Here is a 71,831-nt window from a genome sequence, read left to right on the forward strand (position 1 = left end):
TTTCATGATGTATGTAAGTCAAATCATTATGCTGTATACCTTAGACTATATATCTCAATAAAACTGAAAGGAAAAGAATAGTAAATGCTAGGGTTGAATATTATATTAAAATCCTATTTCTTTACAAAAATGAAGTTAATGAAGTATTTAGGTGAGAGACTGTGATGACTTATACAAGAGTGGTAGTGGGGAAATGGTGAGAACTTTCAAATTCTGGATATATTTTGAAGGTAAAAGCAAAGATTTCTTAATGCATTGAGTGTGGTGAGAGAAAGACTATGAGAAAGAAAGGACTCAAGGTTGGTATCAGTTTGTTTGTTTTTTTAAATCAAAACAACTGGAGTGAACAAGTTGCCATCCACTAAGATGGAGCAAATTCAGGAGCACTTAGAACTTGAGATGTCTATGTGACAGGTGTGTAGAAATAGGCATCTGCGGTTCAAGAGTGAAGTCTGATCTAGAAATGCAAATTTGTGAATAATGACACATAGGTGTCATTCCACAGGTGGAACTTAAACCTGTGAGACCAGATAACATCACCAAAGAAGTGAGTATAAATGGGAAAGACAATGAAGGATCAGATCCTGGGGCACCATAACATAAAAAGGGATGAAGAAAGAGAGAATGAATCAGAAATATAAACCAAGAGTGACCAGTGAAATATGAAAGCTATCAAGAAAGTGCTATGTCTTAAAAGACAACAGAAGAGATTCTTTTAAGGAGAGGGTGAGCAATCCATTGGTGATAACATGAGAGTAGTTTTGGTTGAATCACGGGGATGAAAGTTTCATTGGGGTGGATTTAAAGAGCACAGAAGGAGAAGAATTACCAACAATGGGTATCAACAGCAATTTTAAGGAAGTTTTCCACAAAGGAGGATAAAAAATTGGGTAGTAGGTTGAAGGAAGTGTACCATGATTAAGTGTTTCAAAATGGAGAGCTAACAATATGTGTGTTCAGCAGTTGGTAACAATCCAGTGGAAATTGTATTATTGGTGCTGTGAAGGAGAGAGAAGGAAGGACAGCTGCTGGGGAAATCCTCAGAAGGAGGTAAGAGGTGGTGAATTCAGTGCACAGGTTGAAAGAGTGGTTCTTGACAGGAGCTTGAACAGTTCATCCAGGTCATAAGAAAGCAGGTGGATGGCGTCTTGGTAGAGATGGTAGTAATGGTGGGAATCCAGAGTTTCACTTCTGGTTGCTTGAATTTTCATAATAAGGAAGAGGGCAAGATCATCAGCTCAGAGTGAAGACAGGAGATCAAGTGACAATGAATGGGTTGTTTGGTAGAGAGACTTGAATGAAGACCTATACCCTATTGCCAGCTGGGTGGTCACAATGAGACCACCCGCATAATCGCATCACTTACTCCAGTTACATCCAACTGCCCAGAGGGTTGGATCCAACCTGTGCTCTGTTTTTTGGCAAGTGAGTACAATGAAGCAAAACAGGAGCAACAGTTGAGGACGTGTGCCAGGGGATGATTAAAATGACTGACCGTAAGTTTAAACACGAGAAAGGACAGGAAGTGGGGAATGGACAGTGGAAGAGTGGCAGAATAACAGATCAGAAGTCCTAGATGCCAAGGATTGTTGGGACTAGCATACTGAAGGAAGAACTGGAGGTGTGCCAGAGAGTAGAATGGAAGAGTGATTATGAAAGATTTACTATCAGTAAAAATGACAGGGTAGGGTATGACCTGAAAGCATGTGACGAATGGGGGGTGAAGAACCATATCATCAGAGACTCTGCTTTCTTTTCTTACCAGTTCAGGGCTTGGGTCGGAGTTAGCACCCAATGAACATCTGTTTAATGAATGGGGACTGACTGACAACCAACCCTAGGCAATTCTGATTGATTTCCTATCTTTTCTGTCCCGTCCCCATTGTTCTCAGTCCAGAACTGCTCAGGCAGAATTGTTTTAGATCAATGAGAATTAGCACAGGTGACCCTTGGCACAAAGCCTGCACAGTTTCTAATAGTGACTCGCTCGCTCTCTCTCTCTTTTTCTTTAAGTGCACATTTAACACTTTCTTGTGCAGAGGATTCCAGGATCTAGAATTGTTCTACTCTTACCCGCCTATGCATATCCTCCAACTCTCAAAAGTCTCTCTGGGAAAGGGATAATATTGCTTATTTATTCTTCAGTATGAGTAATCTCAAAAAAAAAAAAAATGAATACATTTAAATTAGGGTAATAAAAGGTTTGGGTTTCCCTGATGGCTCAGTGGTGAAGAATCCACCTGCCAATGCAAGAGACATTGGTTCCATCCCTGGGTGGGAAAGATCTCCTGGAGGAACAAATGGCAACCCACTCCAGTATTCTTGCCTGGGAAATCCATGGACAGAGGAGCCTGGCAGCTACAGCTCATGGTGGTCACAAAAAGTCAGTCACGACTTAGTGATTAAACAACAACAGAAAAAACTTTTGGTTCCTGTGAAAACATTGTATGTGTCGGGAAGGCAGAGGGTGGTGTCTGTGGTCAGGAGAACTTTAAAAAAAAAAAAAAAATCAGACCAGAAATTCACAGCTGCCTCTCTGGCTTTTGCCCTGGGTGTGCCCTGAGTTGGAGTTCTGGTTCAGAGAGAAAGTTGCACCACAGACCAGTCTGCTTCCCTTTCCTTCCCTCTGTCTGGAGCACAGGCGGCAGTCCTGATGCAGCAATCCCAAAATGCGTGTGAGCATCCCTTCACAGGGAAGAGAAGATGTGGGGGCTCAGCAAGGCCTCACACACCCTTCACCTCCAATGGTTCTCAATGGTTCTCAAAGGACAAACTTCTACAAGTTGGGCCAGGGTCCAACAATAATAATTTTGTCCCCTTTTTTTCTTTAACTTCTGTTTTAATTAAGTTTATTAAAGTATAATTCACAAACTATACAAGTATTTCAAATGTAAAATTTGCTGAGTTTTGTAATGAACACCCAATCAAGACACAGAACACTGCCATTAAGTTGGGCCAGGGTCCAACAATAATAATTTTGTCCCCTTTTTTCTTTAACTTCTGTTTTAATTAAGTTTATTGAAGTATAATTCACAAACTATACATGTATTTCAAATGTAAAATTTGCTGAGTTTTGTAATGAACACCCAATCAAGACACAGAACACTGCCATCAATGCAGAAATTTCCCTGGTGCTCCTCATCAGTCGATTCTTCCCTACCTCTACCTCCAGGAAACCATGGTTCTGTTTTTCTTCTTTCTTTTTTTTTTTTTAGTGCTGTTTTTAAATTGTCAACTACAAGTTGGCACTTGCCTGTCTACTACAAACTGGCACTTACCAAGAGCATTTTTGAGCAACTGAACAACCACAACAAGGGCATTTGCCATCTGCCTGCTCTGCTGCAGCTGCTGACCTTCAACATTCCCTGAAGGGAATTCAGCGTGGAGAGCGAGGCACTCTGTGCTCCAGGGAAACTGGTGGAACAGGTCTTTAGATAGTTAGATATTTTCAGGAACTGTTTTCATGATCCCAATCCTTGCATCTCTTCATATCTAGGAAAGCACTAAATCCCCTCATGGTCACATCATCTCCTTGTAACTAAGAGAAAATCTTTTGTAAACTAAGTGCTTGATTGCATTGAACTCTCCCTTCACCAAAATCTTATATATTGACCCTTCCCCACTGCCTCTTTGGAGCAGTGTCTCAGAGTTACCTGAGTGCTGTCTCCCAGGCTGCAGTCCTCACTCTGCCCAGACTTAACTCATCACTCTCAAATGTTGTGCATCTTTTTAGTCAACAGTAATTTTATTTATTTATTTATGGCTGTGCTGGGTCTTCATTGCTGTGTGGGCTTTCTCTAGTTGCAGCAAGCACGGGCTACTCTCTAGTTGTGTGCAGGCTTCTCACTGCGGTTGCTTCTCCTACTCCTGGAAAATGGGCTCTAGGGCGCACAGGCTTCAGTGGAAAATGGGCTCTAGGGTGCACAGGCTTCAGTGGAAAATGGGCTCTAGGGCGCACAGGCTTCAGTGGAAAATGGGCTCTAGGGCGCACAGGCTTCAGTAGTTGCAATGCACAGACTTAGTTGCTCCGTGGTATGTGGAATCTTCCCAAACTAGGGATAAAACCCATGTCTCCTGTATTGGCAGATGGATTCTTCACCAGTGAGATACCAGGGAAGCCTGATGGTTCTGTTTTCTGACACTATAGATGAGTGTGACTTGTTCTGGACACTTACATGAATGAAGTCATACAATGTTCTATTGGGGTCTAGCTTATTTCACTCAACATAATGGCTTTTAAGATTCATCTATGTTGCTGCCTCTTTCTCTTTATTGCTGTAGCCCATTGAATGGATACACCAAAATTTATTTACCTGTTAATCTAATGATGCTCATTTGTGTTGTTGAGCTTTTTTAACTTTTAAAATGAATTCATAATAATTATGCTTCATTAAGTACCATTAATGAAATTATTAAGTAAGTGCTGAGCTAGTCATGGGGGACACTGACCACCACTGTCATGCATGACTAGCAAGAAAAATAAGGTCAATAGGTAGAAATGTTTAATATTTGTCTCCTTTCTATTTTCTTTAGCCCAGGTCCCTCTTTCTATCATCTCCACTGGTGAGCTTAAGGAGATGGCAGAACAATGGGCCAAACTGTCAGTGAGGTGTGACAGGGACTCAAAGAGCATCGTGGAGACCTGTCTTGTCTGTTTGTTGAGAAGTTTTGTTTGTTTGTTTTGAATATTTTGGTTTGTGTGGGTGAATTTTACATCATGTGTTATCATGATTGCCCCAGTTTTAAGCTGGAATGGGGTTACTCAGGAGTTCTTGATGATCTGCCAGGTGGCCCAATGACTGTAGTAGTTTGGGAGCCACTAGTTCAGAGGGTCAAACTCTGCAGGGGTACCATGAGTTGGGGTCATGCTTTCTTGGGACTCCAACACCATAACTCCTATGTAAGAAAGGCAATTTGGAGAACATCAAATCTTGATAAAACTACGTCAGAACCCCTCTGAAAACATGTTTAAATTCTCCAATGCAATTATATGCACTCTTCATGAAAAGGAAAGCCAAACCCGGCATTTCTTGAACAGCATGCTCCCCAAATGCAAGTCGGCACTTCATCTGGTGCTCAAGGAAAGTAACAGCCAAATCTGTGTTCCGGAGATAAAAGTGTCTGAGTGGGACTTAGGAAGAAACTGTACAAGAGTCTCCAAATTGTGTCTTTTGCACTTTATGGAAGACTTAAGAGATTTTTAAGGGTAGCATCCACAATCCAGAAGTTTCACACTATGTACCAGCTAGGATAAGATGCTTTTCCACTGAATGCCGTTTTGTTTACAAACAGACTTCTATCATTTAGTTTGATCCTTAAACCCACACTATGGAAAAATAGGGACACTGTTGGTATCCCATTTTGCAAATGAAGATGCTGAAACAGAGTAAGGAGCAGCGCTGGGACCTGGGTGAGTGGGTGACCAGAGTCACTGCACAAAGCAGCATGGGATCCTGTGGTCTATTTAAAATGTTGACTTTGTTTTCATGATGGACATTTTGCATTAATTCTGATTTTTAAAGATTGTGGTTAAAATATTACTTACCTTGATTACTGAATCTTTTTCACCCCAAGCTAGTACCTTGTTTGCTTTATCTGGCCCTGCTAAGTGGATGAACTAGCTTGAATCTTATGAAGTATCCATTTATCAACTATCAAATGGGATTAATATGAGTAATTTCCTATGGTTCAACCTCATGGGTCCTCCTAGGATGGAGTCCTGAGGGCTCACAGGGTCCCTGTGCTGCCTGTGACCGCTTTATTATTCTGCATGGCAGTCCTCAGCCTGGCTGTGCATTAGAACCAACCATGAGGCTTCTGATTAAAACCAGGATCTCAGGCTGGAGTAGGAGAATAGCAGGGAGTATTTTCAAAAGCTCATCTGGTATAAACTTCTGGATTAGAGCCCCTGGATTAAACTAGATTTAAACCAAACTGTAAAGGCAAGATGGCCTGAATTCAAATTCAGGTGTTATCACTTTCTAACCACAAGATCTGAGGCAAGTTACAAGTTATTGTGAGTGTTGAGTCATGTATATGTGTCCAGCACAGTGCCTGACGCCTGATACATCTTGGATAACAGTTAATCCTTCTGTGAGCTGTTACATTGTGCTGAGGTTCAGAGAAGCTAAGCCAATCGCCTGAGGTCACACAGCAAGTATGTGAAATAGTTGCCTTTGGGTCCCAGGTCTGTCTGACCCCAGAGTCAGAGCTAATTGACTATGCTTGATATCTACTAAATGTTCCCGCTAAAGAGGACTACACTCTGTAATTAACACAAGCATTTTCCAAAGAGTCCCTTCTGCAACCCCATGAGTGAGGACTGCCCTTGGCCAGAGCTGAGATAACCAGGCAGAGAGGGGAGGCACTGCAGCCCAAGTAATGGGTTCCTTTCGCCAGGAGATTTCCTGCCCATGGAGGAAGCCCTTACAGCCCCTGGCCTCTTGGACGGTCCACTACCAGAGTTGTGACTGGAGCTGCCAGCTGCCTTCATTTCCTCACTGCCAACTTTCTCTTTTAACCTTTCCTGTCCTGGATTCTGCTCCTAACTCTCAGCCCAAATCAGTGACCTCTTGAATGTTGAAATTGTGAGCAAGGTGGGGACCTCTACCTTGAAGGGCACCGTCAGTAACTCCCTTTCCTGGGTTTTCTGCCATGCCACTGGCTGAAGAAAGAGACTTAGTCTAGCTGAGCTTTATCTCCTGCCACATCACAGCTCATGCCCCCAGTACTCCAGTGGTCCATGATTCCTCTGCCTCCAAGTATCCTGCTGCCGTGATGCTATGCTTGCCATTTTTTCCCACGTGCAAGGCCATCACCTTATTCTGCTCTAGAGTTAACCCCCAGTCACCCCTTCAAACCCAGATCCAATGGACAAGCTCTTTGTGGCATTCCCAGCCCTGCCTTCTCTGCCTAGAGGTCACCCCTGTCCTCCTAGGGGCTCCAATCCCCAACATCAGTTTTCTAGAATTCAGTTGTATCCACAACCATTCTGCATACTGGACTGACATCCCTTAAGGCAAAGGCTATTATTACCTTCATCTCCCTGAACCCAGTGGGTTCGCAACGTCTCTCGTGATAAAAGCAGCGGCTCAATGCTAGTGTGCATTGCCCATCAGATGCCACCCTGGCCACCGTACACCATTTAAGTCATCTAATGCACACACTAATTATTACCACCTTCCTTATTTTACGAACAAGAAAAGTGAGATATTCAAAGCTGGCGTGACTTTCCCATGGTCACACAACCACTTGCAGGAAGTGAAATTGGAACTCAGGCATTTAAGCTTTCAGGGTCCGTGTGTCGACTACTGTGCTATATAACCCCCCTGGTAGGGAGTACCTGGTAGGGGTTTCTCCTAAGGGGCTCAGATCTTACTGGGACCAGACCAAGCACATGCTTTCACACACAGAGAGAACGTGAGAAAGCAATGAGAGGAAACATAACTAAATGTTAAAACATATAGGGTAGAGCAGTGTTTCTTCAACTTGAATGTGTACAGACATCACCTGGGGACCTTGTTAAACTATAGATTTGGATTCCGTCTCTATGGGGAGGGAGCTGAGATTCTGCCTTTATAACAGTTCCCAAGTGATGCCAGCGCTACTGGTCCATGGCCCACACTTTGACTAGCAAGGATGAACTCAAAGGATTGAAATAGGTCAGAGGAGTCAGGTTTCACTGTGGGTTGGAGAGGTCCCATGACAGTGAGCTGAGTCTGGGATGAAGGCAGGGTCTGGACAGACAGAGGAGATGGGGGTCATTGGTTCTGCTCTTGGGTGCCTGAAAACAAGCGGTGATTTCAGGGACCTGTGGTGTGTGCCCCAACTCCGCACACCCCTTCACAAGCAGTTGGACCAAGCGGGAGCTCCACGTGTGAATACCCCATTTCTGAGAAATGCCTAATCCTGACCACGTCAGGAAACATTTTGCAAATTCAGAAATCAGAGTCAAAGGAAGTCCTGTGTGCTCTACAAGTAGAAGCAGTAGTCAAAAGGGAACAATCTCTCCCCAAGTGGTTCCTCTTGGAGAGAGCATTTCTGCTGGCTCCAGAACTTTGGCCATTTATAAACCTTAGCAATGGAAAATGAGGAAATTCTCAAGGAGAAAGAGGTCTTGGCTAGCACTGAAGACGGAACAGCTCTCGACCAAACCATGTTGTCTAGGATGGAGACATTCGAAGTTAATGGTAAAGTACTACTCCCCAATAATGACATTGCCTGTGATGTCTTTCTCTTGGCAACATAGGAATAGACAAGTCCATTGAAAGTCTAAATTTGCGGCTTAGAGATTCAATGATGCATTTCTGGAATGCTTCCATTGGAAATTTGTATAACGCTAGTAATAGAAACTATGTCTTTAGCATAGTTGGGTTTTCTTTTTTTTTAGCTTCACAACTCGTTTAAATTGTATTAAAATTTTTTCCCTTTCATTAATACTAATACTTTTTATATGTCCCTCCTTTTTACTAATGTCTCATTGACACACAGATTATGTCTGTGATGTTTGTAACAAAAGGAAAATGCAAAACAAGAAGGATGAAAAAGTTCAAGAAAACTGAGGCCAAGTGTCATGTTTATTTAATGCAATTCTGTTAAAATTCTTTGATAGTTTCTGTGAATACTCTTGTGTTGCTCAGGGAATGCGTTGTCTACTTGTGGGCTTCCTCAGTGGTTCAGTGGTAAAGAATCCGCCTCTAATGCAGGAGACTCAGGTTTGATCCCTGGGTCAGGAGATACCCTGGAGAAGGAAATAGAAACCCAGTTCAGTATTCTTGCCTGGGAAATTCCATGGACAGAGGAGCCTAGTGGGCTATACGCAAAAGGATGTAACCTAGAGCTACAGCCACAGTGGGCTACATGGGGTCACAAAACAGTCAGACACAATTTAGCACCTATATAACAAAAAATATGTTATAGTGGCATACCTAGTCTGTCTTAAACTCAGATTTTAAAATTCAGTCAACTCTGTTGTTTTATTTTCTCCCTCAATGTTACACAGGTGATGTATTTTATAAAATTTCCTAGAACTCACAACAATGAAAGTCACCAATGAGTGCTTCCCACAGGGGATCTCTGATTTCCTATTTCAGAATATCCTCTTGGATTTGTCTTCCAAGTCAATCAATCATTCCCACTCTGTCTTTTCTGGAAGTTGTATGTGTAGGAACAGCTGCAGTGCTATCCTCTGGCTTAACGGTCCCTCTTGTCCAGGATCTGTTTGTGCAAGTCAGTGGCTGGAAAGATGAAGGGTCAGGTGCTCTGCCTTTAGGTGTTCAAATGGAGTAACAATAAAGGCAGAATTACAGATGACTTTAATAGTTGTTGGCTATTCAGAACTTTGGAGAAGGCAGCGTTATGGACATGTGACTTTTTAAGGTACTGAAAATGTTCAAATGAAGTCAGGTGATCAAACAGACTCAGTACCTACTACCTGCTGAGTTCTGTACTCAGCACCAAAAAAATAGACAAGAATCAACCCAGTCTCTGGCCTCAGGGATCCCACAGTCATGTAGGATGGAAGATGGCAGAGTGAGCCTATTCCTAACTCATTGCTATATGATTCGTCACTGGCTGTCACTGAGATTTGCACAGGACTTTCTGGACAGATCTAACCTGGTGTGGGGCCCTGGAGGGCAGAGCTGAGATCTATTCTAAAGTTTAATGGATAAAGAGGATCCATTGAGAAAGGAAGTGGAAGCTGGGACAGGAGAAGGGCACCACATGTTTGTGATACTTTCACAAGGAATATTCAGAAAAAAACAAACAGCTCCATGTTGTTTGGTTCAAAATTGGGTGGAGAAACAGTGGGGATTGAGATTAGGAGGACCAATTAAGCCAGACCTTGTCCTGAAAGTGTCTACTGAAAAAAAATGCACAATGTGAGAGTAGTAAGTTAGTTTTTTTTTAATTTTTAATTGTAGGATAATTGCTTTATAATGTGTTGGTTTCTGCTGCACACAGTGTGAATGAGCCATTGTTGTTTAGTCACTATGTGGCGTCCCACTCTTTTGCAACCCCATGAGCTGTCCATGGGATTTTCCAGGTAAGAATACTGGAGTGGGTTGACAGTTCCTTCTCTGGGGATTTTCCCAACCAGGAATTGAATCCACAACTCCTGCCACATCTCCTTCATTGCAGGTGGGCTCTTTCCTGCTGAGCCAGTTTAGTTCATAAGTATATCCCCGCCCTCTAGAGCCTCTCTCCCACCCTCATCCCACCCCTCTAGGTTGAGTTAGCTGTCTTATACAGCAACTTTCCACTAGCTAGCTATTTTATACATGATAATCTTGGACTGCAAGGAGATCCAACCAGTCCATCCTGAAGGAGATCAGTCCTGGGTGTTCATTGGAAGGACTGAGGCTGAAGCTGAAACTCCAATACTTTGGCCACCTCATGCGAAGAGTTGACTCATTAGAAAAGACCCTGATGCTGGGAGGGATTGGGGGCAGGAGGAGAAGGGGAAGACAGAGAATGAGATGGCTGGATGGCATCACCGACTCGATGGACATGAGTTTGAGTAAACTCTGGGAGTTGGTGATGGACAGGGAGGCCTGGCGTGCTGCAATTCATGGGGTCGCAAAGAGTCGGACACGACTGAGTGACTGAACTGAACTGAACTGAACTGAACGGAACGGAACTGAATGTGTATTTTGGGCTTCCCTGGCAGCTCAAACAGTAAAGAATCTGCCTGCAATGCAGGAGACCAGGGTTCCGTCCCTGGGTCAGGAAGATCCCCTGGAGAAGGGGATGGTTACCCTCTCCAGTATTCTTGCCTGGAGAATTCCATGGACAGGGGATTCTAGTGGGCTATATAGTCTATGGGGTCACAAAGAGTTGGACACAACTGAGCTACTAACACAACAACAAATGTATATATTTCAATGCTGTTTGGGACAAAATAAGGACAATAGCCCTGGAGATAGCATTTCAAATAGCTCTGAGAAAATGCTCCAAAGAGGCAAAGGGGAAGGTCAGAGCTATATATGATTTTAGTGAAGGGGATACTTGCAGTCAAGTACACATTTTGGCAGAGGCTTGCTGCCAATCACAAAGAGCAGATGTCACTGTTAATGATTTTAGTGCTTTTACAGATGTGAGGAGAGGAAAGAATTGGGCTCATAAAATCTAATCCTATTTATCTATCTGAACACCTATTCTACCATTTTTCCCAGAGTACAAGAATGCCTCATTCTTGACCTCCACACTGAACCCCTTTCAGAGGGTGTTGAAAACAGCTTCAGCAGCTCATGATTTAATCCTTGTAGAGGTAGATGGTAGGTGCCAATTTGTAAGTAGCAAGGGCAGTGGGGAGCTTTGTAGGGACTGAAGTTGGCTGAGAGGCAGTGATTTGCACTTCAGTTACTTATCCTCACAGATAGGGGATGAGTTGGAAAGAGTAACCCTGGGGACAGAGAGGAGTTTGGCAGCCAGAGATGATGAGAGACAGTGGGTGTGTGGAAGGAAAAGAGAGGATGCTCTGGAGAAACAGAAGTCAAATCAGCAAGACTAAAGTAGGGGAATCACGGCAAGTGAGGATGATGCATAAGTCAAAGGTGAATCCTAGATTTCTGACTGGGGTTACAGATACCATGAAGTAAAAATCTAACCACGATCACTCCCGTTTGGAGAGAACATTTTCCTAAATGCATCCACAAGTTCCTATCTCCTCATACAAAGAACATGGAATGCATGGAACTTTCTAGATGAATACCATTATGGACAGTGCTCACTGTGAGATTATGTAACACCTCAGGGCGTACTGAGACTAAAAAAAACTATTTGCTTCAGCAGTAAACGGCTCCAGCCTCATCTATCTGTCTATCCATCTATCTATCTATCCATCATCTATCTGTCTACCTACCTTTCTGTCAACTGAAGATTGCTTAAGTTACCTGAAGAGGCTCAGCAGACTGCAGGCTCTTGCTGACCTTAAGACCCAACGAAACTCCAGGTCTTCCTTCATGAACCAGTATCAGTTGCTCTTCCCTTCAACAATGGAGCATTTGAGCCCAAATGACAGAATACACATTTGTCCCTGTGGTCCATATCTTTCTGGAATGTACTTCTTTCACCTTTTTGAAAATATGAGCATTTCTCTGGCTCACATCTTCCTGTCACTCTCCTCATGGGTTGTGTCAGATATCTGAACTTCTGTTACTAGATCAGCATGCTCTTGCTGTTTTCTGTGGAATGTAATCTGGACCTCTCATGCAAAGCCCTCAATTATTTTAGGACTTATATCTTTCATCATGATATTTCTTCCCACCAATTTCCATCTGAAGAACATCCTTCTTGAAATAGAAGACCCCAAAAAATGCAAATAGAGAAGTTATGGTAGGGGGGTATTGTTTAATTAACACAGAACCTTGGCCCCAGCATCAGACCTGGCTGCCCCTTCTTCCTGCTCTGAAGTTAATTTTAAATATTCTGCTAACAGGCTTTAACTTTGGAGTCTATGCGGGGTCAGCCTTGCTGAAAGGAGTACTTTCATTTCACATTGTTGTTCTGACTTTTGTATTTTGTCATGTCCCTATTTCTCAACATTTTTTAAAAATCTGACTACCCAGAGGTATTTTTCCAGTTTTTATTGTGAAATATTTGTAATTTCACAGAAAGTTGCAAATAATGTACAGGGAAGTCTTTGTGACCTTCACCCTTTTCTTCCAGTGATAACATCTTACATAACTCTAGTACAATATGACCACCAGGAAACTGATATTTGTACAATCCACAGAGCTTATGCAGGTTCCTTTAGTTTTCCATGCACTCATTTGTGTGTGTGAATACAGTTCTCTACAATTTTAACAGATGTGTATACTTGTGTGGCCACCACCAAAATCAAGATATAGAACAGTTCCATCACCACAAAATCTCCCTCATGGTATTTTTTAGAGACACACATGCCCTCTTTCCTGTCCAACAATCACTATACCCAGCTACCACTAATCAGCTCCGCCTCTTTATAATTTTGCTATTTAAAGAAAGTTACATAAGTAGAATTACAAGTATGTAACTTTTTAAAGATTGGCTTTTTCCCCCCTTGAGATCCATCCAAGTTGTTGTATGTATCAGTAGTTGGTTCTATATTATTAATGAGTTTTACTGAGTATTATTCTGTGATATGAATGGATCACAGTTGGTTTAACCATTCACCCACTGAAAGACTTTTGGGTTCCAGTTTTGGGCTATTACAAATAAAGCTGCTATGATTATTTATGTAAAAGTATTTGTGCAAGCACAAATTTTCATTTCTCTAGGAAAAAATGCCAAAAAGTGCAATTAATTGCTGGATTCTAGTTATGTTTAGTATTATAAAAAGCAGTCGATCTGTTTTTCAAGTGTGGATGTTTCATTTTACATTCCCATCAGCGGTGTACAACTGATTCACTGTCTCTGCATCCTTGCCAACAGTTGGTATTATCACTATTTTTACTTTAGCCATTTTGATAAGCATGTGGTAGTAATACTTCACTGTAATTCTAATTTGTGTTTTCCTAGTAGCTAATGATGTTGAATATGTTTTCATGTGTTCATTTGTCACTTATATACCCTCCTCAGTCAAATGTCTCTGTGTCTTTTGCCAATATTTTAATAAGATTTTTCTTTTTTACTAAGCTAAACTAAAGCTAAACTTTTTGAGAATTCTTCATATACTCAAAATATATGTCCTTTGCTGGATATGCAATTTGCAAATATTCTTTCTCAGTCTGTAATTTGTCATTTCATCCACTTAACAAAATCTTTTGCAAAGTGAAAAGTATTTAACTCTATTGGGGTCCCATCTATTGACATTTCCTTTTATGGATTGTGCTTTTGGTGTCAAGTCTGAGAACTTTTTACCTAGCACTGGGTCCTAAAGATTTCTCCTATGTGTAATTCCAAAGCTTTTATAGTTTTATATTATAATATCATGGTTCATTTTGAGTTGATCAAGTTGATTTGATCAAGTTGATCAAGTTGATTTGAGTTTAGGTCAAGGTTTGTTTATTTTGCCTATGGATGTCCAACTGCTTCAATACCACCTGCTGGTATTGAAGCAATCAGTACTATCCTTCCTCAAGGAAATTACTTTTGCACCTTTGTCAAAAATCAGTTGGGGGATTCTCCAGAAGTTTCCCCCTTGGGCGGCGGCGGTGGCGGCGGCGCTGGTAACCCCGGGAAGAGCAGCTCCGGCAGCGGGAACCGTGACGATTAGAGATGGCGGCGGCGGCGGCGGGTCCTGCGGCTGCCGCGAGGTTGTTCCGGAGCTTCTCAGATGCCCTCATCGAGCAGGACCCCCAGGCGGCGTTAGAGGAGCTGACTAAGGCTTTGGAGCAGAAACCAGATGATGCACAGTATTACTGTCAAAGAGCTTATTGTCACATTCTTCTTGGAAATTACAGTGATGCTGTTGCTGACGCAAAAAAATCCCTTGAACTTAATCCAAATAGTTCCACTGCTCTGCTGAGAAAGGGGATATGTGAATACCATGAAAAAAACTATGCTGCTGCTCTAGAAACTTTTACAGAAGGACAGAAATTAAATAGTGCAGATGCTGATTTCCTTGCTTGGATTAAAAGGTGTCAAGAAGCTCAGAATGGATCACAGCCTGAGGTGTCTGCATCCCAGAGGACTCATCAGTCAAAAATCAAGTATGACTGGTATCAAACAGAATCTCAAGTAATCATTACACTTATGATCAAGAATGTTCAGAAGAATGATGTAAATGTGGAATTTTCAGAAAAAGAGTTGTCTGCTTTGGTGAAACTTCCTTCTGGAGAGGATTACAGTTTGAAACTGAGACTTCTTCATCCTATAATACCAGAGCAGAGCATGTTTAAAGTACTTTCAACAAAGATTGAAATTAAAATGAAAAAGCCAGAGGCTGTCAGATGGGAAAAGCTAGAGGGGCAAGGAGATGTGCCTAACCCCAAACCATTCATAGCAGATGTAAAAAACCTATATCCATCATCATCTCATTATACAAGAAATTGGGATAAATTGGTTGGTGAGATCAAAGAAGAAGAAAAGAATGAGAAGTTGGAGGGAGATGCAGCTTTAAACAAATTATTTCAGCAGATCTATTCAGATGGCTCTGATGAAGTGAAACGTGCCATGAACAAATCATTTATGGAGTCTGGTGGTACAGTTTTGAGTACCAACTGGTCTGATGTAGGTAAAAGGAAAGTTGAAATCAATCCTCCTGATGATATGGAATGGAAAAAGTACTAAATAAATTAATTTGTTACCACTGTAAAAAAAAAAAAAAAATCAGTTGGGCACACTTGAAGGAAATGGCAACCCACTCCAATATCCTTGCCTGGAAAATCTCATCGACAGAGGAGCCTGGTGGGCTCCTGGGCTGCAGTCCATGAGGTCGCAAAGAGTCGGGCACGACTGAGTGACTAACACTTACATTTACTTACTTGTATGAGTCTATTTCTGTGTTCTTTATTCTGTCCATTCATCTACATGTCTGTCCCTGCACCAGTACCACACTGTCTTGATACTATAGATTTATTGTAACTCTAAACATAAGGCAACGTTATTTCTCACATTTTATTCTTCTTTTTCAAGATGATTTTAACTATTCTGAGGCTTGTGCCTTTCCATATAAATTTTGGGATAAATTTATACCATCAAAAACCTTGCTGGATTTTGTAAGAATTATATTATACCTCTAGATAGTTCAAAAACTGACATCTTTACATCTTTATGTTGTCTTACAATCCATGAACTTGATATGTTCCTACATTTCTTTGGGTCTTTACTGCTTTTTCTTTAAGTGAAAATTTAGTAACTTTTGGGCATACCGATCCTGTGTACATTTTGTTAAATTTATATCAAAGTATTTCATTTTCTTTAGAGCAATTATAAATGTGTGTTTTAAATTTTGATTTCCACTTGTTTGTCAGTTGTATATAGAAAAAGGGAGTGGCAACACACATCCTTGCCTTGTTCCCAGTCTCCGGAGGAAAGTTTTCTGTCTCACCATTAATAGTGAGATAAGCAGGGGGCCTCCCCTGGTAGTCCAGTGTATAGACAGCCTTACAATGCAGGGGGTGTGGGTTCAATCCCTAGTTGGGGAATGGAGATCCTACATGCTTCTCTGGTGAAAAACCAAAACATAAAACAGAAGCAATACTGTAACAAATTCAATAAAGACTTTTTAAAAATGGTCCACATCAAAAAAAGAAAAAAAAGTGATGTAAGCTTTAGATAGCTGTTGATACTCTTTTTTAAAAAGGAAAATTTGAGAATGTTCTCTTCTAATTTGCGGAGAGTTTTATTATAAATGTGTTATTTATTATGAGAGCGATAATTATGACAGTTTATCATGAGTTGAATTTTGTTAAGTACTTTTTCTGCATTAACTATACAGTTACATGATTTTTCTTCTTTAGTCTATTGATATGTAGATTACATTGATTTTCTAATATTGAACCAGTCATGCTTACCTGGAAATCCCATTTAGTATATCAATCTTTTTAAAGCACTGTTGGATATGGTTTACTGCTATTTCGTTGAGGATATTTGTGTCAACATTCATGAGACATATTGATCTTTAGTTTTCTTTTTGTACTGCCTTTGGCTTTTATATTATGATAATACAAAATGAGTTAAAAAGTGTTCTTTACTCTTCTGTAAACCATAAGAGATTGTCTGAACTTGGTGTTAATTCTTTTCTTAAAGGTTTGTTAGGATATTGGACCTGGATATTTCTTTTATAAGAAATTTTAAATCACAAATTAAACTTGTTTAATCGGCATAGATATTTATCTTATTTCTTTCACCTTGGTTGAGTTTTTGTAGTTTGTGACTTTTCAGGAGTTGGTTCATTTCTTCTAAGTTGTTAGCAAAAAGTTAGTAGTATCTCCTTGTTTTCTTTTTAATGGCTGCAGCATCTGTGGTGATACATCCTGTTTTATTGTTGATATTGGTGATTTGTGTCTTCTTTCTTTTTATCTTTGTTGGTCTTGATAGCACTTTACCAATTTTTATTGATTTTATTCAGACAACCAGATTTTTGGTTTTTCATTTTCTCCCTTGTATTCGTATTTTAAATCTCATTGATTTATGCTCTGGTCTTTATTCTTTCTTTTTTTTTTCCTGAATGTTTATGATTTACTTTTCTTTTATGTTTTCTTAAGGTAAGAACTTAGTTTATTGATTTGAGAACCTTCCTCATTTGTAAACTTTTACTGCTGTGAATTTCCTTTCCAGTGCTGCTTTAGATGTATTCCATAATTTGATATATTTTATTTCCACTTTCATTCAATTCTTTTAAAGATTTTTTCCTTTGAGACTTTTCCTATGACCCATGCATTATTTAGAAGTTAAAAAAAGATTCCAATTGTTTGAAGATTTTTCTGTTATTATCTTCCATTTTGATTCCACTATTGTCAGAGGATATCTGCAAATTTTAATTTCTTTTACAGTTTGTTAGGTTTGTTTTATGACTCAGGATATGGTCTTAGTAAATACTCCATGTATGCATGGAAAGAATGTATATTCTGCTGTTGTTGCATGGAGCATCTTATGAATGTTAGATCCTGTTGGTGCTCAGTTCTATACTTTTGTTGATTTCCTATCAATTGCTGAGGATGGGGTATTAATATCCCCAACTATAACTGGGATTTGCCCATTTCTCTTTTCTGTTATATCAATTCTGTTTCATGTGAATAGAAGTTCTACTGTTTGGTTTCTTTTACATCTTATAATGGGTCATGGTTTTTCATTCACTTTGCCAATTTCTTCCCTCTACTTGGTATAGTTAGACTATTTATGAAAATAATTATAGCTACATTAGGTTTAAATCTGCCATCCTAGTTTGTATTTTCTCTTTGCTTCTTCTATTTCCCATTCATCTGTTTCTCTTTTCTTATCTTTCTATAGATTACTTGAGCACTTTTTAAAGTTCCATTTTTATTTATTTATAGTTTGTTTGTGGTATATCTCTTTTAATAGTTTATTTAGTGGTTTCTCTGTGCATTTCAATATACATATATAACTTAGCACAGTCTATGGTATCAACATTTTACCACTTTGAGTCGAGTGCAAAAATCTTATTTACATTTATGTCTTTTTATTGTCTTCATTTTTTAAAATGAATTGTCTGAGGTATTTCTTCTACTTACACTGAGAGTCGCATTAGATGGTGTTATATATTTGTTTCAACCATCAACTGTGACCTTTAAAAGCTGTGAGGAGGATGATCTAATATATATCCTTGTATTTTACCCATTCTTCTTTCCCTTTTCCTGTTCTTCCCTTTGGAGGTGTCAAACCTTTTCCTACACCATTGCCATTCTATTTGAAGATATCCTTTAGCCATTCTTCAAAGGTAAGTTCACGAGCAATCATCTCTATTAGTTTTCCTTCATCTGAGAACCTCTATTTTCCAATCATTGTTAAAGGATGCACCAGAAATAGAATTCATGGTTGACAATTTCTTTCAGCACACAAAAAGTATTGTGCCACTTCTAGCTGATCTCTGTGCTTTCAGATGAAAAATCTGCTGACATTACAAATAGATATTACTTTATAAGTAATTTCTCCTTTCCCTCTGGCTATTTTCAAGACTTTTCCTTTTTGTTTAGATTTTTAATTTTCTTTATCTCTAAATTTTTCAGATTTTTGCCTATGTGTCTTGATATGGATTTCTTTGAATTTACCATGTCTTGGATTTGCTCAGCTTCTTGGATCTATAGGGTCTTTCGTCAAATTTGAGAAATTTTCAGCTACCATTATTTTTTTGAGGTTTTTTTTTTTTTTTTGGCTAAACACTCTTTCTGGGACTTCAATGATGAGTATTATGTGTTTTTTGTGTGTGTCTTTTTTATTGACTCACACATCTCTGAGGCTCTGTTTATTTGTCGTTTTATTGTTGTTGATTTTCTGTTTTTCAGATTGGGCAATTTCTATTGTTCTATCATTTAGTTGAGTGATTCTTTTTTTTGTCATATTTATTACACTATTGAGCCAATGTGGTGAGGTTTAAAAAGGATATTTGGCATTTTGAAATTATATAATTTTCCATCTGAGTCTTTTATATATCTTCTATCTTGTGAGATTTTTTTAAAGTTTTGTTTGTAAGTACTCATTAAAGCATTTTTGTTGTGGCTGCTTTAAAATATTATTGAATAATTCCAACACTGGTGTCATCTCAATGATTTTAGGTTTAAGTTTCTTGCATAAACTGTTTAGGTTTATTAGATAGATTCTGGCCCATTTTGTGGGCTATCATTCTTGACAGTTTCTTCTAACCACTAATAGTTGAAATGATCGACATCAGTCAGTTCAGTCACTCAGTTGTGTCTGACTCTTTGCAACCCCAATGGACTGAAGCACACCACACTTCCAGAGCTTGCTCAAACTCATGTCCATTGAGTTGGTGATGCCATCCAACCATCTCATCCTTGGTCGTCTCCTTCTCCTCCTTCAATCTTTCCCAGCATCAGGGTCTTTTCCAGTGAGTCAGCTCTTCTCATCAAGTGGCCAAAGTATTGGAGTTTCAGCATCAGTCCTTCTGATGAATATTCAGGACTGATTTCCTTTAGGATGGACTGGTTGGATCTCTTTGCAGTCCAAGGGACTCTCAAGAGTCTTCTCCAACACCACAGTTCAAAAGCATCAATTCTTGGACACTCAACTTTCTTTATAATCCAACTCTCATATCCATACAAGACTACTGGAGAAAATATAGCTTTGACTAGATGGATCTTTTTTGGCAGAGTAATGTCTCTGCTTTTTAATATGCTGTCTAGGTTGGTCATAGCTTTGCTTCCAAGGAGCAAGCATCTTTTAATTTCATGGCTGCAGTCACCATCTGCAGTGATTTTGGAGCGCCCCCAAAAAAAGCCTGTCACTGTTTCCATTGTTTTCCCATATATTTGCCATGAAGTGATGGGACTGGATGCTATGATCTTCATTTTTTGAATGTTGAGTGTTAAGGCAACTGTTTCACTCTCCTCTTTCACCTTCATCAAGAGGCTCTTGAGTTTTTCTTTGCTTTCTGCCATAAGGGTGGTGTCACCTGCATATCTGAGGTTATTGATATGTCTCCCATCAGTCTTGACTCCAGCTTGAGCTTCATCCAGTCTGGCATTCTGCATGATGTACTCTGCCTATAAGTTAAATAAACAGGGTGACAACATACAGCCTTGATGTACTCCTTTCCCAATTTGGAACCAGTCCATTGTGCCATGTCTGCTTCTAACTGTTGTTTCTTGACCTGTATACAGATTTCTCAGGAGGCAAGTAAAGTGTTCTTGTATTCCCATCTCTTTAAGAATTTTCCACAGTTTGTTGTGATCCACACAATTAAAGGCTTTAGCATGTTCAATGAAGCAAAAGTAGATGATTTTCTAGAACTCTCTTACTTTTTTGATGATCCAACAGATGTTGGTAATTTGATTTCTGGTTCTTCTGCTCTCTAAATCCAGCTTGAACATCTGGAAGTTCTCAGTTCACATACTGGTAAAGCCTAGCTTGGAGAATTTTGAACATTACTTTGCTAGTATGTGAGATGAGTGCAATTGTGTGATAGTTTGAGCATTCTTTGGCATTGCCTTTCTTTGGGATTGAAATGAAAACGGGCCTTTTCCAGTCCTGTGACCACCTGTGATCACCAAATTTGCTGGCATATTGAGTGCAGCACTTTAAAAGCATCATCTTTTAGGATTTGAAATAGCTGAACTGGAATTCCATCACCTCCACTAGCTTTGTTCGTAATGATCTTCCTAAGGCCCACTTGACTTGGCTCTATGTGAGTGATCATGCCATCATGGTTATCTGGGTCGTTAAGATCTTTTTTGTATAGTTCTATGTATTTTTGCCACCTGTTCTTAATATATTTTGCTTCTGTTAATGATCAACATGGGGGTAAAGAATTTGTCCTATCCTTTGCTTTGTACAGAGCAAGTTAGACAAAACCTACAGATTTAAAGTTCCCAGTTCTAAAATACTTTGCCTTTGTGCCAGTTATAGCTCTGAATTTAAAAGCATTCTGCATTCTGGACCTGAACTACTCCCAGCTCCCTGTCATGTCTGTTTTTCTTCTTGTTATCCTTTTTCAAATGCCTTACACGTGTTCCTACCATGTAGTTGAAAATATCTGCATCTTCCATGCTGGCCCTCACCCCTATCTCTAGCATCTATGATATGTGTGTCTCTGAAACATAGTTACCTTTCTATTGCCATCACATGTTAAGTTTCATCACATTTTGTGCTGTCTATGAGGCTGTATTTGCTGTCCACCATCTTCTATTAAGCGTGAGGCTTCCCCTCATGCTTATTCATTCTCACTATCATGACTATATGGTACCTGAGGTTTTAAGTTGCATTCCTGATGCTCTCCCAACGCTTTTCAACTGGCAGTGTTCAACTCTGCACACACTTGGCACCCAGATGACTCATTCATCCATTCAATTAGCTAGTCGCCATTTTCCCAGAATATCATACTGATGCTGGAATGCAGCCTTGGGAACTTCCAGGCCATGTAGAGGAGAGTGAGACATAGAAATAGTTCAAGGTGCTCAGGGTCACAGCAGATAAAAGCACAATTCTGTGGGGAAGCAGCGCAAGGGCCCACCCATCCCAGGGGAGCCTGAGGGTCTATCTTGGGTCAGGGAAGTCTCTACTCTGCTCCTGAAGGATGAGTAAGAAGTAGTTATGCATAAAGAAGAAAGGAATATTCCTTCCTTGGGTATTCAGAGGAGACACTGTCTGAAGTCAGAAGGGTGTAACCCCCGTGGTCTGGCCTGACCATTGATCTGTGTCAGGGGTGGAGGTGAGGTAGAGAGGCATGGCCACAGGAGAGCTGGCTGGAGACCAGGCTACATGAACCCACAGGGGAGTTGTTTGTCCCGAGGGCAGTGAGCATAAGGGCTGAAAACCAGGGAGCGACTGGGGCTGGATGTGTGTTGGAGAACTCACGCAGGCTGCGATGTGGGCCTGGACTTCAGGGGTGCATGCAGCTAGGGAGAACACCCTGTGCTAGACGGAGTAGCCATGTGTCTCTAAGCATTATGAAGCAGCTAGTAAAGAGAAGAGTTAAGTCTCTGTCTACTGAGAGAACTAGAAGGAAACCCATGGAAAAATTCTTCATTGCAGAAGGAACATGTGCTTTAGTTGATTACATACTACTAAAGCACATGTGATGAGCACACATGATAAGCACATGGGCTAAGTAGTATGTATTTGTAATATGATATCATTGGTGTAAAACGAAAAGGAGAAACACTCCATCTAGGAGGATATGAGTTTGTTAGGATGGGGGAATGGGAGGAAGGCCACATCCCAGAAAGCTAATGAAGCTTACCTCAGCAGGCTAGGACCTCAGGGGATTAATTATGAGATTATTAATCCTTGAAATGCTCTCCATATTGTTTGATGCATTATATTATGCATGTTTTACCTTCATAATTTAAAAATCTAAAGAAAAAGAAAGCAAAGGCCTGGGCAAAATTTGCAGATCTTGTCTTATAACCTAATAGGTTTTTCAACTGTTCCAAACCTCGCTCACTGTTTATAAAATGGGAACAAACATTTTCCTCCAAAACTCTTGAAATTGAAATGTGTTAATTCATCGGTTAATTGGATGTACATCTACTGAGCACCCCCTGGAGCAGGTGGCACACGGGGGCTTCTACAGTGAGCAAGGTTGATGTAATATCTGGCTTAAGGACCATGCTCTTTCAGCAAAGAATACATGCAGAGGTGTTTTTCACCCAGCCACACAAGCGAGTGGCTTCTTGCCCTGTGGAAGGAGGGTCAAGGGGAGGATTTGGCTGTCTTTGGTCTTTGTGTCCTTCCCCGCATGGAACCTCAGGGAGAGCCCCTTGCTCACCCAGAGGGCATCTGGGCCCAGGCTAGGGACCTCTGCTCTCCACCCTCTCTAGCAGCTGCTTTCTGCCTGTGTTCCACTTCAGGTCCAAAGCCCAAGAGGAGAAATGGAAAGAACTGCATCATGGTCCTAGTGGTCATGTACCTGGTTCTGCTCACTGTGGGCGCTGGGCTATTGGTGATACAAGGTAAACCACCTGAGTCCTGCCTGGTCCTTCCTTGGGTAACAACGTGGACCCACCAGATACAGAACCCAGGCTCAGGGGAGAGCCCCGGGGCCACCGCTGCCCATGTGCTGGGGGAGAGTTCTCAGGCCCTGGGTGGCCAGGGTGGTGCGGGGAGGGGAGGGGAAAGCAGAAAGGGGAGTGTGTGTTACGTGTTACGTGTGTGTGTGTGTGTGTGTGTGTGTGTGTGTGTGCGTGCATGAGGGGGGCGGGGGAGAGGGAGGCAAGGAGAAATAGACCACACATGTGTGTGTCTGAAGCAGTCAAAGAGGCAGTGATTTCACACAGGTATGCCTTGTGCATCTCCCATCAAGAATTCCCTGTCTCTGGATGAGAAGGAGCTTTTTTTTTTTTTCTTTTTTAATTTATTTATCTTAATTGGAGGCTAATTACTTTACCATATTGTAGTGGTTTTGCCATACATTGACATGAATCAGCCATGGGTGCACATGTGTTCCCCATCCTGAACCCCCCTCCCACCTCCCTCTGGGTCATCCCGGTGCACCAGCCCCGAGCACCCTGTCTCATGCATCAAACCTGGACCGGCGATCTGTTTCACATATGATAATGTACATGTTTCAATGCTATTCTCTCAAATCATCCCACCCTCACCTTCTCCCACAGAGTCCAAAAGACTGTCCTATACATCTGTGTCTCTTTTTCTGTCTTGCATATAGGGTCATCATTACCATCTTTCTAAATTCCATATATATGTGTTATTATACTGTATTGGTGTTTTTCTTTCTGGCTTACTTCACTCTGTATAATAGACTCCAGTTTCATCCACCTCATTAGAACGGATTCAAATGCATTCTTTTTAATGGCTGAGTAATATTCCATTGTGTATATATATCAAAGCTTCCCTATCCATTCATCTGCTGATGGGCATCTGGGTTGCTTCCATGTCTTGGCTATTATAAACAGTGCTGCGATGAACATTGGGGTGCACGTGTCTCTTTCTATTCTGGTTTAGGAAGGAGCTTTGTTGATCAGTGTTTCATTTCAACATGATTTGGCTTTCAAAGTGCTCCCAGTCCAAATGGTTAGGTCAGGAAGCGACCCCTCATACAGACAGTGAAGCTGCTCAAGCGCGTCACGTGCCCAGCTGTCACAAACGCACATCGCACGCATATTAACGCCTCACATGATTAGGCCAGGTCAGCACGTTGGTGGCCATGCACTCACGCTCCGGCAGGCACAGAGTTCTTAACTGCGCGCAGGTTGATCATGGATGCAGTGGGTGCACAGACTGTGCCAGTGTGTGCCGTGGACGTGTAGCATCTGTGAGTGTGAAGTGCCCGTGTGCAAGATACAGACAAAGCTCTGTGCTCACACTAGTTCCCCACAGTACACAAAACATGCATTTACACAGTCAGAACTTACAGAGTTGAGCACATATGACACAGAATGTCAGGGCTATGTTCAAATGCCCTGGGCTTTAATGAAGTCCCTGAAAGAATGCTGAAGGGCTGGGGTGTGGGGTGTCCAGTTCTAAACCTGCAGGAGCGGCTCCAGATCCTGGAGATGCCCCACAACAATGAAACACAGGCCCAGATCACCCAAGTCCTCGCCAAGCAGGAGAGACTACAACAGCGGATGGACAACTTTAGTCAGATCCAAGGTTGGTCCCTCCCCACTGAGCTGGGACTCTCCAGAGGGAATGGGAATGGGGGAGCTGCTTGTGTGTGGACAAGAGGGTCTTTAGACCTGAATTCCCTTCTTTGGCAGAGGGGCTTCCCAGACCCTGTCCTGGCATGAGACCCTGGAGGCCAAGAGAGGGGGTGAAGGCTGAATGAGGAGGGTGTGAAATTACAGGCACCCTGGGTGACTGCAGACAGATCTGGTGAGAGTGGGGTCAGGAAGCTAGGAGCCAAGGACCCTGTCCAAATGATTATGACATCCAAGAGCCAAGGTCTTCAGTAACCAGCCAAAGGTCAGGTCTGAGTCCCAAAGCCCTCAGACCAGCCCAGAATGCTCAGGAGGGCAGGTAAAATGCAGAGCCCGGGGCGATTCCCAGGACCACTTCCAAGTGGCAAACTATATGGTCTGTGGCTGGAGAGAGGAATGGCAGGCATCTCGCCAGTCTGGCCAAAGCAGGGGCCATGGAGGGGAGAGGACAGTGGACCTGCCCTTGTAGAAGAGACCCCAGAAGCACCCTGGCTCCTCCCACACGTGGGGACGCAGAGAGAGGTGCAGACTGCCACACAGAAGGCTTTCCCCTGCACTCGACCCCGCAGGCGCCTCATCTTGGGCTTCCAGCCTCCAAAACTCTAAGAAGTGAATTTCTTTGGTTAAGCCCCACCTCCCCAGTCCATAATGTGTTGTTATGGTGGCCAGAATGGACTAAGAGAGGACGAGGAGCCCTGTCACATCCACCCAAGTCTTTGGGAGGCTGTCATCCCCAAAGCAGTGCTGGAAAGGGAGAGATCTGATATGGGTAGCAGCAGCGATGGGTGCCATGTATCACAGCCTGGGCACGCTTTCTATGTGGGTTTCCATGTGGCAGCCTCAGAACTGCCCTGCTTAACTGGTATATGAACCCTAGTTCACTGATGAGAAAGCTGATGCTCCAGACGATGAAAGGTCAGGCCCAGGGTCACTCAGCTAAAGGGGCAGTGCTGCTGTTCAGACCCAGGTCTGTCCGGCTCAGCCTCCCTCTGGAGTCATCGTCTACACAACTGAATTTTGCCTGCTGGGCCATGAGCTTCCTGTGGGAAGGCACTCCATCTTTTCTTCCTTCCACACCGTTTGGCTGATCTGTGTGCCCAATGACACTTGTTGAGTGGATGATGGTGTAAGTGGCACCTTGTTCATTGGGGCATGGTGTCTCCGCTCCTTTTCCTTAGGTCTTTCAGGTCCAAAGGGGCCCAGGGTGGACCTCGCCTCCCCCACCTGCCAGGACCGCTCGCAGAGAAGTCATAGAAACCGCCTCTGTCTACTGGCCCCATAATCCTTTTTTTCCTGCTTGTCCAGGCTACATTCTGAATTCCTTTTCCTTTCCAGGACCCCCAGGACCCCGAGGCCCACCAGGAATCAAGGGAGAGGCAGGTGAGCAGGGGCTGGGTGTGTGTGCTGGCCAGGTAGCAGCCCGTCTCAGAGCAGCTGCAAACACACACCCCACCCCGAGAGTCTGAACTCCAAGTGGGATCTGTGTGTGAGGGAGGTCACCTGGGGTGAGACCCTACGTGTCCTGGGATGCTGGGAAGTACCTGCTTCACAGAGGAGACACCTAGGTGTGGATGGAAGGGTGAGGACACTCCAAGACCCTCCTTGGTGCTCAGAGTACAAGCCTATGAGCATCCCTGGAGAGAGTCAAGCTCATTGGTCCAGACTCCAGAGCCTGACACAACTGCCTTCACCATAGACTGGTTGCACGACCTGGGGAGCACTCCTTTACCTCTCTGGGTCTCAGTTTCTTTGTCTGTAAAATGGGGATAAGAATGCTTCAGAGGATTACTTGGGTCTGTAAAATGGGGATAAGAATGCTTCAGAGGATTACTGGGGTCTGTAAAATGGGGATAAGAATGCTTCAGAGGATTACTAGGGTCTGTAAAATGGGGATAAGAATGCTTCAGAGGCTTACTGGGAAGTTAAAATTACAATTCAAAGCCCATGATTGGCTCTCTTTTTTAGGCTGTGGCCTTAATATGCCCAGGTGCCTTACCAGCGGCCACGGCAAGGCTGGGTCAGAGAATGCGGGGGCTCAGCTGGCCCCTGGGGGAGAGGGGCTTCATCACTGTTGCAATCCATTCTGCCCTTCACTTAGACTCTCAAACCTCAAATCCCCAGAGGGATGGAGGCTGCTGAGTTGTAAAAATGCCAAGAAAGCTGTTACTAAAGAAAGAGCAGAATGAGAGGATTTGCAAGAAAGGGGGAAATAGACTGAGAGCCTCTAAGTCTCCAGGACACTGAGACAGAAAGAAAAACACCACTATTTGCAGAAGGGAAACTTGTTAGGAGGGAAAACTCTTTTTTTTTCCAGGAACTAATTTTTAGAAAGATTTTAATAGAAGGGGAAATCCCAGAGGGCCTAGTGTTCTAAGCCTCCAGCAGGGTTTCTCTGGGGAAGGTTTTCAGAATGGAGGATGGGCAAACAGTCGGAGGAGAATTCAGGGGCCCACCCAGGCACAGTCACACATGCACGGTTGCACTAGGCACCTGCTCACACATGCACATACACTCACATGCATACACACCACCACACGCACTCACATGCACTCACCACCCCTACCACAAACTCATACACACTCACTCACTCAGCCTTCAGGGCCAGGGAGGGGCAAGGCCACCCAGAGGATGGTGGGTCGCCAGGCATCCCAGGGGCACAGCTGTGGTCCCTTCAGTCCAGGCGAGCAAAGGACAGGATGGGAAATCTGAGAAGAGAGTGAGGCAGGGAAGGACCTCCTGCCATGTACAACTGGTGGCAAGGGCAGACACAGACAGTGCTGGGGACTCAGAGGAGAAAACGGTGGGGGACCCGCGTGGGGCCTGAGGTGGGCCTGGGTCAGGAGGGGAGACCGCTGGTGGTGAGGACAAAGGGGCTGATAAGGCATCTAGAATCTTCCCTCGATGGCCCGCACTTGGTCTAGAGCAGTGCTTCTCAAGCTAATGGCCACGAATAAGAACCATTCGAGATGCTTCAGAGGCCGTGGAGGATTCAGAGCCTGGAGGTGTGGGGGACCGGCTTTGAGAAGCACGGCCCACGCTCTGGCCTTGACTGAGCAGCTCATGCTCCTGGCGTCCGGCCTGCCCAGAGAGCACCCTGGGGGCGGCTCTGGGTGCGGTAGCGGGATGGAGCTGAGGAGCCAGCGGACCTGATTGCCATTCCTGCTCCGCGCCTACTCACCTGTGTAACTGGACACGTCACTTAACTTCATTTCAGCAACGAATGGCAATTACACTAAAATAATACTAATTAAGCTATATGTGCTTTGCAGGACAGCTATAAGGGTTGGAGAGCATTATTTTCAAACTCTGCTACATGTAGGTGGTGTGAGTGATTCCTGTAACACAGAAAGGGATTTCAGTTCCTAGGTCAGACAGATCTGGGTTCGAACGTGGCTCACCAGCTGTGTAAGCTCTCTGAACCTCAATTAACTCACCTATGAAAGGGGGATAGTACTAGTAACCTTCAGTGAGGACTGATTACAACAGAAATATAAGACAGAAGATGTGTGATACTGTAGCTGGCATGTGGGAATTATCTACATCAGAAGAAACTGAGGGTGCTTGCCTTCACGAAGTGAGCCCTTCTAGGGACGTGTCGGCCATCCTCAAATACTAGAAAGGTTCTTGTGGAAGAGAAAATAGACTGGCTGTCAGTGGTACCCGGCAGAAGAATGGAGGCCAAGGGGCAGAGGTTTCTGGAGAACCAGTTGTGCTGAGGTAAGGGAGGAACAAACAGTTAAGACTTGGGGCTGCCCCACAATGAAACAAGTGGATGTAGGGGTGGAGAGGAGGGGCTACAGAATTCTCCTTGGTGGAACAGAAGGGGGATCCTTGCACCGGGTAGGTGGTCGGACAATTGACTTGTCAGGTTGATTCCAAAGGTGGCCCTCCACAATTCTCTGTGGCCCAGACTTTCTCAAGGTGGCCCCGGCAGCCTCAGAGCGGGGATGGATGAGAGCCAAGCCTTTGCCTGTGGAGTCTGAACCACACTGCTTCCCACCTCACCCTCACCCACTGCCACTCCCAGGCTCGGGGCTGGGAGCACTGCAGCTGGCGAGGGGAAATGCATCGCTTTCATGTCTTCAGAAATCAGGACTCCTCTTCCCAAATTACCCACTGTTTGCCCAATCCACTGCCTGCAGACAGGGTTAGCAGACCAAGTGGGACACGCCCCTGTAGTATTGAGTACTGAGGTCTTCCCCTCTTTGTCCCAGAAGATGGGTAATGCCACTGTGATGAGGTTCCAGGGGATCATGTCAATCTCCTTCACTCCACCTTTAGCTGTGATGATGGGGAGGTTCTGAAGTCAGATTAGCTGTGATTCCTCAGCTGGTGCCAGATTCCGGTACTTTCACCAGTACTACTTTGCTTCCTAAGGTGGTCCTCTTTGTGGAGACATGGAAGTCATAGCAACACTCACTCAGGCCCACACCAGTTTCAAGAAACCTCCTACAGGAACTTCCCTGGCAGTCCAGTAGTGAGGACTCCATTCTTTTGGGGTTCAATCCCTGGTTGGGGAACTAAGATCTTGAAAACTGTGTGGGAGAGCAAAAAAAGAGAAAAGAAACCCCATACAGTCACACAGGTGCCTTAACGTGATGACCCTGACTGGCCCAGAGCAGCAGGGCACCAACAAATGCCTCAGGAAAATAATTCCTTGCATTGTCCTAGCCTTTTGGCCCTTCTGCTCAAGTGGATGCTCTGAAGGACCAAAAACTTATTTGCTCTTTGCATCTGAGGCAGTTGTAAGGGACTTCCATTGCAATCAAGGTTTCTATGGCTGTTTTGTCTTCCATCAAGGAATAATCATTCTCTAAGTATCCTAACCACCTCAAAGAATCTCATTCTCAAGACTTACATCTAACATCTCTCAAATCTTAGACCCAGAGAGTTCTGTACAGCAGTTGCTTCTTTGCCTCCACTCAAGACCACTATGCCTACTTTCCTTATTCATTAGAGAGGAGGCCAGGGCGTTTCTGTGTTCTCCCCAGCTCTGCTGCTGCTGCTGCTAAGCCGCTTCAGTCGTGTCTGACTCTGTGCGACCCCATAGACGGCAGCCCACCAGGCTCCCCCGTCCCCGGGATTCTCCAGGCAAGAACACTGGAGTGGGTTGCCATTTCCTTCTCCAATGCATGCATGCATGCTAAGTTGCTTCAGTTGTGTCCGACTCTATGCGACCCTATGGACAACAGCCCACCAGGCTCCTCTCTCCACAGGATTCTCTAGGCAAGAGTACTGGAGTGGGTTGCCATTTCCTTCTCCCTCCAGCTCTGGAATCATGACAATAATGGAATAGAGCCCTTTAACCAAATTCCATCTTAACGAGCCAGTCCTGCCCCCTGAGGGAGTTTCTAGGATTGGGACTCTGCTGATGGTGGGACCTCACCAGCCTTCCCCAGCCAGTGGGTACCGATGAGCAGGCCCTTTATGGGTGGCTGGCTAGTTCAGGAAGCAGTTGCTGAGCCCTGTCCAGCGAGGAGCCTCCCTCGATTGATACGCTCTGAACAGCCTCAGGAAGGAGAGGGGAGTGATGGAGGACAGAGGAAAGGAAGGGCTGGGGCAAGCCCGGAATACTGATGACAAGTGGAAAATTTGAAACCTTGGCCACCAGGTGTCTGAACCACTAGGGGGATAAGTGCTGTTGCAATGTTTTTCTCCCCATCAGCACCTCAAAGCTTCTGCTCTCAGCACTTGAAATCTGCTTTCTGGAATATTCAGAATTCAGTTTGGGAAGTTTAAAAAAATAGTCCTCCAAATTCAGACACTGAAATAAGCCAGGCAATGCTGATGGAGAGCTCAGCTTCTGGGACCTTCCACTTCCCATCAGCCAGGCCAGGTCCTCTCATCCATTTTTCATGAGTTTATGCCTGGTCTCTGGGCAAGATGGTGTGCTCCTTGAGGGCAGTCATTGTATCTTCCACTTCTGGGCACCAAGGGGTTCAAGGAGTCTGAGTTTAGAACTTGAGTGGGACCGGAAATATCAGAGTTGGATGTGGTGGCCGGGCTTGCCCTCCTCCCATGGTGGTGGTGGTTTAGTTGCTAAGTTGTGTCCGACTCTTTGCGACCCCATGGACTGTAAACTGCCAGGCTCCTCTGTCCATGGGATTCTCCAGGCAAGAACACTGGAGTGGGTTGCCATTTCCTTCTCCAGGGGATCTTCCTGACCCAGGGATCGAACCTGGGTCTCCTATACTGCAGGCGGATTCTTTAACAACTGAGCCACCAGGGAAGCCCCGCCCTCCTCCCACGTCTGACCACAGTTTCTTGGTTTTTTAGGAAGAAAAGGAGACACGGGCATGAAAGGAGACATGGGGGTCATGGGACCCCCCGGAGCTCGGGGGGATAAAGGTGACTCAGGAAAGCCCGGTTCCCCAGGTAAGTGTCTGCACTGTCAAGTCTGCTGTCCTGTGGGTATTCCCCTTTTGTCTAGCAGGCTGAAGCTAGAGGGTAAAAACACAATCCCTAAAAATCCTTCTGTATTTTAGGAGTGGCTGGAATTCCTGGAATCAAAGGTGATCAAGGTAAGAATTGTAGGAATGGGCATCATTCCAGGTACCACTGTCCCTGTCCTGTATTTGACTGTAATATTAACCCAGAGCCTCTGAGATTTTGTAAAACCTGGCCCATCCTTAAGAGGAACAGAGCAGTATTCAGAGGGCAGGCCTAATTGATATTCTTTCAGAGAGCTTCTCTTCACTCTGCTGCTCAGGCCTGTGCAGCCAGACACTCACACCCCGAGTTCTGAGTAAGTCCATAAGCTTCAAACCCTGCAGCAGTGAATGGAAATAAATTAATAAATTGCTGAGACTGTAATTCTCCTCCCACTAATAGGGCTAGTTTAAAGCTTCTAAAGGGAGATCTTTCAAGCTGCCCAGGGAATATTTAAGGTGTTAAGAGATGCATGTGCCACTGCAGAGAACAGAGGTGTGTTGAAAGCATAGGCAGCCAGGCCCTCTACCAACCACTCCCAGCCTTCTATTCATGACTTTCCTTTCAGGACCACCTGGAGTGAAGGGTCTTCCAGGCTTTCCAGGAGCTGTGGGATCCCCAGGTGCCAAGGGTGAGACTGGCAGCATTGGCCCCCCTGGGCCAATAGGTGAGGTCCTGGGTCCTGTGGTGGGTGTGGGGAGTGATGTCTGAAGACCCACCCAGCCCAGCCCTGACACTCTCTGTGGCATCTGTTGTCCAGGACCACCAGGGATGCCCGGGACACCAGGAGTCGAAGGTGTGAAAGGAAGCAAGGGGGACACAGGTAACAGAGGCTGTGGGTAGGTGGGCAGGTGGGGTTTCTGGGTGTCAGTGATGGACACGGAGCAGGACTACTGCCCAGCAGGGCCATCAGAAGGAGGCAGAGGGTCTCCTGTGCTCTGGCCCCTGAAGCATCTGGATTTAAGAAGGGCACTTCTCTCTGCCAGAGCCCTTTGAGTCCAAGGCCCTGTGGCTGTTTGTCTCTGCCCAGAGTCCATGAGAGACCTTGAATGCCACAGTCAAATCTCCACTGGCAAACAGGAGGGGGTGGTGTGGGCACCTTGCTTGCACTGTCTCCTGTCCTGCCTTCCAGCTGTGGATGTGGAGTCCGCTCTCTCCACTGACCTGAGGTGGGGCCCCAAGGGTCAGGGCTCTGGATTTGGGCAGCAGTTGTCAAAAAACCCTGGCGGCTCAAGAGGGTAAAGCATTTGCAATGCGGGAGCCCGGATTTGATTCCTGGGTTGGGAAGATCCCCTGGAGAAGGAAATGGCAACCCACTCCGGTACTCTTGCCTGGAAAATCCCATGGATGGAGAAGCCTGGTAGGTTACAGTCCACAGGGTCACAAACAGTCGGACACTACTGAACGATTTCACTTTGTCAAAAAACCCTTCTTGCACATTCTCCCAGGGGGGCCCAGGCTGAAAGGAGGGACCCACAGTTACCCAACTCACAGAGACTAGTTCATGAACCATCACGCCAACTTAGTCAAGGTCGTAAACCAGTAGGCCAATTTAGTCAAAGTTATAAACCATCCTACCAATGTGGTCTGCTTTATAAACAACTGTTAAATTTGCTAGTCACTAAGTAAGTCCGGGCACCCATAATGATCTAGGAAGTCTGGTCCACTGGAGAGTCTAGAAAGTTGGGCCTCCAAGACACATAAGACCTGGTTCCTGCCCTCAGACATACAGGCTGGTACAGGAGACAGGCAGACTGACTGTCAGATGGCGTCAGGCCCACTCTGCTGAGGGTTTTGCGTGGAGGAGTGCCACGTGTCATTTAGGAAGCCAGGTGCAGGCCAGGAGGTGCTGTGGCCAGTGCAGGGTGAGGAAGGGCTGGGCATCTTCCAAGGATGTCTGTGGACAGTCACTGCCAGTGTGGAAGGTCATACTTGAGTTAGACAACCTGGACGCCTTCACCCTAGAGCCACACTAGAAACCCACACTGGGAGCAGGCCCTCTCATTTTTCATTGATCAAGTGGTCAATGGATTGATTGATTTTTTTTTAAACAGATGTGACTTGGCTCTGTCAAAATCTTCAAGTTCACAGTGGCCCCTGGTGTGGGTAGCAAAATGTAGCATCTTGCACGAGTGATGGAAGAGCTGGAGTTGAGTCATGGAGGATGACTAGGGCTTGGCCAGGGGGAGAGAGGAAGGCAAGTCCAGAGAAAGGGAACAGAGCAGGTGAAGTCTTGGAAGGTGAGGGAGGGCTCTGTAGGTCGGTATCCCTTGAGTCCAGGTCTGGCATCTGGTGGAGGTTCGGGAAGCTCTGGCCAGAGAGCTGGGCAGGCCACTTTCTGAGCCTAGGACTCTGGGCCTTTGACATTTGGGTTTCCCCTGAAGGGTGTCAGGAGCCTTGACACAGGTGAGTCCTATACACACTGTCCTTCTAACCCATCTGTCTTCAAAGCTGCTTTCCTTTTCACAGATGGTGGGTCAGGACAGGCAGGGGCTCTGCTACCCAATCCCATGTGGATGCTACCTGAAGGCTCTCAGCAAAGTCTCGCCTTCAAGGCTCCATCTGGGTGTAGTGGTCAGGCAACCCCAATTTATTGGCTGCTTCTTTCTGATCTTATACTTCTGTCTTTCCTGTCCCAGATCTTAGGATTTCTGATTCTGAGGCCTAAAACTGTCTTACCCCTGAGTTTTCTGCTTGGCTTCATGGCGATGTTGGCTTTTCTCCCTCAGTTATAAATTTTGGGGGGAGCCCCTGAACCCCATCCCCCCTTTGCCAGACTAGTGATTCTTGCCTAAGCAAGAGTACTGGGTGATAAAACAAGATTTTATACCAAGCAGCACTGCACCCACCTCTCAGGTCCCCAGCCTGTGTCTCCCACTGTCCGAAGGTGGGGAATCTTGCCTGCACTCTGCATCCTGGGAGGGTTTGATTCCTAAAACTCAAAGGGCATTTTCATGATAGCTCAACAGGATCCACACTCTTGTTAGAGCTGCTTCACAGTAAGAGATGCAGCTAGGGTTGGAATCCAGGGCTGGCTGACTCAAAACTTGGGGCCGCATCCATTATACTTGATCATGCTGCCTTTTCCCTCAAACAGCCTGAGAGCACCCCCACCCCATCAGTGCATTCCGATGAGGAGCACCTTCTCTCTCTACCCAAGTCCTAGAAGGATCAGAGCAGAAGCTTCAACAGCTTCTTCCACTCTTAGAAGGAAACAGAGCTGTCAGGCCCTGCTATAGTTCTTTGTTATTTACCCAAGGTCCCACCCCAAGATCCCACAGACACTTTTGATTGACTGGGAATCATTTTACCTCCATTATCAAGTCCCTCGGGGCTGCTAGTGGTAAAGAACCTGCCCACCAATGCAGGACACATAAGAGATGCAGGTTCTACCCCTGGGCTGGGAAGAGCCCCTGGAGAAGGGCATGACAACACACTCCAGTATTCTTGTCTGGAGAATCCCATGGACAGAGGAGCCTGGCGGGCTACAGTCCACAGGGTCACAAAGAGTCAAACATGACTGAAACAGCTCAGCACGCACACTTGCATATTAGGTGGGCACCTTTATGGGAACTTCCATCAGCCACGCCTAGTGGTGAATACCAAACCTGGAAAATTCTAAAGGTTATTCCTTAACTCCAGTTGCTCAAGTGAACACGATGAATTGCATTTTCAATTTGGGGTGTATGATGATCATAACTTATTCCAAATTGCATAGGTTTCCCACTCAAATCCAAACGTTTCCCTTGATCAAGTAGCAGATGGTTCACATAGACAGCTTGGATTCCCGTGGGACCATAACCTGGCTAGCTGTAGCCAGGGCTGTGTATCATCCTGAAGTCATGGGTTAATGGACTTTTGGAGAGGTCAGATTTCTGAAGTGGGAGAAGGAAGGGAGGGTGGGAGCCAGATCTTCTCATCATGGAAGGCAATTTCTATTTGTCAATGTCAGGATGTTGGTGATCCCCAAGCTAGAGGTACTGCAGTATTTGTTCAGTTTTGATTATATCAAGCCAGTTTTTCAAACTGATGTATTTCCCATTTTGTAAATAAAATCATCAGTCTCACAGGAGACTATCCAGCTGCATGGGATTGAAAACAGAGAAATTACGGTCCCTTGAATTAACCTACGTAACAGCTAGATCTCATTTTTGTGCATGTATGCTCAGTTGCTCAGTTCTGTCTGACTGTTTCCCACCCTATGGACTTCAGGGACCAGGCTCCTCTGTCCATGGGATTTCCCAGGCAAGAAGACTGGAGTGAGTTGCCATTTCCTACTCCAGGGATCTTCCCAACCCAGGAATTAAGCCTGTGTCTCCTGAATTGGCAGGTGGATTCTTTACCACTGAGCCACTTGGGAAGCCCCGTTATTGTGCATTAATTACAAAAGAAAGAAGTCTGTTTATTATTAACAACACCTCTAAGCCAGGTACTCTGTTTGAGCCTTTACTCCCATGATCATAGTGCATCCACCCACACAGCTGAGTTTCACCATCCCTACCTCACAGCTGAGGAAGTAAAGGCCTTTCCTCGGGGTCTCATAGTTAATATACACTGAGTCCAAGATTTAATCCCAAGGTCTGGTTCCAAAATTGTGCTTTTCTAAATTTTGTTGTATAGAATAGCATAGAGTATAGGACACAGAGAGATCAGAAATGCCCATATTTTCCACCCCACAGTAGATGGGTCAATCCTAGTTTAGTCACCAAATCTTCCTACTGTTTTAAACACTCAATAATCACACTCCAACCCATTCTGGTGGAATATTTCCCCATGTTTACACCTCTTGAGAAAAAGAAGCCATCTCAGAGTAAAGATGGCAAAGAGGAGACTCCTTCCATTCTGTTGGGAAGAGAGACTGCATAGCTAATATTTAAGACAGGACATTATCACCGAGAAGAAATTTTTCTAATGGTAGTTCCTTTCACCATTCACAAACCCCCAAAACTTAGTGTTTTCTAACCTTTGATCTTTCAAATGACTGCAAAATCACTCGACTTCAGGAAAAAATTTTTTAAAAAAATCCACAACAAAACTAATTTTAGCTCTAAATCCTTTAGCCATTTTGAAAAGTAAACTTTGTTTGAAAATAAGGAAGGGCTCACTTCAGCTTGTGATCATGGCATTTCTCTTTCTACCTCCACATCTCATGAAACGATGTTAGAAGCAGCCAAAACATTTAAGCTCCAAAATACCAGTCTGATCAAAATTTCTCCATCTCAACAGTACTCATGTCTAAAATATAACAAGAATCTGAATTTTCTATGTCCTTTTATGTTTCTTTTGAGGCTAAGCCAATGTGCCAATAACTTGAAATCTAGTTCTTCATCTGTATTTTAAGATGTGTTTTACTTTTAAAGTAACAAAGAATAATTCAATAGCAATTAAGCCCTAGATCATGAATACAATTTCTCAGCTAATTTCATTCCCCGTGTCTAAGTATTGAGTTAGTCTAAGAATTTATTAAATTCTCCCAACTCATATTACTAAATTGCCACAGATTTTCCCTCATTTTCCTGTTTCTTAGAGACATTTGTAGAATGTTTTGGGTCCCCTATCTACCATCTGACTTATCAGACAACTCTAAGTTGTTCGTTATTAAATTAACCATAAGTTTGCCAGGCTGCACTTAGCCTGTAAGTTGGGATGGTATTGAAGGAAGTTTCCCAACGTACTGGAAATTTCTACATTAAATCAGAGTCAGTAGGCCTGTATATTATGTTGGACTTATCAACTAGCTAGGTGATGATAGGTTGATATAGGACCTTGCAAGGCTTTGGTTTGCTCCTCTATGGAGTATGGGGAAAGGTCTAGAATAATACCCAGGTCCCTGACAATTGGCCAGCATTCTGGATTTGAAACAGGCAATTTCCCCTGATTGAAGGGAAAGATTTTAGGCAGAGTACCAACTGAACATGAAACAATAGGAAGGCTTGTGCTTTTCAACTAAACTATTTTCTTGGGAGAAAATTATGTCTCTAAATAAGCACCTTGCAAATAAACATTTGGGGCCCTTTCAGCTTGAGCCTGTGACACCCAGGGAATCCCAGTTTGCTTGTGGTTAAGAGGACAAACTCAGCATTCCTTCCCTTCCAGTGTAGGCTTACAACATGCACTTCTGAACATGCACTTCTGTTTTTCAGCCATTTCTCCTTCTCCCTGATCCAATCAGGATACCACCTTGATTGATAGCAAAGTAATTACTAGTCCTTGGATCCATGCACAGCCATTCAATGAGCACCCTCTCAGGGTCAAGGGAGGCCTGGAGAGAAATCACACAAAACTCAATTCCAGTGTTCTCCCCTTGAAGAGGGGAGTTTTGAAGATAAAACCTACACCTATTATATATCTGTTCATACCTATTATACATTTCTTAGAGGGCATTTTATCAAGGGCCAGTGGGTTCCGTGAGAGCTCAGCCAGGGGAGGGGTCATTAGTTCTTTAGAGACAGGAAGTCTTCTTGGAGGAGCTGAGCTGTGAGCTGGTCCCTGAAGACTGAGTGGGATGTGTTTAGGGAAGTGGTTACTCAAACCTTGATTCCTGGACTAGAGGCATCAGCAATACCTGGAAACTTGTTAAAAACACAGCATCTCAGATGCCCAAACCAGATGCACTGAATCAGAAACTCTGGGGTGGAGCTTAGCAAGTTGTTTTTTGCTTGTTTGTCTGCTTGTTTTTAGAAATGTAAGGGAGAAGGATTTTTAAATATTTTTATTTCTTTATTTGGCTGTGCTTGGTCTTAGCTGTAGCATGCAAACTCTCAGTGTGGCATGCATGTGGGATCTAGTTCCCTGACCAGGTATCAAACCCAGGGCTCCTGCATTGGGAGCTCAGAGTCCTAGTCACTGGACCACCAGAAAAGTCCCAGAAAGTTTTTAACAAACCTTGTACAGGGGACTCTGATGTTCACTGTAGTTTGACTACTCATTTAGGAGTAAGCGATGGCCCAAGGCTACTGAAAGTCTTTGGAACCAGGTGGAGAGCCCATGTGAAATTCCAGGCGGGAATGAGCCGGCACGCTGGTGGAACAAGCAGCCACAGTGCCCAGTGGGAGGCCAACCCTGGTTCCCAAACCCAACTTCACCACTCCCTCTCTGTGTGACCTGGGATAAATCACCTAGCATCTCTGAGTGTAGACTCCCTCCTCTATAAAGAGGGAAATGGCACAGCCTAGCAGGGCAGCTGAGAGATGTATGGGAAGCCCCTGACAGGGTGTCCAGCATAGCGCATGCAGGGGCAGATGCTTAGTCTCTAAGAGGTGAGGGGCTGGGGAAAGGTGTGAGAAATGAGGTGGGAGAGTCAGGCCTCGGGGACCATGGACCTAGTGAGCCGGGGCTTACCTAGGGCTCCTGCTTGTACAAGAAATTTGTTGTTTGGGGCTTTGGAGGCTTCTTAGGTAGTGGGGAGGCAATCAGGAGAGATCACAGTGTGAGATGGCTTCAACCTTGCATCTAGGGACAGGCTCTTAAGGTAAAGATTTGTGCAATATGGCACCCTTTAAGATGAGATGGTGGGGGGGGGGGGTCAAGAGTCTAGATATGAACCATTTTTCTATTTAACAACCAAAGACAGGTTTCTGAATGCGGTTTCTCCTCCCTAATCTTGACACCTGCAATTCAGATGCAGGTAAGCACAGAGGATGACTTCCCAGGTGGCTCCATACTAAAGAATCTGCCTCCAATGTAGGAGAGTCAGGTTTGATCCCTGGGTCAGGAAGATCCCCTGGAGGAGGAAATGGAAACCTACTCCAGTATTCTTGCCTGGGAAATCCCAGGGACGGAGGAGCCTGATGGGCTACAATCCATGGGGTCACAAAGAGTCAGGTACAACTGAGCGACTGAGCACACACCTAAGTAGAAAGTCCACATCTGCCGCCCCTGCTGGGCCACTTACGATCAACAGCAAACATTTAGGGGAGGGGGCTTCCTGGGCAGCAAGGCTGGAGCTCCTGTGGGGCCTTTAGCCCCAGGGTCCCAGGTGCTCCCACTGGAGGAATACATACAAGTTCCAAAAGGGTCCCCAGGGTCTGCATGGCACCACTTGCCAGACACTAGGCTTAGGGCTTGACACAGGTGACTTCGTTTCAGTCTCATAACTATCCCCGAGGCAACCAACAGCTCAGAGGAGAAAGGTTAGGCTGATGGAGAGGGAACTGGACTAAGTGTCTCGGAGGTGGATGCAAACCCAGGCTATCTGACTCTGAGCCCTGTGCTGCCTTAGGAGGAAGCACATCATCCATGGGCAAGGCCAGAGAAGGTATTATAGTCGGCAACATCTAGCATCATAGCAGCTTTCACAGGCTTGATCCAGTTCTCCAGGAGACCAAAGGGGTGAGACTTTCCAAACAGAGGGAACAGAGGAAGCACAGCTGGCCCAGAGTGAGCTGGGGCCTACCTGCCAGCTGACCTCAAAGTTCCTCCAGCTTTTAGAAGAGGCTCTCTGAGACTCAAACTGGTCCTCATCTCAAGAATGAGGGGCAAAACTAGTTGCCCTCTCAGATCTTTCCAGGCCTTCCAGCCTCCCTTAGTGCCCAGGCCTGCAGCAGCAGCTCCGAGCTCCTCAGCCCTCTGAACCTCCTCCTCAGGCTAGCCATCTGAAAGGCAGCCAGGAGCCAGGACCCCTTGTTCATCATTCCAAGAAGGGATCCTGAAGAGGCCTGCCAGGCCCTGCCTCTGCCCTCCACTGACCAGCACACAGTGGGTGCTCAGGAAAGCCAGGAATTTGAAGTGGGGGGCAGGAACGTCCCCCAGGCGATTCACAGTGAGAGTAACTGTGTTCCTCTTGGTTCCTAGTGACCATCCAATGAGTGGGTTTTTCGTTAAAGCCGAGCTGGCTTGTTGGAAGGGACCCCAGTCAAGATCATGGTGGAAGTACAATCCCATTGTTACCCTCAAGAAACTGTTATTCATGATCAGTAGTGAGCTTTACTTTCCCCAAGTTTGCGTGACTGTCTTAGAGAGTCCTGTTTCCCTGAAACTGAGAGATCATGGAGTTGCTAAACCAATAGGTTATTATCCCACAATAAGTAATGACCCGTCATGGTGCTGGGAACAGTGGGCCTTCTACATAAGTTAGTGAATAAAGAGATGAATGGAGGAAGGAAGGAAGGGAGGTAGGGAGGAACTTTCACATCAGAACTGCAAATAGGATCATCCCAAATAATTGCAGTGATTATTTTTCCATTTTCTGGACATGAGACCCTTTAGCTGCCTAACTGTTTAGCTACAGCGGGGGCCACAATGAAATAAACCAATAGACTTATGGAATATCTACTGAGGGTGAGAGACTCCCAGAGCTTCTAGTGGCCACTGAGTCCCCTCCACAGTCTTTTAGAAATAAAAATAACTTTATTTTCAAAATATCTCTCAATTTTTTTCCAATAGAAAATCTTTTTTCCATTTTTTTCCTTCTTTTGCAACAAGAAGGAATAGATATCAAGCCAGGTTATTACTGGACAAAGAAAGCCAGTTACTGAGTGTGGGGTCTGCTCACCTAACCCAGACCTTCATCCACCACGTTTCTATTTCACCCCAATACACGTCCCCATTTATCTGCAGTCTGTCTGCTTTTATGCTCTGCTAAAGAGGCTTTAAACAATCGAGGAGAACCAATGTACCTTTCCATCTGCATTAATCAGACAGAAGGTAGAGGTTGTCTAAGATTAAAAGTGTTTAATATCTAAGTTTTATTATCTTCTTCCCTTTGCTGTATTTTGATCTTAGGACTTCAAGGACAGAAAGGAACAAAAGGAGAATCAGGATTTCCAGGTAAAGCACTGGCTTCATTTTAATTTTCCACAATAATGACTGGAAGGATTGTCTGAGGCGGGTTTTGTTGACCCTGAAAGCAGGGCTGTAACCACAGTAACTTTCCACCAGAGTGCCGAGGCCTCCAGGGCTCTGTCTTTCAAGCCTCAGGCTCTTCCAGTGATAACCCAAGGGAAAGGGTATAGAGACGGGGGTGGAGTTGAGAGCGAAAACTGTAAAGAAGCCCCGGGAGCTGCCTCATGGCGGTGAATTCAGGCTGCGCAGCCGCCGTGGAGCTAAGCAACCTTTCTCTCCAGTTCCCAAGATGGTTGCCTGGCCTGTATCTCTTTGGTCCATCTCCCTGTTCACTTTGGCCCTCAAGGCACCCCCTCCTCCTGCTACTTCTCCCAGGACTATTGTTACAGGCCTCGTCGTCCCCACCCTTACACACGGCATTTCTAGTCTTCTTGCCGGCCCCACCCTAAGGAGCCAAAACAAAAACTCCTCAGACACATTTCCTGAGCAGTCTTTATTACTCCTAAGGTGGATTTTCTTTTCCTATTCTAACTTAATAAAGGGGAAATTGAGGCCTGGACATGTTCTAGCAAATTCTCCCAGAATGGCTTCCACATAATGGCCCCATGAAGACCAACAACTTCAGAATCCTGTCGGCTCTTTTCACCCTCTTCTCCCCAGAGTTTACCTGGGAGGTGGGGGGGTTGGGGCAAGGGCAGCACTCTGCCCCTGCCCCCAGGCTGAACATCCAAATAGCCCACTGATAGGGGTGGGGGGGCCCTCAGGACAATTCATTCATTAAACACGAAGGCTGTTAGTTTCCCTTGGAAAGTAGATGGGAGCATCTGATGGCAATGGTCTCTCTCCCCCAGGCCTCGCAGGCATGAAGGGAGAGAAGGGAAGCCCAGGCCTGGGAGGCCTCAAGGGGGCACCTGGACCAAGTGGCCAGAAGGGAGAGCCCGGATCGAGAGGTAAGGTCTCGGCTTCTGACATAAGAGTTCAAAGGAGAGGCCTGTTGTAAGGGGTTGGGAGTGGTTTTCAGAACCAGAAGGCTAGAGGTTTAGTGGTTCTGTGGAGAAGTCTCGTGCTGGGCCTGCCCTCGGCCCGGAGCTTACAGGTGACTAAGGCACAGCTGGGCACTCGGAGCAGCAGGTGACAATGTGCCGACACCATGCCCAGCCCTGGACCCTACAGTCCCCGTGACTGACCTCAGCAGAGACCTCCCACTCCATGCCTCTTGAATGTCCTTCTCTAATCTAGCTTAAGTCCTTCCTGCTGTAGCTCAGGCCCATTTCTTCTTGCTCAGCCACGGAGATCCATGGCATATCCAGTCCCCCTTATGCCAGGGGGCCAGCAAAGAGGGAGGAGAGAGTCCGACCCCCAGCACTCCTCCCCACTGGTGGCAAAGGAGAGCAGGGGTTTCTGACTTGGTTTCCTTCAAACTGTGCGGTTTTTCTCCTCATGACAGGAGCTACTGGGCCACAAGGAGCCAAGGGAGAAAAAGGTCAAAAAGGTAATTGCTATTTCTGTTCTCTTTAACGTATGCTATAGAGGCTACTCTGTACTTGAAAGTTGTATGTGTCCTGGGGGAGAGGCCTTGGTTCTCAGAGAGGTTCCTCATTTGGGGGGAAAGCTAAAAGGCTTGTCCCTTGAATAAGCCTGCCTGTGTCCCAGAGCCACAGGTAACAGTTTCTCTCCATCTTTCCTTGCTTCTTCCCCACCCTCTTCTTCTCTCCCTCTCTTCCTCCCTTCTTCCTCCTCCCTTTTTTCCCCTCCACAACACAAGCAAAACATAGTGGGCTGGATCTGCAAGGCCAGCTGCAGAGGCGCCTGCCCCTGTGGCCTCAGGCCTGTGAGCCTCAGTGCACAGAGGCCGCCGATAGTGCTGGAGCCGTAACATGGGATCTTACTGCTGTGAAGACAGCCGAGCAGAAGACTTCTTTTCCCTAACTGTAGGACTTCCAAGGCAAAAAGAGAAGGGGGAGGCAGAGGATGAGCTGGTGAGATAGCATCACCGACTCAATGGACACGAGTCTGAGCAAAGTCTGGGAGACAGTGAAGGACAGGGAAGCCTAGCATCCTGCAGTCCATGGGTCGCAAAGAGTCATCCACGACTGAGTGACTGAACAACAAAAGGACTTCCAAAAATTAAAAGGCCGAACCTGCATCTGCCCAAAGCCCGGTGCTGCTTCCCTCACCTCTCCCCGTGTGTTTCGTCACCAGGCGACTCCTCATTAGCCATCCGGATTATCGGCTCTAGGACCCGAGGCCGAGCTGAAGTCTTCTATAACGGTGCATGGGGGACAATCTGCGATGACGGCTGGGAAAATGCAGATGCCACCGTTTTCTGCCGCATGCTGGGTTACTCCTCTGGAACTGCTATCTACAATGTGGGAGCTGGTGAGTGAATCAGTCCTCAACCAGGAGTCTTTTACTTTTTTTTTTAAGGTATTGATGTGAGCTTTCTCTCCTGGGTAGAGTGTTGGCACCCATCAGTTGCAAGTGACTCATCGTGATTGGCTTAAAAGAAAGGGATTGGTTCAAGCAACTGAAAAGTTTTGCAACTCAGGGCCCCAGTTTACATCCTTCTGGCTGGCAGCCCCAGGAGAAAGAAGGCTCTCTTCCCCTACAGGGACAGAAGTTGCTATCTATCCAGCCTTAAAGCCAGAATGCCACATGTCCAACAGTGTTTGTGAGGGATGCTATCGGAAGGACAGCTGAGGGGTGTAAGCTAGGAGAACAAAGATTGCAAGCAGGCAAGCACAGTGGTCATCTCAGCTCTCTGGAGCATGAAGGCCTGGGCAGCCCAAACTTGATCATCTTCAAGGAGAAGGGAAGAGACAGCAAATCACAGGGACTTTCTAAAATCAGTTTTGGAAAGATGTCCTGGAGTGATGGAGACTCAACTATGTTTTGCAGCAAAAGGTCATTTTCTTTGGCCATAACAGTGGACCTGTGCTTCCCTGTAGCTCAGTGGTAAAGAATCTGCCTGCCAATGCAGGAGACATGAGTTCGATCCCTTGGTCGGAAAGGTCCCCTGGAGTAGGGCGTGGCAACCCACTCCAGTATTCTTGCCTGGAAAATTCCATAGAAAAAGGAGCCTGGTGGGCTACAGCCTATTGGGTTGCAAAAGCAACTTGGCAACTAAACAACTAAACAACCACCAAGAGCTGACCTGCCAATGACACTAGGCTGGTTTCTCCTTCTCCTGCCCCCGAATCTTCTCTGCCCTTACCCTTCCCCCTCCACCCCACCAAAAATGCATACCTACTTTTTAACCTGAGTCTAGTTGGATTATAAAACTCCTTCAAAATACACATTTCCTCCCACAGATTAAGCCTATATAGATTGTTACACTGTAGTATAAATTACTGGAATCAAATAAGCCAGTGATTCCTCTAAGCTCTTGATCTGAAATCGATTATATCAGAAGGAAGGGGGTTTGAAGGAGGTATGAATGCTTTGGAACTGAGAATGACCTGATTACAAAGGCGTTTAAGGAAGAAACAAACCCTGAGAGATCCCTAGGAGACTTCAAATCATGCTTGGATTACATATTAAATACTTGGATGAGACTTTTATCAAAGGGTAGAGAGCAGAACAGAGGCAGAGTCATCATAAGAGAGCAGATCAGTCATCCGCACTGTGGGCCTGGGCAGTTGCAGGAGAAATGATCAGTCTAGCTCCCTGTGGAAGACCCCGAGGACAGTCGGACCACACAGCTTGGCCGCTAATCCCACACTCCTCTCGCTCCTTGCTTTCTCTGTGTCCAGGCTCTGGGAACATCTGGCTGGACGATGTTGCGTGTCGAGGGTCAGAATTGACCCTGTGGGACTGCAGCAAGAGCAGCTGGGGCTCTCACAACTGCAACCACAACGAGGATGCGGGCGTGAGCTGCAGCTGACCCCACAGCCCACTCACCACTCTGCCCCCAAGGTGTCCACAGCCAAGACACTCAGCCCTCGAAGGGAGGCGGTGCTCTCTGAGGGGCTCCCAGAGGGGGCTGGCAGCCTCTGAAGTGGGTTCAATAAAGCTAATAAAGCTGAAAGCGCTACCTGGCACCACCCCGGGCTGTGGCTGAAATTACTAGCTCGTCTCTCCTGTCATGCAGTGCTTCACTGAGTCGTCATGCTCCTCGCACCCCCACCCGGTGCACAGGGACAGTGGAATCTTAGCTCAGAACCGAGGTACATGGGGGCTGAAATCCGATGGTGAAAGTGGGGCTCCCCTGTTGTCAGAATTAGTCATGACCAGCCCTTCAGTCGATCAGATGTAGCCTCTTCGTGCAGCAGTGGATGGTTCCCCCAGCACTGGAGCTACTCGCCAGCAAATGAAGAAACCTCGTGTAGTTGACACCAGGTTGCATGGAAAATAGGAACTGTACCTTTAAGCATGAAAATTTGTTCTCATTAGGACGTGAGTTCCGTATACGCAGGAACTTTCATCCATTTTATTCACCCGCGGGAGATGTGGGTTCAATCCCTGGGTTGGGAAGATCCAGCTGGAGGAGGGCATGGTAACCCACTCCAGTATTCTTGTTTGAAGAATTCCACGGACAGAGGAGCCTGGTGGGCTACAGTCCATGGAGTCACAAAGAGTCGGACACGACTAATGCGACTTAGCACAGATGCACGCACTTGTAAATGGTAGAGTCCAGGAGGAGCAGTGAAAGGGCTGCGAGAAGGAGCGGACACCACAGGGCTTCCTCCCTCAAGAGCTTAACCAGCCACCCAGGACCCAGTCTGCACTCTCAGAGGCTGCAACTGCTCAGAAATCAGCAGCAGGGTCAGAGCTGCAGGGGGTGGGAGAGCTCTCTGGAGCTGGGCACAGAGAAGGGAATGGGACCAGGATGTGAAAGCTGGTTGTTTTAATTTGGTAGAAACCTCTATAATGATGCAGGTTTTCTTGGTGCTTCAGGAGGGAAGAATGGAAGGTCAGGGAGGAAGGAAGCCTGTCAGGGGTTCTAAGATGTAGTATTTTACAAATGTAACTTGTGTGTCTTATCAGCTTCCTTACTTCTCAAATTTTATTGCCCATTCCTTCTATCCTAACAAGTCCCTCCCATCCACCCACCCACAAGGAAAGTCAAGAGCAGGTCCAACCTGAAACAGAGCGGGGGGTCATCTCTCCCATCTGAATCTCAAAGTGACTTTCTGAACCTCTTTAGAAGCAGGAGAACCATGAAAGCAGAGTTGAAAGCAGAAACAGTTTTCTGGTTTTTTCCATTCAGCTTACCAAAAGCCAAGCCTGGCTGACTTGCTCTCAGTGTTTTAAGTGCAAGAGGTCAGAGCAGAGCAAGCAGGAAGGAAGGGTACTGTGAAAGCCCCCTGCCCTTCCCTGGGGAAGGTGGGAAAGGAGATGAGGAGACAGAAATAGAGGAGGGTTCTCCCTGGAGTATCAGGCCCAACTCTCCCATCTTCATCTCCTTTCCCAGGATCTGCCTCCTCCAAGAGTGATGGACTGTGGGACTGGTTCCTACCTGGGGGACCCCTTGCGTCATTCTTAGGGATGTGTGAGCGTGCATGCACTCTTCTCTCTCTCTCTCTCACACACACACACATCTTTCCACAGGAACAAATAATAGTTTATACGCCAAATAGACAAAATCCTTGCAGAGAATGAACCAACCTCCCCCTACCCCTCCCCTCCTCCAGCAAGAAAGCTGAAAGACACAGTTCAACACACCCCAAATTTCCCTTCCATGGCTTTGGTGTTCATCTCTTAGGTGTTGATCCCCCAATCTATACTTCCAGTGAAAACCTCTCTCCTGAGCACTGGCTGCCTATATGTCCACAAGCTGCCTCCACGCAAGCACCTCAAAGTTCAGGCAGCTAGAACCTGCTCCCTCCATCCAGTGTCCAAGACAGAAACTGGGTGTCAGATGCCATACCTCCACCAGGCACCAAGTATTCTATCTCCCAAATGTCTCTCCAGTCCACTCAGGTATCTCCATCTCCGCCACCATCACGGTCCAGGCCACTGCCCCGTGGCCTGGATGCTTGGAGCTTCTAATCAGTCCCTTTCCTCCACCGTGCTCCACCAACCACCTATTCATTCTGCAGGCAGCAGCCAGACAGATCTTTAGAAATCATACAGCTCACTGTGCCGCTCTATGCTTATATCTTTCAATGGCTCCCCATCCCCTTAGGCGGTGGGTCAAACTCACCATCGTGACTTAAAAGGTTGTGCCCCTGACAATCTCACAAAGCCCTCCTGCAACCTTAATGTTTCATTTCCCCTCTATTACCTCCAGCCCTTTGTTCATTCAGTTGCTCTTACATAACGTCTCTTACACAACAAACTGGTGATAAATATTTTCTGACTGGCTCTCTGAAGGAATGCTAAACAGAGCACTTAGCTTTTCAATATTGGTATTGCTTCACAGTCTTTCCTCTGACGAGAGACATATCCTTGTTGTGCAGTGGTTCCTCAATACGAAGAAGATTTTCTCCAAAGGCAAGTCTAATCTTAGGCCTTTCACACTTTAGGAGATTAGCTTTTGAAACAAAATTATGAGGTCCAAGTTTTGCAAGGTATATTGTAAATTTTAAAAGATCCTATCTTCCCACTGTCTCAGCATTGCCACAAACAGGCTGTGAGCACCAGCCCAGGTGATCAGGGGCACTGGTGTGATAAGCTGGGCCCCTGCCACAAATCCCCCTTCCTCCCCCCACCCACAGTGACTGTGACCCAGTGACATTCAAATGCACCAATGAAATCCCCTCACACTGTTTGCTTGTGTACCCCATCCTGACCCCCCAGCGAAGACCCTTGTCCATGAGTCTTCACCCTCTCCTGGCTCCCCGTCTAAGTGGCTGACCCACTCCCTGGGACCCCTCTCAACCTGTAGGGACTCTGTCTTGGTGAGTGTAATCCCCACACCTCTTCTGGGTCCCCTCTTGAGGCCATACCTGACCAACCATCCCATCGGAGAACACAGCACACCAGAGCAGCACATGATCCAAGGGATACCATGCCCACCTTACAAGTGTGCAGACTGAGGCTCTGAGAGGTGCGGCCTGTGGTATGTTGGCTCCAGTTCACCTTCTTTCTACTGACGGCCTTTGCAACATGACTGCTGCTCTTCTCAACAGGAAGCAGGGCTGTTACTCTTTCATTGTCTTTCTCGCAATTCCCACCATGATATGAAACCAAGCCCAGCCTAAACCTAATGGAGGAGGTATGTGTGGGGTGTGAAGTGTGTGAAGCATGACCCAGTTGGCCCAGCTGAGGTCATCCTCCGTGAGTTAGCATACAACTGGCCACAGTCACGTTAGTGAGCCCAGCCAAGACGGGTCAAGCCTGGCCCGCATCAGAAGACCAGCCCATAAATTCGTGAGTAATCACAGATGGTTGTGGTTGAAAGCCACTAGGTTTAGGGGTGGTTTGTTTTATAGTAATAATGGCCTAAGAAAACTACACGCAGCTAATAAGAAGCAGCGGGGGATTCACACAGCAGGAGCGTTGCTGCCTACACGTCTGCCTGATTTCCTGGTAAGCTCTCCGGCCGAGCTCAGCTGAGGAAATCCTCTGGAACCATAGTGACCACAGAACTTGGCCGCAGCATGTGGCCTGCTGGTGCTGTGGCTGACTGGCGGCTTGTTGTGGGGCTGAAGAGGAACTGGGTAAAATTAGCAGGACAGCATTCTCAGCCATTGGAGAGCAGGCGAGGGGCCTGGGGCCGCCATATGATGGGCATGACCTCTGCGTGACTCTGCCGTCCACTTGAGAACGCTCTCCTCCGTCCTGCGTCCCCTTCCTGGGGATGCTGGACCCTCGCTGAGGCCAGCAGCACAGACACCAGCACTCAGCACACTGGCTGGGCACGGCAGACACGGCAGGGCCCTCGAAGGACCTTCTGTGCGCAGGACCCCCATCACTGCCCTGGCAGGGCAAGCTCAGAGAGTTTCCCAGCATCCAACTCTAGAAATGCAACTCAGGACTCAGGTTCTGGAGTCAGACATCCTGGGTTAGAATCCGGTGCTGCCATTTAACAGGCCTCCACCTGCACAATCAAATTATTGAACCTCTCTGGGTCCCAGTTTCCTCATCTGTAAAATAAAAACTAGTAACAGCTCCCCCCTCTTAGATTTCTTGTGAGGATTCATTGAAATGATAAGTTAAGGTCAAGGTCAGGATGATGGAATAGGAGGACCTGGGGTTCGCCTCTCCCCACAAGTCCATCAGGAGTACGTCTACAAGTTGAAAAGTTCACACAGAGCTCTAACAAAGGACCTCAGACATCTTAAAGGACAAGAAAAGATCCCAGCATGGCCAGGTCGGATGAAGGAGAAAAAGGGGAGAAAAAGGAAAGAGAGAACAGGATGGGACCCACACTCCTTGGGAGGGGGGAGCTGAAGGAGAGGAGGGGTTTTGCACCTGGGGAGGCGCCCTTCCTGGCAGCAAAGTACACTGAACTGGAGGGAGACGGGTCATAGCCTGGGCGCCCCAGCTTGAGACAGCTGTCTGCCAGTGCAGGCAGGGGCTGGGTGCTGAAGTGTGGGGTTGGGAGAGCAGACCTGGGGAGAAGACTGCTGTTGGCTGCATGGAGACAGCTTGAGGAGACACGGGTGAGGCGCTCCACATCCCAGAAAGCTCCTGGAGGAAACGTGGTCTGCCTCCGAAGCGAGGGGCCATTGTTGAGTGGTGCACAAGTGGAGGGGTGGCCATCAGGAGTCCTCGACAGGGAGACCCTCTCCCCACCACACCAGCCCCTGTCTCCACGGCACTAGAGGGGAATCCCATCAAAGTGAACCCGTGCTCCCCGTACATGGCTGCCTTATCTCTCTCGTCTGAGTGAGCCTGCACTCCAGTCGGTAGCAACCTCTTGCCCCTCCCACCTAAGCAAGCAAGAGCACCCTAGTCAGCCACTGACCTCCTCTCACCTGGGCAAGGGACAGGCACCTGAGGGTCGCCCACAGGCAGAGTTGGGCCCAAAACCAAAACTGAGCCTGGGGCTGTGCAGCTAAGGAAGAAGAATGGAAATCTTTCCAAGAAACTGCACAGGTCATGGATTAAACCCCAGCAATCAGCTTGGTAAACCCAGCATCTGCAGCCTGTATGAATGGACACAAGTGCCCCCACAACTGAGACTGGCCTAGCTTTAGCAGCTGTGGACTTCGGGGACAAGTGCATGTGGGTGTCGGGCCAGGTCAGAGTTTGAGCTGTCTGCAACGTGCCCACAGCACGCACAGAGACCGACCCAGAGGCCTCGGAGGGCCTCCTGGGCAGAAAGGGGCTGTCTGTGGCTCACCGTGGGGACGACCACACTGGTAGCAGAGGCCTCAGGGAGTCGCCCCAAACAGCCAGCAAGACAGAAACGCAGCCCCGCTTATCAGCGGTGAAGTCATGCTAAACTCACAGCCACCCCAAAACGCGCTCTCCAGTGCAGCCCCACCCATCAGAGGAACAAGACGCAGCTTCACCCACCGCAGCGTAGACACAAGCCCCTCCTACCAGGAACCAACAGAAGCCCCTGAGTCAAGCTGACGCCCAGGGAGCAGACACGAGAAGCAAGAGGAACTGCAATCCCACAGCCCATGGAACGGAGACCGCAAACAGTACGTTAGATAAAATGAGACAGCGGAGGAAGTATGTTGCAGACACATGGGTAAGGTAAAAACCTACAAGACCAAATAAATGAAGAAGATATAGAAAATATATATCCCTGAAAAATAGTTCAGAGTAATGATAGTAAAGATGATCCAAGATCTCAGAAAAAGAATAGAGAAGTGGATTGGGAAGATGCAAGAAATGTTTAACAAGAAACTAGAAGAACTAAAGAATAAATGAACAGTGATGAACAATACAGTAACTGAAATGAAAAATACACTGGAAGGAATCAATAGCAGAATAACTGAGGTAGGAGAACAATAAGTGAGCTGGAAGATAAAATGGTGGAAAGAATTGCCACAGAGCAAAGGAAAGAAACATTTTTTTTAAAGTCATGACAGTCTTAGAGACCTCTGGGACAACATTAAATGCACCAACGTTTGAATCATGAGTCTCAGGAGAGGAAGAGAAGGATCTGAGAAAGTATTTGAAGAGAATATGCTCAAAAACTTCCCTAACATGGGGAAGGAAATAGTCACCCAAGTCCAGGAAGCACAGAGAGTCCCATACAGGATAAACCTAAGGAGAAACATGCCAAGACACATATTAATCAAATTAACAGGAATTAAATACAAGGAAAAATATTAAAAGCAACAAGGAAAAGCAGCAAATAACATACAAGGGAATCCCCATAAGGTTATCAGCTTATTTTTCAGCAGAAACTCTGTAGGCCAGAAAAGAGTGGCAAGATATATTTAAAGTATTGAAAGAGAAAAACCTACAACCAAGATTACTCCATCCAGCAAGGATCTCATTCAGATTCAACAGAGAAAGCAAAAACTTTACAGACAAAGAAAAACTAAGAGAATTCAACACCACCCAACCAGCTTTAGAACAAATGCTAAAGAAACTTAGCTAGGTGAGAAACACAAGAGAAGAAAAAGACAAAAGCAAACCCAAAGCAATTAAGAAAATGGCAACAGAAACATATGTATCAATAATCACCTTTGGGGAACTTCTCTGGTGGTCCAGTGGATGAGACTCCATGCTCCCAATGCAAGGGGCCTGTGTTCGATTCTGGTCAGGGAACTAAATCCTACATGCCTCAGCTAAGACCTGGCACAGCAAAATAAATAAATAAAAATATTAAAAAATAGTAATAATCACCTTAAATGTAAGTGTATCAAATGCTCCAAAAAAAAAAAAAAGTATAGATGTTGCTGAATGGATACAGAAACAAATCCACATATGCACTGTCTACAAGAGACCCACTTCAGACCTAAAGACACATATAGACTGAAAGTGAGGGGATGGAAAAAGATATTCCATGCAAATGGAAATCAAAAGAAAGCTGGAGTAGCAATACTCATATCAGATAAAACAGACTTTAAAATAAAGACCATTATAAGAAATAAAGAAGGACACTACATAATGATCAAGGGATCAATCCAAGAAGACATAGCAATTAGAAATATATATGTACACAGTATATAATATATATGCACCTCAATATATAAGGCAAATGCTAACAGGCATAAAAGGGGAAAGCAATGGTAACATAATAACAGTAGAGGATTTTAACCCCACTTAAACCAATGGATAGATCATCCAGACAGAAAATTAATAAGAAAACACAGTCTGTAAATTAGACCAACTAGGCTTAATTGATATTTATAGGACATGCCATCCAAAAGCAACAGAATGCACTTTCTTCTCAAATGAAAATGAAACATTCTCCAGAATAGATCACATTTTGGGTTACAAATCAATCCTTGGTAAATTTAAGAAAATTGAAATCAAATCAAGCATCTTTTCTGACCATAGCACTATGAGATTAGAGATCAATCACAGGGGGAAAAAAAATAGTTTAAAAGAAATGGAGGCTAAACAATATGTTAATAAGTAGTCAGTGGATCACTGCAGGAATCAAAGAGGAAATAAAAAATGGCAAATGAGACAAATGGCAATGAAAATACAACAATCCAGAACCTATGGGCTACACCAAAAGCTGTTCTAAGAAGGAAATTTATAACAATACAATTTTACCTCAAGAAACAAGAAAAATCTCAAATAAACAACCTAAAACAACTAGAGAAAGAAGAACAAACAAAACCCAAAGTTAATAGGAGGAAAGAAGTCATAAAGGTCAGAGTAGAAATAAATGAAATGGAGATAAATAAAACAATAGCAAATATCAATGAAACTAAAAGCTCGTTCTTTGAGAAGATATACAAAGTTAATAAACGTTTAGCCAGACTCATCAGGGGAAAAAAGGAGAGGGTTCAAATCAATAAAATTAGAAATGAAAAAGGAGAAGTTATGACAACACAGAAATACAAAGGATCGTAAGACATTATTACAAGCAAATATATGCAAATAAAATGGACGATCTAGAAGAAATGAATAAATTCTTAGAAAGGTATAATCTCACAAGACTGAACCAGGAAGATGTAGAAAACATAAACAGACTAATTAAAGTACTGAAATTGAAACTAGTTAAAAATCTTCCAACAAATAAACGCCCAGGGTCAGATGGCTTCACAGGCAAATTCTAAGAGTTAACACCTACCCATCTGAAGCTCTTCCAAAATATCACAGAGGAAGAAACACTCCCAACCTCATTCTACAAGGCCACCATCACCTTGATATCAAAACCAGACAAAGATCTCGCAAAAAAGAAAATTATAGACAAATGTCACTGATGAACATAGATGCAAAACTCCTCAACAAAATACTAGCAAACCAAATCTAACAACACATTAAAAGGATCATACACACTGAACAAGTAGGATTTATCCTAGGGATACAAAAATTCTTCAATATATGCAAATCAATCACTGTGCTATACTACATTAACAAATAGAACAGTAAAAAACATATGATCATCTCAATAGATGCAGGAAAATCTGTTGACAAGTTAACCCCCCTTTAGAATAAAAACTCTCCAGAAAGTGGGCCTAGAGGGAAACTACAACATAATAAAGGCCATATGCAACAAACCTACAGCTAACATCATACTCGATGGTGAAAAGCTGAAAGCATTTCCTCTAACACTGAGGTAGGAGGACCTTAGCTCCTCTAAAATCAGGAGCAAGACATGGATGTCTGCTCTCACCACTTTCATTCAACATAGTTTTGGAAGTCTTAGCCATGGATATCAGAGAAAAATATATGTATATGGAATCCAAATTGGAAAATAAGTAAAATTGTCACTGTTTGCAGATGTCATGATATTATCCATAGAAAATCATAAAAACACAACCAGAAAACTACTGGAACTCATCAATGAATTTGGTAAAGTTGCAAGATATGAAATTGATACACAGAAATCTCTTGCATCCTTATATTTTAACAATGAAAAATCAGAAAGAGAGGTTAAGGAAACAATCCTATGTCCCATCACATTGAAAAGAATGAAATACATAGGAATAAACCTACCTAAGGCAGTAAAAGACATATCTTCAGAAAACTATGAGATACTGATGAAAGAAATCAAAGATGATAGAGATGGAGAGATATATCATGTTCTTGGGTTGATGAATCAATATTGTCAAAATGACTATACTATGCAAAGCAATCTATAGATTGAATCCAATCCCTATCAAATTACAAGGCATTTTTCACAGAATTAGAACAAAAACAATGTATCCTTTGTATCCCAAATAGCTACAGCAACCTAAAGAAAGAAGAATGGAGCTAGAGAAATCAGGCACCTTAGCTTCAGACTATACTACAAAGCTACAGTAATCAAAACGGTATGGTACTGCCAAAAACAAAAACCAGAAATATGGATCAATAGAACAGGATAGAATAGAAAATCTAGCAATAAACCCAATCACCTATGGCCACCTAATCTATGACAAAGGAGGCAAGAATATACAGTGGAGAAAAGTATCTTCAATAAGTGATGCTGGGAAAACTGGACAGCTACATGTAAAAGAATCAAAATAGCATGCTCCCAAATGATGCTGGGAAAGATTGAGGGCAGGAGGGGAAGGGGACGACAGAGGATGAGATGGGTGGATGCATCACCAACTCAATGGACATGGGTGTGGGTGAACTCTGGGAGTTGGTGATGGACAGGGAGGCCTGGCGTGCTGCAGTTCATGGGGTCGCAAAGAGTCAGACACTACTGAGCAACTGAACTGAACTGAAATGCCATACACAAAAATAAACTCAAAATGGATTAAAGACCTAAATGTAAAGGCATATAGTATAAAACTCTTGGAGGAAAATACAGACAGAACATCTTTGACATAAATTACCATGAGATGTTTTTTGATCCAATGGAAATAAAAACAAATTTTAAAAAATGAGACCTAACTAAACTTAAATGCTTTTGAACAGCAAAGGAAACCATAAGCAAAATGAGAAGAAAACTCTCAGATAGGAGAAAATATTTGCATATGAAACTACTGATAAGGGATTAATCTCCAAAATATATAAGCAGGTCATGTTCAGTTCAGTTAAGTTCAGTCACTCAGTCATATCCAACTCTTTACGACCCCATGAACCGCAGCACGCCAGGCCTCCCTGTCCATCACCAACTCACAGAGTCCACCCAAACTCATGTCCATTGAATCGGTGATGCCATCCAACCATCTCATCCTCTGTCGTCCCCTTCTCCTCCTGCCCTCAATTTTTCCCAGCATCAGGTCTTTTCAAATGAATCAGCTCTTCGCATCAGGTGGCCAAAGTATTGGAGTTTCAGCTTCACCATCAGTCCTTCCAATGAACACCCAGGACTGATCTCTTAGGATGGACTGGTTGGATCTCCTTGTAGTCCAAGGGACTCTCAAGAGTCTTCTTCAAATGGAACTGGAGGAATCAACCTGCCTGACTTCAGACTCTACTACAAAGCCACAGTCATCAAGACAGTATGGTACTGGCACAAAGACAGAAATATAGATCAATGGAACAGAATAGAAAGCCCAGAGATAAATCCACGAACCTATGGACACCTTATCTTTGACAAAGGAGGCAAGGATATACAATGGAAAAAAGACAACCTCTTTAACAAGTGGTGCTGGGAAAACTGGTCAACCACTTGTAAAAGAATGAAACTAGAACACTTTCTAACACCATACACAAAAATAAACTCAAAATGGATTAAAGATCTAAATGTAAGAACAGAAACTATAAAACTCCTAGAGGAGAACATAGGCAAAACACTCTCCGACATAAATCACAGCAAGATCCTCTATGACCCACCTCCCAGAATATTGGAACTAAAAGCAAAACTAAACAAATGGGACCTAATGAAACCTAAAAGCTTTTGCACTACAAAGGAAACTATAAGTAAGGTGAAAAGACAGCCCTCAAATTGGGAGAAAATAATAGCAAATGAAGAAACAGACAAAGGATTAATCTCAAAAATATACAAGCAACTCCTGCAGCTCAATTCCAGAAAAATAAACGACCCAATCAAAAAATGGGCCAAAGAACTAAACAGACATTTCTCCAAAGAAGACATACAGATGGCTAACAAACACATGAAAAGATGCTCAACATCACTCATTATTAGAGAAATGCAAATCAAAACCACAATGAGGTACCATTACAGGCCAGTCAGGATGGCTGCTATCCAAAAGTCTACAAGCAATAAATGCTGGAGAGGGTGTGGAGAAAAGGGAACCCTCTTACACTGTTGGTGGGAATGCAAGCTAGTACAGCCGCTATGGAAAACAGTGTGGAGATTTCTTAAAAAACTGGAAATAGAACTGCCATATGACCCAGCAATCCCACTTCTGGGCATACACACTGAGGAAACCAGATCTGAAAGAGACACGTGCACCCCAATGTTCATCGCAGCACTGTTTATAATAGCCAAGACATGGAAGCAACCTAGATGCCCATCAGCAGATGAATGGATAAGGAAGCTGTGGTACATATACACCATGGAATATTACTCAGCCATTAAAAAGAATTCATTTGAACCAGTCCTAATGAGATGGATGAAGCTGGAGCCCATTATACAGAGTGAAGTAAGCCAGAAAGATAAAGAACATTACAGCATACTAACACATATATATGGAATTTAGAAAGATGGTAACGACAACCCTATATGCAAAACAGAAAAAGAGACACAGAAATACAGAACAGACTTTTGAACTTTGTGGTAGAATGTGAGGGTGGGATATTTCAAAAGAACAGCATGTATACTATCTATGGTGAAACAGATCACCAGCCCAGGTGGGATGCATGAGACAAGTGCTCCTGCCTGGTGCACTGGGAAGACCCAGAGGAATCGGGTGGAGAGGGAGGTGGGAGGGGGGATCGGGATTGGGAATACATGTAGATCCATGGCTGATTCATGTCAATGTGTGACAAAACCCACTGGAAAAAAATAATAATAATAAAAAAAAAAAAAGAGTCTTCTTCAACACCACAGTTCAAAAGCATCAATTCTTCGACACTCAGCTTTCTTTATAGTCCAACTCTCACATCCATACATGACCACTGGAAAAACCATAGCTTTGACGAGACGGACCTTTGTCGACAGAGTAATGTTTCTGCTTTTTAATATGCTGTCTAGGTTGGTCATAACTTTCCTTCCAAGGAGTAAGCATCTTTTAATTTCATGGCTGCAATCACCATCTGCAGTGATTTTGGAGCCCAGAAAAATAAAGTCAGCCAGTATTTCCACTGTTTCCCCATCTATTTGCCATGAATTGATGGGACTGGATGCCATGATCTTAGTTTTCTGAATGTTGAGCTTTAAGGCAACTTTTTCACTCTCCTCTTTCACTTTCATCAAGAGGCTCTTTAGTTTTTCTTCACTTTCTGCCATGTTCATGCACTCAATATATATTAAAAAAAAAAAAACCAATCAAAAAAATAGGTGGAAGACTAAATAGACTTTTCTCCAAAGAAGAGATACACATGGCCAACAAACCCATGAAAAGATGCCAAACATTACTAATTATTAGAGAAATGCAAATCAAAACTACAATGAGGTATCACCTCACACCAGTTCGAATGTCCATCATCAAAAAATCTACCAAGAATAAATTCTGGGGAGGGTGTGGAGAAAAAGGGAACTCTCTTAAACTATTGGTGAGAATGTAAATTAATACAGCCACTGTGCAGAACAGTACAGAGATTTCATAAAAAACTAAAACTAGAGCTATCATATGATTCAGCAAACCCAATCCTATGCATATATCAGGAGAAAATCATAATTGAAAAGATGCATGTACCCCAGTGTTCATTGCAGCAGTATTTACAATATCATGGAAGCAACCTAAATTCCATCAACTGAGGAACTGATAAAGAAACTGTGGTGCATATATACAATGAAATATTATGTCCGCCATAAAGAGGAAAGAAACAGTGCCATTTGCAAAGATGTGGATGGACCTATAGATGGGAAGTAACTCAGAAAGAGAAAACTCTCGTATGATATCACTTGTATGTAGAATCTAGAAAAATGGTACAGATAAACTTATCTGCAAAGCAGAAATAGAGTCACAAAAGTAGAGATTTACAGTTACCAAGGTGGGGTGGGGGGGAGGAAGTGGAAGGGGAAAGCATTGGGAGATCGGGATTGACATATATACACTACTAAGTAAAGAACAGATAACTCGTGAGAACCGACTGTATGGCACAGGGAAGTCTACTCAGTGACCTGTGGTGACGTAAATGGGAAGGAAATCCAAAAAAGAGGAAATATAAATATTGTAAAGTAATTAGCCTCCAACGAATAAAAATAAATGGAAAAAAAATTTTTTAAAAATGATAAATACTGAGTTAAAATTACTGAACCTTTGTTTTACACATATTTTAAAAAATATGAGAACAAGGTACATGCATTACATGTCACATTACTGGGCAAATTGTTCAACTATTTTTTTAAATCTACCTGAAGAGAAAACAATCATTAAGGATATAAAAGCCATGCTTACCTATTTGCTGTATATGTGTAATTAAACTGTAGATAATGTGTAGAGCAATGAAACAAATGAGCAAAAAGTAGATACTTTTACTATGCAAGGGTGCTTGTGCAGAAAAAATAAACATGTTTTTGGAAAAAATATATATATACATGTAACTGGTTCACTTTGTTGTATAGCAGAGACTGGTACAACATTGTTGAGCAACTATACTCCAATAAAAACAAATAAGTAAAAGATAAAGTTTAGAAAAACCAAAAGAAATGATAAGTTAAAGGAAAGCATGTTAAACGTTGCCTGGCATGTGGTAAATGCTCAGTCTGGGTTATTATGATCATTCAAGACCCTTCACAGACGCTCGGAGAGTAGTATTGGCATATTTACACGACCATGTGTAAAACAGATAGCTAGTGGGAAGACGCCGTGTAACACAAGGAGCTCAGGTCTGTGCTCTGTGATGACCTAGAGCAGACGAATCCGGGGGTGAGTGGGAGGGAGGTTCAAGAAGGCGGGGATATTTGTATACTTATAGCTGATTCAGCTCGTTTAATAGCAGGAACTAACACAACATTGTAAAGCAATTATCCCCCAATTTAAAAATGTAAACATAAATTTTTAAAAAAGGAAAAAAGAAAGTATTTAATGTAAACAATAAATGGACTCATCAGGGTCCATCCCCCTCCCGACCTCAGACTTTGCACCCCAGTCTCCCTGCCTGTCACTGGGCGTCGCTGGTGCGCAGGCACCTCGGAGGACAGGACAGGGCCCAGCAGACGCTTTGGCTGTGTGGCTGTGGATAGCAATGGGGCTGCAGCTGGAGGGAGACAGGTGGGATGCAGGCGAGGACTTTATTTTTTGTAACAAGATGAAGTCCTGTTTCTATGCTGATGGGAATGAGCATAGTAGATAGGCTCAATTAATAATTCAGGAGGGAGGGCACGATTTCAGGAGGCAGGTCTTTAGGAGGACTAGAGGGTTCTGAGCAATTGGCAGGGACAGGAATAGTTCTAGGACAGCAGGAAGGAAGGTGGAAACCTGAATAAAGATGCGGAAGCCAGTGGATTTGGTAGATGAGGGATGAGGGAATTCTCATCTGATTGTTTCTATCTTCTCAGATGGCAAGAGCCGAAGTCAGCAGCTGAGTGGGGTCTGGGGAGGAATGGGTCCTGGGCCAATGGAGAGAGAAAGATCTGAAGCTGGGGTGGGCAGGGCTGCATGGCCACCTTCGCTGGAAACATTAGGAGTATTTGGGCAACTGTCTTGAGGGTTCCCTCTGCCAGGCACATATTCTCAAACTTCAGAACAATCTGCAAGTTAGGAATTCCTAGGATCACTGATAAGGAGCTGTGGGTTCAAGGTCACACAGTTAGCAAGAGGCAGAGGCCAGATTTGAACCCGGTATTTCTGATGACAGAGATGAGTGGCCCTCCGCACACATGCCTGTTGGACATGCCCTTGATAAAACTGCATAGTCTGACTCCATCCACCCTGCTGAGCACCACCTTAACCCAGGATTCACCTGGTCAAGTCCTGTTTCCTGCAGGATTGGAAAATTCGGGGGCTCTGGTACATGAATGAATGTGGTTTAATGTCCTACCAGGGGAGTTTGGGGGTGTCTTTAACAGGGACCCCTCTGTGCTTAATTCTGTACTGTACCTCTCCTTTCCTTCCACCTGTCACAACTGTGTCCCAACCTCACCTTCTCACATTTGCCTTTGCCCCTCTAATCTGGCATTTACCAGTGCCTTCTCCATGTGAGGTGCTATGCAGGGAGCCACTGACACAAAAATTAAAAACCCAGTTCGTGACCTCTGAGGTCAGGGTTCAGGGGGGAAACCACAAGTGAACATGTCAGCACAGAGTGATGGGCTGGTCTGGTCCACGAATGCGGGGGCCAGAGGGGTCTCTGCTCTGAACTCCCCTCTTCCAGGCCCAGGACCAGTGGGATTCCTTCCCTACCACTTGCCCAAATCTGTATGATAAAATCTTAAAGAACCAAACAGCTGTATGGTAACTCCTCACTAAATGCACTCAAAATCATGTTGTTGTTTTTTAATCGCTAAGTTGTATCTAACTCTTTGCAATCCTATGGGTTGTAGCCTTCCAGCCTCCCCTGTCCATGGATTTCTCAGGCAACAGTACTGAAGCGGGTTGCCAATTCTTCTCCAAGGGATCTTCCCCATCCAGGGATCAAACATGTGTCTCTTGAGTCTCCTGTATTGGTAGGCAGATTGTTTACCACTGATCCACCTGGGAAGCCCTACTCAAAATCATACAAACCATCAAATGAAATTTGCATGCTTGTTAAAATGCATGTTAGAACGACATTTTTCTGGATATTCTGATTGGAGTCTTGCAATAAGCAGATGGGAGCTCTGCTCTGGCCCTCTGGCCCTTTTGCTGGGGGCTGGGAAGAATGCTGCGTGGAACACAGAAGGTGCTTGGCACCACAGCCTTGGGGGACTCCAAGAACTCGGGAAACACTGGGCAATGACTGACCTTTGCAGACGGTGGCAGGGTTGCGACCGGGGGACAGTCTGGGGAAGTCTCCTGCCCCACAAACACCCACTCCGCAGAATCAACTGGACCGTTTTCCGCTCAGAGCACAAGGCCTGCAGACGTCGCTGGGGAGGCCGCCTTCCCGCTGCGGGCACGAGGGGGCGCTGCAGGCCGTGCTCAGCCCGCCAGGCTCCGACCTCAGTCTCTGCCAGGCTCTGCCAGGGCCAGAACTAGAGAGGCTGCGGATCCCCGCAAAGGCTCCAGGCTGGACGCAGCCCACCGCTCAGAAGAAATACGATTCATCTGTGCCCGGTCCGGGCCTCCACGAAACTCTCTCCTCCGTTTCTCCTCCTGATGCCCGGTAGTAACCAATCTACTGCTGGCCCTGGACGGAAGCCATTCAAAAGGGACCATTTAGGGGGTCAGCACCTTTATTTTAGGGTGTTGCCGAACTCCCATTCATTAAGTACTCACTGTGAACTAGTACTGTGTGAGGTTCTTTATATACATTAGTTCTTCAGAACAATCTCATGAGATTCTATGGCTCCTATTTTACTAAGAAGCTCAGAGAGGTTAGATTTTTTACCTGGGGGACCAGCGAGCTGATATGCAGCAGGGCTAGAGATCCAAATCCCAAGGTTGACCCAAAGCTCATGTCCTTCCCCATTCTTGCCAGTGCTGCGGATGCCCACAGCCCAGGGAAAAGAAGCTGGGCAGGAGGAGGGGGCAACCACAGCAGGTCTGATGGAAGAACTTCTGAAAAGTGTGGAGGAGACTGAGGTAGACTTCTACAATGACAAGGCATCAAACTAGTCAGGGGCCTGAGTCCCAGCCTCTACTCTGTCAAGTGACCTCCAGCCAGGTCCTTCCCCTTGGGCACCCATTTCCTTATTTGGACAAGGTGGGATCAGACTAGGTCATTTCCCAAGCGCCCCCAACCCTCAACATCTCCAACAGTTTGTGCATGGAGAACCCCCTAACTAGGGGCTTCCTCCAAGGACTGGCCAGAGAGGTCAGAAAAGAGCCAAGAGGGGGCCTTCATGCATATAGTCTCAGGACTATGCCATCTGTGAATTAAGGTCCGGGTACCAGGGGGCCAGAGCCTCTGAAAAGCCGCCCCATCCCAGGCCTGCCTGAGGATGGCCAGTGGCCTGGGGAGGTGGCAGAGCAGGGCAGCAGAGACCCCGCCACAGGGGCACACCCGGGGTCTCAGTGAGCCCCTCAGTAACCAGGGGCTGCTGGGGACTCTTCACGCCCTCTGTCCTCAGGCGGTACCCCCAGCACGCGACAGCTCATCTTTTTCTTGGCAGAAGCTGTCTGTCTCCTCTGGCTGTTTCCACTATAAACACGTTGGATTTAACTCTGTTCCAACGTACTCTGCCCAGACACACTGTGTCTGTCAGGTGTGGGGGTGTGGGGATGGAGGCAACCTGCAGCCTGACCCTCCAAAACTCTCCATCCAACTGTGAAACAGAACCATCCACAGACAGCTAGGCCATTAAATACAAGACCCAGGGACCCAGAGGAGGACGGAACCACTGGGGGGTGATGGAGACCCCCGGCAGCTTCTAGCAAGAGTTCCCCCCAGGGCAGGGAGTGGATAAAGTCAGCTCGAGGAGTGAGGGCAGAGGGAAGACGCTCTAGGAAGAGGGAGCTGGGTGAGGTTCGGGGTGGGGGGCGGCTGGACTTTTAGGGGTCAAGAGTGGTGAGGAGACTGGCATGGCAGCCCAGCTAAGAGATGTCGAGGCCTTGAACAGGGGAAAGGGGCACGGGATGGGCCTCTCCAACCAGGTGCCTGGAGAGGAGGGTGGACTCCAGCCTTATTCCTGGGCTCCTGGCTGGGGTGCCCGGGACTGTAGTTGTGCTAGTCACTGAAGCAGAGGGCCTTTTGAGGGAGAGAAAAGCTTGGGTTTGACCTGTGGGAACCCTCAAGGAGTTGTGCAATTGGTGTGAACAGGAGAGCCCCTGGGGCTGCCTGGGCCTGCCGAGGAGACCCTCCCAGGACACCCGAAGTGTGGAGAGTTCTCAGAGGCAATTAAAGTGATTCTGTGATGCTGATTGTGGCCCCTGCTGTCATTGATGAAAGAGGCTGCAATTAATTAAAAATGAGCCTCCTCCTCTGGTGAGTGGCGCCTGCAGATGCTCTCCACTGCACCTGAAGGCTCTTTATCTCCCGGATGAATGGACTTGCTTCTCCCTGGGACTCCTGGCTGGCTGACAGCTGAGTCTGCACCAGGCACTGGGCTGAGGGGTCATTGCTTATATCAGTGTGCCCAGAGAGCCCCCCACTCCCCACTGCATACAGGAACCCTCCTAGGTTAGCTCAGTCAGAGCTGAAACATGTGGGCCGAGGATAGCTTGAGCCTGAGGCAAAACCGCCACCAAAGTCTGCAGGCCTCCCAGACCTACCTGTGACAGGTAACACTTGACACACACACAGACACTCACAGTTGTCCAAGTTAGTGACTCATTCTATCTTCGGCTAAGACCATATATCTAAAGTCGCTCAGTCATGTCTGACTCTTGGTGACCTCTGTCCATGGGAATTCTCCAGGCAAGAATGCTGGAGTGGGTAGTCCTTCCCTTCTCCAGGGAATCTTCCTGACCCATGGATCAAACTCAGGTCTCCCACACTGCAGGCAGATTCTTTACCGTCTGAGCCAGCAGGGAAGCCCATAGAAGATAGACACATAGACCTCTATGTATCACAGTGCACGCATGTGCCAGGTACTAGGGACCATGATTCAGGATCCCAAGGATTCCACCGTCTAGTGGGCGAAACAGAGACATCAACAGACAATTTCAATAGAACACAACACACACTGTCAGAAGAGTGAGGACTCAAACGCCCAGAGAGAGGAAGGGTGTTTGATGAGACTTGAAGGAGGTAAGGAAGGAGGCATCCTGTGCCCTTCTGCCATTGCTTTCTGATGCCATTAGAAGAATTTCCCTTTTTATTGAGCACCTATTAGGCTCAGACCATAAAGAATCTGCCTGCAATGTGGGAGGTCTGGGTTTGATCACTGAGTTGGGAAGATCCCTTGAAGAAGGACATGGCAACCCACTCCAGTCTTCTTGCCTGGAGAATTCCATAGACAGAGGAGCCTGGCGGGGGGGGGGGGGGGGGGGGGGGGGGCGGGAACAGTCCATGGGTCGCAGAGTCAGACACAACTGAAGTGACTCACCTTCATCATGTGCCAAGCCCCTGAGATGGAGGTGGCACTCTCTAATCTGTACCACCACCTTGAATGTACTTTATAGATGGAGAAATCAAGGCTCAGAAAAGATAACTGGCTGATTCCATGGTTGTTGAGGAGTGGAAATGAAGTTCAAAGCCAAGGTTATCTGCCTCTAAGGCCCAAACTCTCCACCCCAGGAAGCCATGCACACCAGACCTCTGCAGGATCAGCCCTACAGGAGGTTCTAGGTAAAGTAGAGAAATGGAAGAATATATAACCAAGCTTTGAGTTGGGGCCAGGAAAGAAATGTAGAAAAGCCAGAATGTCTGCCCTGCGAGGATCATTAGAGACCATGACTAAGTTGGATTTCTTCTTTTAAGAGACAAGTGATGAAGGTCAAGAGGCATTGTGATGGCCGCAGGACACAGCTGGTCAACTGCTGAGCTGGATTAGAACTCAAGCCCTCTGGTCCTGATTCAGGGCTCTGTGCACTGATCACACTGTTCTGCTCACCTTGGGATGCACACACACACACAGGCACACACGGTTGTCCAAATCAGTGATGTGTTAAATGTCAGTGTCAACATTCGTTCTCAGTCGTGTCCGACTCTTTACGACCCCGCGGACTATGACCCACCAGGCTGCTCTGTCCGTGGAATTTTCCAGGCAAGAATACTGGAGTGGGTTGCCATTTCCTACCTCAGGGGATCTTCCTGACCCAAGGATGGAACCTGTGTCTCTTGCATCTCCTGCATTGGAAGATGGATTCTTTACCACTAGTGCCACTTGCATGATTCTTTAGATCTTTGGCTGAGGCCATACTTTGATGTTTGGGGATTACAGGGAAATGGAAATGGTTCAGAACAAAATCCTGTTATGGTTATCTTGAGGCAAGATGGTGGGGTTGGTTGTGGTGGTTGGGGCAGGGCGCATCTCAGGAATCTTTCAGGGGTTTTTCCTAAGGACCTCCATGAACAAAAAGTGATGAAAGAATTTCACAAGGTAGAGAAACAACTTGTGGTACAGTGGGGTGATCACAAAGAATTCCCATCCTGACCCTTGTTGGGGGAAAAGTTGAATGGTGTTTCTCACATGTGGCCCTGGGCCAACAGCTCAAGGATTGCCTTAATAGGCAATTTATTTAAAATCTATTATAAAATATTTTATATATTATAAAATATAGTACATGCACATAATGTTAAAAGTTCATATAGAACTTGGAAACATAAACTAGATACTAGCAGCCTTCCTTTCTATATTGAACTGTGTTCAGTCCTCCTCCCAAGTGTACTTTACACTCAAGAGTCAACAGACATGATTTTCACCCAAAGACCTGCACTTGCATCTGTTATCTCACTTGATGGAACAATCATTCACATAGTGTCTCAAGACAGAAATAGTCATTAGCGTCACGAATCTTCTTCCAAAACAAAATGTAAATATAATCCATATATCGTGTAGGTAATTTTTATCAGTGTCATGTCTTAATGAGAGATGATACACTGTTCTCTGCTGAGCTGATGGCTTCCTGATGGCTACATGATATTCCACAGTCAGGCACAGCATCACTTATCTCTCCACTCACCAGCTGATGGATGTTAGGTTGTGTGCAGTCTTTGCACCAGGAGCTCCTTCCTGGTCCACCTTGGTGTCTATGCAAGACACCTGTAAAGCTCATTCCTAGGATGGGATTCTAGGTCAAATGAGATATGTATTTTAAATGTTGACCTGGTCCAAAATCACCTCCCATAAAAGCTCTGCAGCCGTTAACTGGTACCAGTAGTAAGAGGCTGTCTGCCTCCCCACACTCTGCACGGCACTGGATAGCAATGAGCATTTTCTATTTGCCAGCCTGAGATGTGGTTAATGAAGGTTTGAATTACATTTCTTTAATTATGCGTCAGGTTGAGACTACTTTCATATCAGCTTTCATTTTTGAGAACTTCCTGTTCACATCTGCTCATTTGGGGTCTGTCTCAGAATGATTCTTACAATGTAAATGAAGGAAATTAGTCTTTTGTCTGTCATATGCATTACAAATACCTTTACAGTTTGTCCTGAAGGTTTTTTTCACTTGCACTAAAGCTTTTAATTTTTGTGCAGTCAAATTTGTCAGTATTTTCCATTGTGGCTCCAGGGTTAAAATGTTATTTAAATATTTTATAGCTAGTTTCAGTTTTCAACTGACTAGAGTATACTGTGCCTTAATAGCATTACCTACAGATTCTAATGTGATGTCTTGTTGGCAGGCATGTCTTAAGTATTTACTGACTAGGTAGATGGATGGATAGATAGATACATAAATATTGGAGATATTTGTGTTAATCATTACTTCCTTTCAAAAAAAAATTTTTTTAATTCAAAAAGCACATAGAGCTTTTTGAAACATTCTCTCCCCCTGATTTTCTCACTCTTTTTTGGAGTCTCACTCCACTTGTCCCCCTGACTCTCCCTCCGCCTTCCTCCCTGGCTTCTTTCCCTTTTCCTGTGACTCAAAAATGGGCATTCACTTCTCTCTTCATTGTCCACATGCTCCCTAGTGGGGATGATGCCAAGGGGTGGCTGAGGGTGATTATCCTGCAACTCCACCTGCTGCCTCCCAAAGCACCCTCCAAATCAGAGGAAGAAGAAAAAGAAGAGGAAAAAAAAAAAACGTTGAGTGAAGTGCTCCCCATGAAGCGCATGTTTTCTCATTCTGCAGTAGAGCTTGACTGAACACACCTTAGAAGACCTTGCTATTTCTAGTGGCGTAACCTAAGCCAGAGCGCTGCACATGCGCACACAGCCTCTCCCCTCCAGCAGGGCTGCTGCTCTGTCCCTCCTGGGGGTCACCCCTGCTGCCTGGGCCCCCTCGGCTTTCCTCCGCTGCAGCCTCACTACCCTCTGAGTGCCCCACGGGTGCCTCTACTGCACAGACCCAACCTAGGACCTTCTCACCAGATCGCTTCTCCTGCTTGAAGATGCTGTCATCTAAGCAGTCTCTCAGAGAGCTAACAGTTCCTGGCGTGAGCTCTTCAATTCTCCCAGTCCTTTCATTTCTATCACAAGTCACCTTCAGATCCTCTCCCTCTTCCCCGGCAGCCACTGTCTCAATCTGGATCTTTGTCCCCTCTCCCCTGAACCAGCCTCCAGCTGATCTCCTGCCTTAATCCTCGGCCTGTCCAATCTCTGGGCCCCGTGCAGCCCAAAGGGGTCTCTAATGTTCAAGTCTGACTTCATTATTCTATGGGGCAGAATTCCAGCCCAGGACCTGGCAGAGGGCGGGCAACTGACACATGTTTTTGAGTCTGAAATGAGATGGGGGACCTTATGAGATGGGGCTCAAGCTCATCCCCCTGGGCTATCTCCAAACTCCCCCTCCCAGGCCCTGACTCAGACCCTATACACAGGGCTTCCCTACATCTCTGTGTTGAGTGAATGAATGAAGACTAGCTGGGTTCTCTTTCCTGCCCTTACTTCCCTTCTTTTTCAGATCCCGCCTCCACACTCTGTCACTGCCTCAGCCCGAAGTTTCTGAGCACCCTTGGCCCTCTAGCCAGTCCTCCGAGGGTGGGGGTATCTGATGCTTCAAGTTTGCAGAAACTCCCTCTTGCTTTGGGGTACCTGGGAGAGGAGGTCATGGAGGAAGATGATGGGGTAGAGCTTTGGGGACGTGATGGAGGTGACAGGTAAGACACTGAGCGAGTCATTTCTATCTTTTCTTTAGCCAGATTTCTTTTTGACTGAAAAGTTATTTTCACAAATGGTAAAAAAAAAAAAAAAAAAAAAAGATTTATGACTGGATATATTATGAAGAGTAAGTTTCCCTCTGACTCAAACTCTAGTTCCCCATCTCAGTCTTCGTTAGTAATTTCCTGTGTATAGTTTCATATATAGTCTATACCTGTAGAAGTACAAGTGCTTCTCTGTCTATCCAGTTGTCAACTTACCCTTCATCCTGCTCTGGAGTCACTTCGTCACCCGGCAAAGTGGCTGGGAGATGGAGCCCTGGGACTACATATAGCTCTACTGTTCAGGTCCTAGGCAGCCCGGGAGTCCACTAAGTGGGTGTATCGTATCTAGTTTAACCAGTTCACTACTACTGATGGTTAGGCTTTTCTTTGCTAAGTTCTTGCTGTTACAAGTAATACTGTTATGAATATCTTTGTGTGTAAATATCACTAGAATATTAACCCCCTGAGGCTGTGTTGCAGGCAGAAACACTCAGTCATATCCAACTCTTTACAGTCCTGTGGCCTGCAGCCCACCGGTCTCCTCTGTCCATGGAAGTCTCCAGGCAAGAATACTGGAGTGGGTTGCCATTTCTTCTTCTAGGGGATCTTTCCGACCCAGGGATGGAACCCGCATCTCTTACGTCTCTTGCATTGTCAGGCAGATTCTTTACCACTAGCACCACCCGGGAAGATGCCCGCATCCTAATCCTCAGGACCTTTGGCCACGTTCCTTTCTGTAGCAAAAGGGACTTTGCAGTTGTGATTAAAGCTATGACACTTCCCTGGTGGTGCAGTGGATAAGAATCTGCCTGCCAATGCAGGGAACACAGGTTTGATCCCTGGTCTGGGAAGATCCCACGTGCCTTGGAGCAACTAAGTCCATGTGCTACAGCTATTTAGCCTGTGCTCTGAGTCCGAGTCTGAGTCCGAGTCCGTGAGCCATAACTCCCGAAGCCCACTCACCTAGAGCCTGTGCTCCACAACAGGAGAAGCTACTGCAGTGAGACGCCCACGTACCACAACCAGAGAGTAGTCTCCGCTCACCGCAGCTAGACATAAAGCCGTGCAACATCAAAGACCAGCCCGGCCAAAGGAAATATATAAAAATATCAAAATAAAGATCTGGGGTTGGGACAATCGTCCTGGATTATTCCTGTGGGCCCTAAATGTCTCACAGTGTCCTCCTAAGAGGAAGGCAGGAAGGTCAGAGTCAGAGAGGGGCCATGAGCCAAGGAATGCAGGAAGTTTCTAGAATCTGGGGAATCAGGGAAAAGGATCATCCCCTAGAGCCTCCAGCAAAGCTCAGCCCTGCTGAAACCTTGATGGTAGGCCACCTGCCCGCCAGATCTGTGAGGCGATAAATCCATGTTGTTGTAAGTCACTCGGTTTATGGTCATCGGTTCTGGCAGCCGTAAGAAACTAATCCAGAGGTAGCTGTGTTTTGCCCTCCCCTCATTGCCAAGAAGAGCATCTACAGTGGGGGTTAACGGCAGATTTGCTGAACAAACAGAGGTGTACATGTAATTACAACTGTAAAATAGCTCCTAGCAGCGGCATTGCCCTCTCAAAGGGGACAAGCTTTAAAAATACTGGTGAATCTGTCAAACCATTGTCCCAAGAGGCTGCACCAGCTCACATCCCCATTAACAGTACCCGACTGGCTTTCTCCCCATCCTCTCCTCTGATCGTATGTGGTCATCACTATTTTGCCAGCATAATTGTGAAAATGGCATCTCATTGCTCTGATGTACATTTTTGTTCATCGTGAGTGAGTCTGAGCTGCTTTTCATATGTTTATTGACCATTTGTTTCCCTTTTTAGAAACTGTCTTATGTGTCCATTCCCTAGTTTTTAATTGAGTGATCATTCTTTTTCACTAATTTGGAAGAGCTCTTCATGTTGTGTGGATATAAATATGTAAATAGATTCCTGTGGTTTGTCCTTTTACTTTGTTCACGGTATTTTTTTTTTTCCGCCATGGAGAAGATTTTAATTTGACAAAGGCATGAATGAGGTGCTCAGCCTAGTTTGGCAGAGAGGAGAGGGAGTATCACTCTGTTGCTCCTGACAGGAGCAAAGGCTGGGAGATAAGAAAGAACAAGGAAGATTAATATGACTGGAGCAGTTAGGGTAGAGAAGGATTGATGAGGTGTGTGTTGTCAGGCCTAGGGGCGGGAGAGGCAGACAGGCAAGCAAAAGTGGAAACAACCAAAAACCACTGAGCGATCTGGGTCATCCACTCCTTACAGTCAGGTCTACCAGCAGGAGAATCATCCTTTATCAAAATTCTTAATAAAAAAATAATAATAATAAAAAATTCCTAATAATGCACCAAGTACTATGTTAGGTATTTAGCACACTTTATCCTACTCCATCTCCACAGCCCTAGGAGGTAACATTATAATGCCCATTTAAAAACTGGAGAAATGAAGGTTCAAAGGAGGTTAGATAATCACCCAAGGTCACACAGCTAATGAAGAACAGAGAACGTGCCTGATCTCCAAGTCCAAGGTCTCAATTACTGCATTTGTGACAGTCTTGAGAGGCAGAGTCCTATCCCATCTACAGAGGCAGAAACTGAATCTCAGAGAGGTTGATTAACTTGTTTAAGGTCAAACAGCTTATAGGTAGAGGAACTAAGATTTAAACTCAGGCTTGCTGATCTTCAAGGGGCTTCTCTAGTGATTTAGATGGTAAAGAATCTGCTTACAGTGCAGGAGACCTGGGTTCGATCCCTGGGCCTGGAAGATCCTCTGGAGAAGGGAATGGCAACCCACTCCAGTTTTAGTGCCTGGAGAATTCAATGGACAGAGGAGCCTGGTGGGGCCATGGTCCATGGGGTCGCAAAGAGTTGGACATGACTGAGAAACCAACGCTTTCTCTTTCTGCTGACCCCAAAGCCAGTGCTGCACACTCTTCCCTCTTCATCCATTCTCTGAGCACAGAAGCCCCCAGAGATTCAATGTAACTGGTCTGGCATGGGACTGGGACATCACCAGATAACTGCAGTGCCCATCCCGGTGGAGCACCTCTGCCCTGGCACAGAAAGGCAGGGCCAGAGGAGAGGCACTGGCCCACTGAGTTACTCTCTTCAAACAGTGGCTTCCCTGAACTATCGATTCCCAGGCCAAGTCCGTCTGCCCCACTGAAGCCCACCAGGCCCAGAGCGACCAGGCTGAATGCTGGACATGGCAGAGAAGTCCTTATGCAGTTCCGTCTTTCATGGACCTTAGACTTAAAAGCTCATTCAGTGTTTTCTTTGGAAGTATCGCAAGCTGACCCCTGCCCTGGCCCTTCACCCAAAGGGGCTACGTTCCTTGAAATTCTCTGGGCACCCTTGGATACCTGGGATCAATCTTAGCTAGGAGTCCAAGCGGGGTACCCGAGGTCCAGACCAGATCCCCAGATCTAGTGTGTTCCCAGGTTTTGGCCACACCCTTCTTGAAATTTTCTTAGATCCTTTCTAGCACCTGAGATCTGCAGGGCTGGAAGAGCATCTGAGCAGGGCAGCCCCACCCCAGATTTAGACTGGTGAGGACCCTAACCCTGTTCTTCCAGCTGCTCTCAGACCCTCTACCCAATATAGAGCATCTACAAGACGAGTGAAGCCCTCAAGGACTCATTATCTTCCTAAGGCCCCATGAGCAGGCTATGGTTCCAGGAGTGGACCACAGCTGAGTAGATCAAATTGCTGGGTGGTTGTGTATTTCTTTCACTGGCTGGCCTGGACCTGCACCCCTAGAATGGAGCTGACATGCTGCTTTGGGGTAACTCTCATTCATGCCAGACAGAGGGTGAATTTGGGGCTCTGCGCTATCACAGTCCACAGTGGAGCTTCAGGCTTGGGCCACCACTGTGGGTCCATGGGCTGGGTCTTCCTGGGTGTGTTTCCCCCACAGCGCTTCCTCAGTCCATGGCCCCTGAGGGCAGTGGGAGTGCTGGCAAGCCTCCTTGGTCCCGTGTACCTCCCACCACTGGCATACAGCTTGGCACCCACAGTTCTTCCCCAGGATCCAAGTCAGGCAGCCTCTACCGGTGGCCACGAGGCATTCCGGGTGGTGCAGTGGTAAGTAATCTACCCTCCAG

At 45.5% G+C, this 71,831-nt stretch overlaps 2 protein-coding genes across 2 annotated transcripts; both read left to right on the forward strand.

The window, feature by feature from the left end:
* Nucleotides 1-8,034: 8,034 nt before the first annotated feature.
* Nucleotides 8,035-44,973, forward strand: MARCO (macrophage receptor with collagenous structure). The gene is made up of 13 exons (XM_043894769.1): nt 8,035-8,189; nt 22,914-23,015; nt 24,541-24,672; nt 26,055-26,099; nt 30,996-31,094; nt 31,205-31,240; nt 31,717-31,815; nt 31,909-31,971; nt 40,872-40,916; nt 41,783-41,881; nt 42,379-42,423; nt 43,134-43,310; nt 44,684-44,973. The coding sequence occupies exons 1-13, from the start codon at nt 8,081-8,083 to the stop codon at nt 44,812-44,814; spliced, it is 1,182 nt and encodes a 393-aa protein (XP_043750704.1). The 5' UTR covers nt 8,035-8,080; the 3' UTR covers nt 44,815-44,973.
* On the forward strand, nt 14,101-15,252 carry LOC122688638 (protein SGT1 homolog). Its single transcript, XM_043894770.1, has one exon. The coding sequence runs from the start codon at nt 14,200-14,202 to the stop codon at nt 15,211-15,213; it is 1,014 nt and encodes a 337-aa protein (XP_043750705.1). The 5' UTR covers nt 14,101-14,199; the 3' UTR covers nt 15,214-15,252.
* Nucleotides 44,974-71,831: the final 26,858 nt, after the last annotated feature.

The sequence above is a fragment of the Cervus elaphus genome, chromosome 33 (assembly GCF_910594005.1).
Source record: "Cervus elaphus chromosome 33, mCerEla1.1, whole genome shotgun sequence".
NCBI lineage: Eukaryota > Metazoa > Chordata > Mammalia > Artiodactyla > Cervidae > Cervus > Cervus elaphus.

Bases quoted from the DNA above. Each gene is read 5' to 3' on its own strand.
- LOC122688638 (XM_043894770.1), top strand. From the start codon at position 14,200: ATGGCGGCGGCGGCGGCGGGTCCTGCGGCTGCCGCGAGGTTGTTCCGG.
- MARCO (XM_043894769.1), top strand. From the start codon at position 8,081: ATGGAAAATGAGGAAATTCTCAAGGAGAAAGAGGTCTTGGCTAGCACT. The intron at 23,016-24,540 runs GTAAACCACCTG...TGGGGTGTCCAG, and splicing joins TGGGCTATTGGTGATACAAG to TTCTAAACCTGCAGGAGCGG. The intron at 31,241-31,716 runs GTAAGAATTGTA...CTTTCCTTTCAG, and splicing joins TGGAATCAAAGGTGATCAAG to GACCACCTGGAGTGAAGGGT.